This window comes from Azolla caroliniana, unplaced genomic scaffold (genome assembly GCF_043228905.1).
Source record: "Azolla caroliniana isolate FFs.n. ecotype wild unplaced genomic scaffold, voAzoCaro1.0.p SCAF_14, whole genome shotgun sequence".
Classification (NCBI taxonomy): domain Eukaryota; kingdom Viridiplantae; phylum Streptophyta; class Polypodiopsida; order Salviniales; family Salviniaceae; genus Azolla; species Azolla caroliniana.
The window spans coordinates 17520279-17592367 of NW_028230449.1; the positions used below are offsets into that span (position 1 = coordinate 17520279).

Below are 72089 nucleotides of genomic sequence, written 5' to 3' on the forward strand. Positions count from 1 at the left end.
CTACTAAAGAAAAGAATAAAGTTCGAATGGCGAGACGAGCACACAGAGGCAATGCGAAGATTAAAGAAACTGCTTCTTGAAGCTCCGGCACTAAGGAAGGCCGACTATGCCGAAGGGAAACCAATTTACGTGACCGTAGATACAAGCCCAACCGGAATTGGGTGGGTCATCAATCAAGAAGGTGAAGATAATGCGCGATATGTCGTCCGGTTCGGAGCAAAGGTTCTCAGCGAACGGCAACAAAGATATGCCCAAGTCAAGCGGGAACTTTGGGGTATTGTGTCGGCAGTGAAGACGGACAAAGATTACATGATCGGGTCAAAAGTGATAATAAAGACAGATTGTCTCCCAATTCTCGGAATGGTCTCGGGATGTGCGACCCCAGATCTTGCTATGCTAAGGTGGATCGCCTACATCAAGTCTTTAAACCCAGAGATCCGTCACATCGCAGGGAAGAAGAATGCCATGGCTGACATGCTGTCGAGGGCAAGATTTTCAAATGGAAGTAACATGGTTTCGGAAGATGAAGATGTCGCCCTCAACTTCTTCAAGATGGCTCGATTGTCGGCGGAAGACCAGGACACGCAAACCCTCCACGCCTTCAACGAGAACGAGTACGAAGGAGAATGGTTACTCATCGGTAGATTCCTAAGAACATTGACGACAGATGCTTCGTTGACAAAGGAGGAGGCCCTACGAATCCGAAAGAAAGCTTACCGATACTTCTTGAAGGGAGGATTCCTTTGGCGACATCCAAAAAGAAGGACAGGAATACCACGTCGAGTGGTGGTAAAGAAAGAAGAGCAAGAGACGCTGATGACCGAATTCCACGAGAGTGCTTGGGCAGGTCATAGAGGAACATGGGCGACGTTCGAAAAATTGAAGGAGAAGTATTGGTGGCCAAGCATGTACAAAGATGTACTCCATTTCGTGTCCACATGTGAAACTTGCCAAATATATTCAAATATACGTCATCGTGATGAGTTAAAGCCGACATACCCACTCACCATTCACTTCAAATGGATGGTGGATCTGGTCTCGATGCCAATGGGAGTGGGACAAATGAAGTACTTAGCGCTCGCAAGGGAAGACTTGACAAATCAAGTGGAAGGACGAGCCTTGACAAATAAGACGACTTCAGCCGTTTGTAAATTTTTACTTGAAGATGTTGTTTGCCGATATGGATGTGTAGGGAAGATAGTGGCCGACCGAGGGGAGTTGGACGCGCACGAAGCGACGGAGCTCTTCGAAAGACTAGGCGTGAAGCTCTCCCTCACGACTGCCTACAATCTGGAAGCAAATGGGAAGATCGAGCGAGGGCATGGACCTATCGTTAAAGCCATCGTACGGGCATGCAACGGTCGAGTCGGGAATTGGCCATGACTATTACCCTATGCCTTGTGGGCCGATAGAACGACACATAGCTCGGTGACAGGGTATATGCCGACAGAGCTTATGTATGGACAAAAGCCGATTATGCCCATCGAAAGGACGATCGCCTCATGGGTAGCGATACCGTGGGAGAACGAGATGAGCCGAGAAGAGTTATTAGCGGCGCGGATAAGGCAACTTGAAAGAAGACCTGAAGATTTAGAAAAAGCGCGAAAGATGATGAAGGCAGCCCGAGTAAAGAACAAAGTTCGGTTCGACAACACGCATCGACTTCGTCCCAAGAAGATTGAAGAAGGGGATTGGGTTTTGGTTTACGACAGCACCCTTGACAATCAACACAGTACAGCAAGGAAGTTCGCAAGAAGATGGTTCGGGCCGTATGTGGTGACAAGTGCCAACGATAATGCCACATACTACCTTGCGGAACTAGACGGATCAAGGTTGGTTGTACCCATTGCGGGAAAAAGAGTAAAGATTTTACAGAAAAGACAAGACAAGGATCCTGACCTCGATTACCTCGACAATGAACATAATAGGGCGGATGAAAATGAAGACATGGAGGAATCTAATTGATCATCGTAGCCGAAATCTCACTTCTTCTCTTCTTGGCACGTACCGGAGGACGTGCAGTTTGGTGGGGATAGATGTCGTGAAGATTTTCGGCAATAGTGTGAAAATCCTATAAAACGTACGAAATCGAGTATGAATCACGTAGTACAATAATTGTGAAGATAACATTTTAAATAGATTTAATATCTAAGTACAAAATGATGGAGGTTTCAAATGCACTTTATTACACGAGAAACGGACAACTAAATGTCAAGATATGAGGGTATAAAGTTTGTAAAAGGAAAGGAGAAATTTGTGAGATATCCCACATAGGCACGACAAATACAGCTCTCATCATATATAAGGTGGAGCAAAAGATATTATCTTTGTGTCTATGTGTGGAGCATAGAGAGTTCAAGGTAACTTGAACTAAGAGTGGAGGTGGGCTAGCTACTCGTAAAGGGTTTTGGCCAACCAAAACCGGACCGGCGATAGAGCCGATGATCCGGCGGCAATCCAACGGCAATCCGGCACCGGTAACCGACGGCATCCGGCGAGGCACCGGTAACCGACGGCATCTGGCGGCGGCACCGGTAACCGACGGCATCCGACGAACCGGCGTCCGGCGACAAGATAAATAAATATATAAATATATATACATATTTACATATACAAGGAGGGCAAGTAAGGATTCGAACCTTGCACCTCCAAGTTAGGAGTCAATTGGCTTACCATTAAGCCATGCTATTTAGTTGAAATTATATTTTTATCGTTGTACTTTTACATGTAAATTCTCATACATGAGAACTAAAATGAGTGACATGGTTATCATGCACCACATGTAATACATAAGCGCCAAATGGCAAACATGCAATTTATGCATGTCTTGTACCCTCACATGCATCATATGCATGAGAGCATCTATAAAAGAGGGAAGGGGGAGGAGAAAAAACACGGTTTTTTTATGAAAATTAAGAAGAAGAAATTCGTTATCAAATTGATCGTGTAACTTGTTTCTTAAATCTAAAGTTAAAAGTTCAATCAATCTCTCTCAATCGTGTAATCTCAACTTCTCTCTTTCCCAATCTATCTTAAGTACTTTCTCGCCAAAGCTTGTATCGACTCTAAATCCTTCTGTTCCAGAACCCCAGCGGTTCCGCCTCACGATCCGCGCGTAGTGACGGATCTTCACGACACCGGTTCATACCGGGCCTGCACCATCCGGCTCTCCGTAGCCGAGTACTCCTCATCCGGTTCATACCGCGCCTGTATCATCCGGCTCTCCGTAGCCGGGTACTCCTCATCCAGTTCATACCGGGCCTGTATCATCCGACTCTCCGTAGTCGAGTACTCCTCATCCGGTTCATACTGGGCTTGTATCATCCGGCTCTCCGTAGCCGGGTACTCCTCATTCGGTTCATACCGGGCCTACACCATCCGGCTCTCCGTAGCCGAGTTCGCTCATCTACACTGTTCTTCTCCCTTCCCATCCAGAGGGACCTGTTTCCCAACAAACTCCCCCTTCACTCCGGCATGGGGTGTCTTACCAGCCCGATCCTCTTCCGGCATGCGTCCAGCTTGTCGGGTGTCAGCACTTTGGTCAGCATATCTGACCCGTTCTCGGCCGTGTGGATCTTCGTCAGTGCGAACTCCTGGTCATCTACTCTTTCCCGGATCCAGTGATACCTCCGCTGGATATGCTTCGTCCGGGAATGGTAGGCCGCATTCTTAGCAAGGTGGATGGCACTTTGACTGTCGTAGTAGAGTCGGTATTCCTCTTGCCGGATACCGAGCTCTCCGATGAAGTCCTTCATCCATAATATTTCCTTGCCGGCTTCCACAGCCGCCATGTACTCCGCCTCTGTGGTTGACAATGCAACCATCTTCTGCAGCCTCAACTGCCACGAAACGGCTCCCCCTACATATGTCATCACATACCCGGATGTAGACCGACTGGTATCCACATCAGCCGACATGTCCGAATCGGTGAAGCCGTCCAGTTGAGGTTTTCCGGAGCCGAATCGGAGACACATATTTGAAGTGCCCTTCAAATACCGGAGTATCCATTTGACCGCGTTCCAGTGCTCCTTGCCGGGATTGCTCATAAACCGGCTCACCACTCCGACTGCGTATCCTATGTCCGGTCGGGTACAAACCATTGCGTACATCAAGCTCCCGACGGCAGAGGCATATGGAATCTTCATCATATCCACCTTCTCTGCTTTCGTCTTAGGGTTTTGCTTACCGGATAGCCTGCAATTTGCCGGAAGTGTCGATCCGACCGGTTTCGCCTCTGACATGTTGAACCGGTGAAGCACCTTTGTCACATACTTCTCCTGTGACAGCCATAATTGCTTCACTGACCGGTCCCGAATGATGTGCATCCCCAACATTTGTCTTGCCGGACCCAAGTCTTTCATTGAGAAGGTCCGGTTGAGAGCCTTCTTCAGCATCCGTATTTTGACTTGTCACGTCCGACGATCAACATGTCATCCACGTATAGGAGTATTAAGAAGTCGCCTCCTTCGAACTTCTTCACAAACACACAGTGATCGGCCTGTGTCTTGTGGTACCCTTGATCGGTCATGAAGGAGTCGAACTTCCGGTACCATTGCCGGGGATCCTGCTTCAGTCCGTACAGGCTCTTCTTCAACCGACATACCAGGTGCTCCTTCCCTTTCTCCACAAATCCTTCCGGTTGCTGCATGTAGATCTCCTCTTCGAGGTCTCCGTGAAGGAATGTCGTCTTCACGTCCAGCTGCTCTACCTCGAGGTCCATGCTTGCTGCTATACTCAACACCGTCCGGATGGAGGTCATCTTTACTACCGGGGCAAATATCTCGTCGAAGTCCACGCCCTTCTTCTGCTGGAACCCCTTCACCACGACCCTGGCTTTGTATCTCGGGGGGTTGCCGGCATCTCCCGGTTTCAACTTGTACACCCACTTATTTTGGAGTGCCCGCTTTCCTTTCGGCAACTCAACCAATTCGTACGTATGGTTCTCATGCAGGGAATCCATCTCGTCCTACATGGCACTTAACCATTTTCGGCTGTGGGTGTCCTCCTTCGCTTCTTTGAAGCTTTCCGGCTCTCCCTCATCGGTCAGCAGCACATGCTCTGCATCCGGAAATCTCCGGGGAGCCCTTCTCTCTCTAAGAGGATATCTACGTCTTCGGGCTTCGGTAACCGGCTCCTCCATTTGCTCTTCATCCGAATCCGATTCGGGGTCTTGGCCGGTTCCGGTCTCAGCTTCCTCTACTTCTTCTTCTACCGGTTCGGTATCCTCACCATAACCGGCTGGTTCCTCGAGTGCTAACCGGTCTCTTGCCGGTTGGGTTTGCTCATCGTAGAGTCTATCCTTACCGGTCGACTCAGAGTTCATTATCTTCTTCTCCGACTCCCAGTCGGCGAGCGTCTTGTCCTCCATGAAGATAATATCTTGACTCCGGAATACCTTCTTGTCGACCGGGTCCCACACTCGGTAGCCGAACTCATCATCACCGTAACCGAGGAATATGCATGGCCGGGTCTTTGGACCTAACTTACCTCTCCGGTCCTTAGCTACATGCACGTAAGCGAGACACCCGAACACCTTCAGATGCCGGTAGGACACTTCCTTACCGGTCCATACTCTCTGTGGCGTGTCTCCGTCCAAGGGTACTGAGGGTGATCTGTTTATCACGTATGTCATCGTCGACAATGCCTCAGCCCAAAACTTCTTGGGTAGTTTTGCATGTGCTAGCATACTCCGGACCCTCTCCATTATGGTCTGGTTCATCCTCTTGGCCAGTCCGTTTAGTTCCGGCATCTTCGGCACGGTAAATTCGAGCCGGATTCCCTTCGAGTGGCAGTACTCCTCGAACTGCCCTCGGTATTCTCCTCCGTTATCTGCTCGAACCGCCTTCAGCTTCCTGCCGGTTTCTCTTTCCACTCTCGCGTGGAGCTCTTTGAAGACGGATAACGCCTGATCCTTTGTCTTCAACGGTGTGGCCCACAGCTTCCGGCTGTGGTCATCTATGAACGTCACGAAGTACTGCGCTCCGGCGTGTGACTTCGTGTCTACTTGACACACATCCGTATGCACCAACTCCAGTGGTGCATTACGTCTCATCGGTGGCCTTGGTCGGAAGGAGGTCCGGTTCTGCTTACCGGCCAGACAATCCGTGCACTTCTCTAAGTGCACGTTCTTCACTGGAATGAGGTTGTCGTCTGCAAGCCTCTTCATCCCCTTCTCGCTCATATGACACAGCCTCTTGTGCCACAGCTCACATGCGGTGTCGGAAACCACGTTCACTTCTTCCGGGCATAACCGGGCATTCATCAAGTACAATGTGTTTACCTTCCGGGCCCGAGCCACAATCAGGCTTCCTTTGCTGAATTTCATGACACTGTTCCGGATGCTACCCGTGTAGCCTTCATCATCTAGCCGACCGGCTGATATCAGGTTCAGACGAACTTCCGGAACGTGTCGGACATCCTTCAGCAGCAACTTGCATCCGGTTGGTGTTGACAGCCACACGTCTCCTATGCCGACAATTCGGCATGTTCCTTCATTCCCCATCCGGACACAGCCGTGATCACCGGCTGAATAGGATGAGAAGCATTTCCAGTCCGGGGTAAGGTGGAATGACGCTCCGGAGTCTACCACCCAGGTCATCTCGTCGCCGGCAAGGTTTATCTCACTCTCCTCGGTGATGAGCATCAACTCCTCTTCACTTGCCGCGATTGCCGTCGTTCCCTTTCGGTCCGGCCCCCTTCGGTCTTTACCGTTCCGGTCTTTACCGTTCCGGTCCGGGGTTTGCTTCGAATCGGTACCATCGGTTTCCTTGTCTTTACGGAAATGCCAACAGTTCTTTTGGAAGTGACCCGGCTTGCCGCAATAGAAGCAAGTGGGCCTCCCCCTTGACTTTGACCATGTCCCAGACTTCTCCCGGTTCTGGGGACTACGGTTTCTATGTCTTCCGTGTTCCGATTCGGTAAGGAGCGCTTTGGAGTCGAAGCTCGTATCTTTATCCTTCCGACGCGCCTCCTCATCTAGCAAGCTCGACTTTACTCTTGCTAAGGATAACCGTTTTCCTTCCGGCCCGACGTTGCCCAAAGTGACAACCAACGTCTCCCAGCTATCCGGGAGGGAACCGAGCAAGAGTAGTGCTAGTACCTCATCGGCAAGAGGTACTTCCAATGACGTTGCCTGGTGTATCAGCCCCTGGAAGGCATTCATATGCTCTGCCATGCTGGAGCCATCTTGGTACCGGAGTCTTACTAGCTTCCGGAATACCGAAACCTGATTAACAGCATTTTTGTTTTGAAACATTATGCCGATCTTCTCCCAGAGCTCATGAGCCTTGCTCTCTTCATTGAAGTTGTTGTACAAGCTCATGTCGATGAAACACCGTATGTACGCCGTTGTCTTCATGTCCATCGCCTCCCATATCGCGGCGTCGATTTTGTCCGGTCTCTTGTCCCCGAACTGAACCGGCAGCCAGAGGTCTTTAACAACGAGCATGTCCCTCATCTTCGACTTCCATACTGCATAGTTGGAGCCGGTGAGCTTGAACATGCCGCCAAATGATTCGTCCATTTTCTGTGTCGAACCTCGCTCTGATACCACTTGACGGGAACTCAAGGCTCCTTATGTCCAACGCTCGGCCACAACCGAGCTTCTTTTCATACGCAGAAAACAGGAAACGAAAAACACGACTCAAAGGAGAGGAAGATACACAGGAGGTTTACGTGGAAAACCCCAAACTAGGGGAAAAACCACGGCAGCCCACAGGCTGCAAACTGTCGCTATGTAAGAATGTACAACAGTGAGTTCACTGAGGCAACGACCTCGTGCTCACAAATCTTCGCCATAGGTGGCGGTTACAACAGAGGCAACGACCTCTTTCTCTCTCTCTCTCTCTGTACACTATTACGTGCTCTCTCTTCTTCTTGCACCAACAAGGAGAAATGACAAGAACAACTACTAAAAGTTTGCCCTAAGTCATATTTATACTAATATGACTTTTCGGCTATTTACAAATGTAGCCTCGATAGGCTCTCAGAAACATATTTACGAATATGTCTCTTCATCCGGTTTATACCGGGCCTGCACCATCCGGCTCTCCATAGCCGAGTACTCCTCATCCGGTTCATATCGGGCCTGTATCATCCGGCTCTCCGTAGCCAGGTACTCCTCATCCGGTTCATACCGGGCCTGCACCATCCGGCTCTCCGTAGCCGAGTACTCCTCATCCGGTTTCGGCCTCGGCCTATCGACCTCGGCCGAGTTCGTTCATCTGCACTGTTCTTCTCCCTTCCCATCCGGAGGGACCTGTTTCCCAACAGAGTGGAGGTGGGCTAGCTACTCGTAAAGGGTTTTGGCCAACCAAAACCGGACCGGCGATGGAGCCGGTGATTCGGCGGCATTTGACGGCATCCGGCGCCAGTGAGACACCGGCATCCGACGACAATCCGGCGACAGCGAGGCGGCGGCATTTGGCGAGGCTCCGGTAACCGACGGCATCCGATGTACCGGCGTCCGGCGACAAGATAAATAAATATATATACATATTTACATACACAAGGAGGGCAAGTAAGGATTCGAACCTTGCACCTCCAAGTTAGGAGTCAATTGGCTTACCATTAAGCCATGCTATTTAGTTGAAATTATATTTCTATCATTGTACTTTTACATGTAAATTCTCATACATGAGAGCTAAAATGAGTGACATGGTTATCATGCACCACATGTAATACATAAGCACCAAATGGCAAACATGCAATTTATGCATGTCTTGTAACCTCACATGCATCATATGCATGAGAGCATCTATAAAAGAAGGAAGGGGGAGGAGAAAAAACACGGTTTTTTAATGAAAATTAAGAAGAAGAAATTCGTTATCAAATTGATCGTGTAACTTGTTTCTTAAATCTAAAGTTAAAAGTTCAATCAATCTCTCTCAATCGTTTAATCTCAACTTCTCTCTTTCCCAATCTATCTTAAGTACTTTCTCGCTAAATCTTACGCCAAAGCTTGTACCGACTTTGAATCCTTCCGGTCCAGAACCCCGGCAGTTCCGCCTCACGATCCGCGTGTAGTGACGGATCTTCACGACATAATAAAGTGGTGAACCCGACGTGAAAGAGGCGGTAGGAAGGATCAAGTCGAGATTAATACTTGGAGATGGCGTCCTCAAGCAACCAAGCAGGAGAGATTGAAAGGATGATGCTAATCGTCGAGCAAATGATGAGATCTCGGGACAACGACACGAGCGTGGAGAAGGTTGTCGATCGTGTCGTGGAGCTCGAGGACCAATTCGATGGAAGGAATGTTACGAAGTTCCTTGATGCATATAGAAGGGAGATGAATCAGAGGGACGTGTCCGAGGCACATCAAATCGTAAGCTTCAAGAGAGTTGTCACCAACAACATCCAAAGACACGTCATCGAGCTTCAAGAAGGTAAGACAACATGGTCCGAGTTCGAGAAAATGATACTAGCGGAGTTCGTGACTGAAGACTCAACGAGGATGACTCGACATGCCCTAATGAAGTGGATAGAGAAGAAGAATAAGAAGATGAGCGTCTCGAGGGTGTACGACGAATTCGACCAGATGTTTAGTCGTCTCCCCAATACGGACCAAGTGTTGCTTGAAGAGGACAAGACTTTGTACTTCTTGAAGGCCGTGGACATAAAGGATAGACGGGAGTTGGGGACTCTTCTCGAAGATGATACCCAAGCAAATGGGCTCGTAGCGGACTGGATTGCGGTGAAGCGGGCATGCAATAGGCTCGACAAGCGTCGCCAATGGGTTGATGACACCGACTTGACGGGACCGACTACCACGGAGAAAGCAAGACCGCCGAAAGTAGCTGAGCCGCCAAGACAAAGTAACGTGGAAGAAAAGAAGATTGATGACGACATCATTGAAGAGCTAGCGAAGAAGTTCGAGAAGGTCACACTAGCCAACATGAATCGTCGGGGCCCTAAGGGAAAAGAACCCTTTAGATGCGTGTGGTGCGATAGCATGGACCACATGAGAAGGGATTGTGCGAGCCTTCGAGAGGCGATTCGACAAAATATCGTATACATAGAGGACAACATGATCTGCTCAAGCGAGACTAGAAGACCCCTATGGGTGAATTTCGGAAGAGAAGGAATGAAGAAATCTATGGAGGATGCCGATGCGACTCATGTGGATGCGATGCACTATGCTGCGTCGGCCGGAATAAGAGTCGGGAAAGACAAGACTGAAGCTACTAGAGCGGGAGCAAAGTTTTGGACTTCCGTTCTCGAATATGAGAAGAAGGGAAAAGTCACATCCAACGAGGTAGAGCTTGCGGACCGAAGCGTGCAAAGCATAACCGGGTGGTCAGATCCGGTGGACGACAACACCATACTCGCAGAGGTGATGTGCGACAACCACGAGGTGTTCGTCAAAGAAAAGAGAAAGAGAATAGAAGAGCAAGGCCCATCAAAAAGACATGAAACAAGGAACGCGAAAAAGAAGGACGATGCGGAGACGAGTCGACCTTTTCAAACGGAGGAACGAGAATCAAGCCGAAAAGGGGAGCCGAGCATACGAGTTGAAGAAACGGTTCGGCCCGTGAAGGTTGGTGTCGAAGACCCCGCTCGGAGGACAAGGACTATACCTACCTATAAGCTAAGGTCGGACATAGAGCAGACGACAGACCTAAAGAAGATTCTCGAAGAACGAGTTCTTGATAGCCATGTAACTTTGTCCTTAAGGGAATTGCTTGGCATTACGAAGAAGGAGTTCCATGACACGATCGTGGACCTTGTAAAGAGAAAGAGACAACAATCGGACGAGGAAGAAGAGAAGCCGCAAAAAGCAAAAACGAATGCTATAACGATGGCAAGAGACGAAATCGATGAAGATATGGTGGACAGCCACTACACTCAACCTCATTGGGCACGAGCGACAACAGAGACGCCGGTGAAGATCGGGGAGAAGAAAGAGACCGTGGTAGCCTTGATCGACCACGGCTTGGAGATTAACCTCATGGCAACCGACTTCTACAAAAAAGGAAGGTGGCCAATTAATACAAACCACGGATGGAAGATTGTCCCAATATCAAAGTCACGATCGGGGATGTGGAGATGGATCAACACTTCTTCGTACAAGAATCGGCGTCGCATCCTGTCATCCTAGGGCAACCTTATATCACATCATCTCGGATGGAGACCAGAGTGTTCGATAATGGAGCAGCCTTCGCACGAATAAAGAGTCTTGACAACCAAAGATCGGTCCAATTCCTAACGGTGTGAGCCAATCATGAAAGGAATCGAGATAGTCTCGGAGGCGAAGCCTCGAATTTTTAGAGCGGACTATTGAAGCATGGGGCACAAATAGTCCGAGCAATCACAAGACCCCACGAGAAAGAAGAGTGCGTGGATTGCAAGGAGAAGCAACATGTGTCACACCTAGTGGCGCATGTAAACTAGTACTACCCGACAAGAAGCACAAGCACCGGATACAAGAATTCGAGAAGATGCTGAAAGAAGAGAACATAATAGAAGAAGGAGAGTTCGTGGCTCATATTATGGAAGAAGCCTCATTTAACGACACCGTCGGCGAAATCGAGGACGTCGTGGACTTGAGCTATCTTCACAACCAACGCGTGATTTCGGTTAACTCCGTCAACATGTACGCTATCATCGATGAATACCGTCGTGGCATCTCGATGAAGGAAGCTGACATCAACACGAAATATAAAACGGTGGATAAGAAGATCAAGCCAGTTGCGGTGTCGGCAAAAGAATTGATATTACAATACCAAGAGGAAAAATAACAAAATATATAATCCCAAAATAGGATGGCAAAAAATCAAATGAAGTTACAAGTTGGGAAGGCCCAAAACATGGCGTACCCACTTAGCAATCGTATGACGTAGGAGGTGGACATCATCATGACCGTACAAGTGCTCAAACCATTGTCAGATAGGATCTATAAGAACACATATTCGAGGATGATTGTACGCAAAATTGAAATGATAATACATTAATGAAGTCTGAAGATTTGAGGTCGTGTACAAACTCTTCCACAAACATCAAAATCGTTTGCATTACATAATATCCACAATCATTCCCATTGGGTTGAGTTGGGATCTGGATTTCGATATGTTGATTCCTCTATCTTTAGCCCTCTTGGGAGCACGGTCTTAATGCCATTCTTCAATAAATGTGCCTCTATCTCCACTTTCTTATGAAACGTCGTGGAACATAGGAACATTTGAAATAGGTAGTATGTTGTGCTCTCTTTTTTACTTCTAGGGAGATGTTAAAAAATGGCAAATTTCAGCACAATTTCATGATGGTATGACGTATGTATACACGGTTTCTTAAAACATACCAAAATTCTCAACTAATTATTTTCATGACAAGAAAGTCAATAGTTACATATTCCATTTGTCATGTTCTTTTATCGAATTTGGAGACAATGAGTATGACGTATGTATACACGGTTTCTTAAAACATACCAAAATTCTCAACTAATTATTTTCATGACAAGAAAGTCAATAGTTACATATTCCATTTGTCATGTTCTTTTATCGAATTTGGAGACAATGAATGGAATTCCATGTAAGCTTAATTGTATCAACCCCAATTTTGCAAATAATGAAAATGGTACCCCATTGAACAAATTTTACAATGCTGAATTGATGTCTATTTATATCGAATGTGTCTCTTAGTATTAAATGCAATCCACTCTGTTATTGATTTGTCTCAAAATGTAGACCATTGTTCTCAACTTGCTGTCATGTTAAGAACTTTATTTCAGAAACAACATGTTGTAACTTTGTTTTGGACCAATATGCATTACCAGGGAAGAGGCGACCATTGGCACTCCACATATTTGGTTTTTTATTTGCATTTTTTAATTATTTGCACCTGATTTGACAATGTCAGTAATGTATAATATGCATTACAACAAAACATTTTGTATCTATTAGCAGTTGGAATATCAACATCAAAACCCTTACTTGTTGGAGTCACATCGCCATCTAACGTTTTTGTTGGCCCGTTTGGTCTGCACCTTTTAAAGCCTCTACCTCTACCCCCTCCATGTCATTTTGGGCCTCCGTCTTTCTTGAATCGTTGGTTTTGATACTCCTCCATACAAAAAACCTTGCTACCATGAGAGAAGATAGAACACATTCATTAGAAGTTGAGAGACTATCACATTTTTTATAAATGAATCTGAATAGTGCCTCTCTTTGCTGGGTTTTCTTTCACTCCAATCTTCATCCATGTCAAGGAATTGTAAGGACTGAGCAACCATCTATGCATGCAAGATAGTCTCTTACAAATGTTGAAAACCCACACGCACATCAAAACAAGAAGGTTGACCTTGAATGCACAGAAATAACAAAGTTTGCACAAAAATGACCCGTAAATCCCTAAATGCAGAGAAATGTAAAGGTTTCCACATTTTCGACATCTTTTGCTAATCCTAAAATGCAAAGAAATTTGAAAGCCACAAGAATCACAATGCATGCACAATCAATATATGCAAGCCACCATAATCTAAATGCCTTCACAATCTCAAAAAGATTGAAAACCCTAAACCATAACCATATATCATCAATCATTGATAGCAACACTAGATCATTCATATGATACTCACAAACATTACTACGATGGACAAATATGAAAATGAAGAATGCAATGCATGCACAATCAAATACGCAAGCCACAAGATCTAAAAGCATCCATACTCTCTCAAGAAGATTGAGAACCCTAACCCTAACCATCAATAATTGATACTGATTAAACATCCATGCTTTAGACAAATAAGCAAATGAAGAAAGTACTTACCATGTGGACGTTCAAGTATAGGTATAGGTGCTTGCGTGGGTGTAGTTGGTCAAGCGAGGTGCAACAGGTTTCAAATTTTGGTAAAAAATGTAAATGTGTAAGGTTTTAGCAACAATTGCGCACACTTAGGTGCACCATGACATTGGGTTAGGATTGAAGGACTGGGTTGGGTCAAATGTCTATTTAGGTCCGAATGCCGAGTTAAGCTTGGAGAATTACAATGCATGGGTTAGGTTTACATACTCTGAGTTAGGTAATGTAATGGGAGGATTTTTGCAGGTTAGAAATTACAATGCCCGGGTCGGAAAATCTCTCTACACAGGTTAAATGTGACAGAGGTTGGTTAGAGCCAAGTTGGTTTTTAGGTGTGTGCTTTTTTGTGGATAGAGATTTGGCGGTGTAGATCTCATGTGCGCCTTGCACCATCAAATGACCAATGATTTCCTCACCAGGTAGGCCCCTTTTATTATTTGGTTGCAAATAGAAACGTCCCTCTCAATGATAGGAATCAACGACGGTTTGGTTTCGGCTTAAAACCGGTTAAGCCTTAATCGGTTTGGCAGTTTTCAAACTTGAACCCAAACCATAGTTCCTAATATTCGCGTACGTCCAATTTACTGGACGTACGCGAACGTTTGCAAACGTACGCGTATGATACGCGATATTCGTTTGGTTTTTTTTTTTTTTTTTTTGACTTTTTTTTGGTTTTTTTTTTTTTGATATTCATAATATTTTGTGAATAGAAGTGACATCTGACACACATACACACACACTCTCTCTCTCTCACACGAGAACTGACAGATTTTCTCTCTCTACAAAATCTAGATATCTAATATACATATTACATACTCCCTCACACAGACAAAACCCATAGCTCCTCTCTCTCTCTCTCTCTAGAGTCTAGATATACACTCAATCACTGTCTCCTCACACATGCAAAACAGGGCTTCTCTCTCTAGACCACACACGCTCTCTCTCTCTCTCTCTCTCTCTCTCTCTCTCTCTCTCTCTCCCCCTCACACACACACACTATGTACACCATATACACCATATGTATATATAATATATCTATGTACCGCGTATGGATTTCAATCATACTTGGAGCCTTTTCACGTATGAGTATGATACGAATATTGGCGTTTGAGTATGACACGAATGAGACGTATGGCTAGAACTATGACCCAAACCCAAACTCCTAAACCCGAAACCCTTTCTCTAACACTACTAACTCACTAACTCTTCCCCCACAGATTGAAGAAGAAGATGATGATGAGCATGTCTTCTTCTGCGCCCCGCAGTTTCCTAAGAGACCATCCCCACCGCCTCCCTCGACTCAGCAATCTCGCTAATCTTCGGGCTCCAGCTCCAGCTCCAGCTCCGCAGAGTATTCTTATGCTCGTTTCACCATCAGCTGGAACCGTTTCCAGGATCAGTAGTACCAGCATCAAATTAGACAAAGACAAAGTTGCACACAAAGATGAAGGCAAAGAAAGCCATGGATTTTTGAGGAAGAAGCTTGCTGTTTTCGTTTCCGGAGGAGGATCAAACTTTCGGACCATCCACAAAGCTTCGATGGAGAATAAGATATATGGAGATATCTCCGTGGTTGTATCAGACAAACCAGGTGGAATGTCTTTCTTTTAATTAGTTTATTTGGTCTTATTTTGATTCTGCAGCTGTATGTGACTAGCTTTCAAAAATTTGGATAGGCACATATTAATTTCAAGGATGTCATAGAGTGTTCTAGTTGCTGTTTTATTGATCTGTCTGAATCCAGTTTAGGCACTCTCTAAGATTAAATATTCTGTTTCCATTGTATTCATTTGACTATGTGAAGACTGTAAGGGTTAGGATTGATGTCAATAGGGCTAAGGAATACTCAGGATTCACCCTAGTATAGGACCTTTAGATGCAATAGTGGAGCTATGGTAGAAAAGATAGATAGATAGAGAGAGCGAGAGCAAGAGCGTTTATATGGCCCATTTAGGGTTTGCCAAATTCACACTGAACTTGGCCCAAAAGTAACAAAAAAGTGATGAGTGACTTTTGGCCTTTATAAATAGGCCTATATACATGTACACACTATAAAGGGGTCATTTAGGGCCTTTACCCCAACAAAGACTAGCTGTTGAATCAATATACTGCAATATCTTGGAATATTAGTCACTAGTGATGTTTTTTGTCTTGCAAATATGTCATTCTTTCCTTTATTTTATGCTAATTTCTAAAATTTAAATCAACATTGTGGATAGTCTCATCTTTTATATTCAATAATGTTAAGAAGCATGCTATTTTTCGTTGCATCAACTTGTTTCGATTAGTCTATGCAAATATCTCAAATTTGTATATTTGATAGTGTTAAGAATTGCGATGTATAGGCAGAGAGATCAATTTTGTGAAATTAGTGTAAAATTGCAGCTACGACTAAGAAGCCCTGTTTTGTATAGATCGTATTCACATGGAATGATTGAATGCATATTTCAAATCTAAACAAATTTTAAAAAAACTCTTCATATTGGCAATACATGTTGCAGATTGCAAGGCATGTGACTATGCAAGGAGTAATAATATTCCAGTGATTGAATATCCAAAGAGAAAAGCTTCTGAATATGAAAACTTCCCCACTGAACTTGTTGATTCTCTCAGGTACAATGCACATTTCGTGTATTTTCTTATGTTCAATATGGGTTTCTGTCTGTTTAGTTGAAGTTCCATTTTACCTTCTTCATGAATAAGAATCATGACCGGTTTTAAGGGTTCAAGATTCCTTCCACCACGGCTGAATATAGCTCTGAATATGTCTATCTTGCATTGGGGCTTATAAGTGCTTTATGATTGATAAGATCTAAATCTCCTGATCTGGTTTTCTCATGTATCATAGTCTCCTTTAGTACAAATCTTGTTTTACGTATTTTGTTCTTGTTCCACTTTAATAATTTCATATTCTTTGCACTTTACAACCCATCTCTCCTTCATGCAACAAAACTTGTAAAGCCTAGTACATTCTGGTGCTTTCTAATTATGTGTTTGATTCCTTCTGACATGCACATGATAGATTAAATGACGAGGAGCTCTCATATACTTCTTACATATTGTTATTCCTTTATATCATATGATTATTTGTAGAAGATTATTGTAGGACGTAAAAATCGTTCTGTCATCTAGTTGGTTTGATAGTTTTATCTTCTTGAAGATGTAGCAGTTGTTAGATATAATCAATGATCAGCCCCAAGTTGTAAATCTATCCCCATATGTGCTCTTAGAGTGCACATTTTGTGATAGCGCCCCAAATGAGGAGCGATTAGTGTGCAACTCGACCATATGGGTCGATAAGGTGTTAATCTAGGAAACCGTAGATGTGTAGGACACAATGTATTAGGAAAGAGAGAAATAGGTAATAGGATTGGCTAATCAAGTCAACTAGAATATTTTGTGGGCAAGTTACGATGTACTTAGTTTTGAAGTATGCGTCATTGACTTCAAGATAAGTACTATCTAGCACTAGCCTGTACCTAGGGAGTTGGTCATATTAAATGACAAGTCAGTTGACAGAAAAGGAATATCTCCAGTACTATCAACTGACCTGCACATTTAATGTTATACTTAGACCAAACATAGAAAGCAATCCACTTTCTTTTCACAGTGGTTGGCTTGACATTCAATCCCCACTAATTTTGTAGTGAGCTGGTCCATATCCTATCTAAGCTCTAAGGTGTAAGTGCATGGGAAAACTACCATTGTGAGCTACTGTAATAGAAGTTTTGTTTTCATATATCCCATCTCTGTAGTTGTAACTCTATATACCTATCTAATCAATTCTCAATATTTCTAACATGGTATCAGAGCTGAGAGGTTGATCTAGATTAGGTATATACGGGCAGTTGCTGTCTGGCAGCACAGAGAAATAGAGAAAGAGAGAGAGTATCAATGACCTTGTCCACGAATGTTGCAGCTGCTCCACTGCGCATTTGCCCACCTCCATTGTCTGATGGAAAGCTAGATGGAACCAACTACACTCTATGGAAGTTCAAAATGTCTGCCATTTTGGACTCCTACGAGTTGTTGGAGACAATCATGGGACCCACAGGAGGAGACCCTGAGCCCATGACGACCTTTGACCCTGCACACCCTACCACATCAATCCCTCCAAATGCTGATCTACTTCGAGCCTGGAAGAGAAGGAATGCTGATGCGTTGTGTACCATAGTCACTGGTGTATGTGACTCTGTACTAACATTAGTGCAACATACAACCAAGGCACATGAACCTTGGAGCATATTGGCCAGCCAGTAGGAGACCAGAAACTATACAAGGATACAAAACCTTGAAAATCAGCTTGCTGCAGAGAAGCTCGCCGATGGAGAGAAAGTAGAATCCTTTGTAAAAAGGATTAAGGATCTTCAAGATCAGCTGGCGGCTGTTGGAGTAGTCATCTCTCAAGAGGATATGGCTCGTCGGTGCATTCGAGTACTTCCTTTCAAGTATGATGGCATTGTGACAGCATTGAACACTCAGGTTCGACCCATTCCTTTAAAATTTGATGAACTAAGTGCGATGCTGCTTGAAGAGGAGCTTCGGCTGAAGACAAGAGAAGGAAGGGAAGATTCGGCATTTGTCTCTAGAACTCAGGGTAAAGGGGCATCCAATTCAAACAATGCGAATAGGATACCAAAGAAGAAGTTCAATGGATCGTGTTTCTATTGTGACAAGAAGGGTCACACAATCAAGGATTGTCGGAAGAAGATGGCGGATGAGAAGAATGGTTCTAGTAAGACCTCTTGGAGAGAGCTCAAGTCCGCCAACAACGTCGTAGATGAGCTTGAGTTATGGGTCGCAACTGAAGAAGTGTGTTCTTCAGTTGACACCCAAGTTGTTGACAACTCTTGGATTCTCGATAGTGGAGTGTCCCGACATATGACCAGTAATCGTGATTGGTATAACTCTTGGACACCTCTACAAGAGCCCATTAATGTTGTGGTTGGGAACAATGCTTGATGTCCAGCCAAAGGAACCGGAACCGTCTCCCTCAAAGCAACGACCGGCGGGACAAAGCATCTCTCTCAAGTGTTGTACGTGCCAGATCTCAAGAAGAATCTATTGTCCATTACTGCACTGACCGACAAGGGTCTTGATGTTCGATTCAAGAAATCGGATGTAGAAATAACAGATTCTACTGGCAAGGTTGTAGGAATAGGGGTAAGGCGCAACAATCTCTATGAGCTGAGCGCACTTACCATTTCTACTGACCACAGCACAAGTACTAACACAAAGCAATGGCATGAGAGATTTGGGCATCTCAATGTTGTTGTGTTGAAGGAGATGAAGAAGTCGAATATGGTAGTTGGGTTGCCAACCCTATCTGACTTAAGTCATGTTTGTGATGCTTGTATGATGGGCAAGCATCAAAGATCAGCTATTCCAAAAGAGAGTCAAAATCAGACAAAGACTCCTCTACAGCTAATACACATCGACCTCTCTAGAAAAATGGTGACTCCTGCAATGGGTGGATCTCTCTACTATATGCTGCTAGTCGACGACTTTAGTAGAAAGATGTGGGTTTACTTCCTTCGGGAGAAGGCTGAAGCTTTTAAAATCTTCAAAAGATGGCATAAGTTTGTTGAGCGAGAGTCCGGAAAGTTATTGAAGGAGTTACGCTTTGATCGAGGTGGAGAATTCTTATCAATAGAATTCTGTGAGTATTGCAAAGAGCATGGAATTAAGCGCCAACTTACAACTGCCTACACCCCACAACAAAATGGTGTTGTCAAACGTCGAAACCGAACAATTGTCGAGATGGCTAGGTGTATGTTGAAGGCACAAGCGCTGCCTGACCCATTCTGGGCTGAAGCAGTGAATACAGAAGTTTACATCCTCAATCGGAGCTACACGAAGGCACTTCAAGGGAAAACACCCCACGAAGCTTATTCAGGCAAGAAACCTTCAGTGCTGCACTTCAAAACCTTTGGGTGTACGTGCTACGCACATGTTCCAGATGTGAGCAGAAAGAAGTTGGATGCTAAAAGCAAGAAGTGTATCTTTCTCGGATATAGTGAAGAGTCAAAGGCCTATTGACTCTACGATCCAGAGGCAAGAAAGATATTGACAAGCCGCGATGTGGTGTTTGATGAAGAACAACCACAACTAGCTGAGAACAACGATTCTCAAGTTATCTCATCAACTGAATCGTACTTTACCCAATTCCGACCCATTGTCCAGAAAAGGAAGCTGAACCATCTGATGGTAATGGCTCACTAGTTCAGCCTATGCTAGTCCCACATGTAAAGAAAATACCTAAGTGGGCTCAACAACTCTTCAATGACCGTACTCCTAAAGTTGAGTTTCCTGAAACTTCAACTGATGGATTACGAAGATCAAGAAGAATACAGGAGCAAGGGAGAACCTCTGACCACATTGTCAACATGGCTCTGGTGGTGGACATCATCGGCTCAGTGAGTGAGCCGACCTCGGTGGAGGAAGCCATGGCCAACCCGAAGTGGAAAGAGGCGATGATATAAGAATATGATAGCATCATGAAAAATGACACATGGGAGTTGGTAGAGAGGCCAACAAAGAAGAAGGTGATAGGCACGAAGTGGGTGTGGAAAGTAAAGTATAAAGCTGATGGTTCTTTGGAGAAATTCAAGGCCGGGCTAGTAGCCCAAGGATACTCCCAAATTGAAGGGTTCGATGTACAAGAAAGATTTGCCCCGACAGCTCGCATGACAACAATTCGAATGGTCATAGCGTTGGCTGCTTCAAGAGGATGGCCGATTTACCAAATGGATGTCAAATCGGCATTTCTGAATGGGCATCTCAAGGAGGAGGTATATGTGATGCAACCACCAGGGTTTGAGATGCCGAATTCAGAAAACAAAGTATGCAAGCTGAAGAAGGCGTTGTATGGTCTAAATCAAGCACCAAGAGCTTGGAACAAGAGGATAGACAGCTTCTTACGATCAATCGACTTTAAGCAATGTGCTTCGGATGCAAGTATGTATGTCAAAATGAAGGACGGGAAACAAGTCATCATCATCATTTACGTGGATGACCTAGTTCTTATTGGTGACCATGAAGAGTGCATTGGCCAAACACGAGTGTTTGAAAACTGAGTTTGAAATGACAGACTTGGGTATTCTACACTACTTCCTTGGAATTGAGGTTTGGCAAACTTCAGTTGGCATCTTCATGTCACAAAGAAAGTATGCAACAGAGATCTTGAAGACCTTTGGGATGATGGACAGCAAGTCAAATTCAACTTCAATGGAGTCAAACTGCAAACTATCCCAAGAAGACCCATCACCAATGGTTGACATAAGGAAGTATAGACAGCTAGTAGGAAGTCTAATTTTCCTATGCAACACTAGGCCGGATATTTGTTTTGCAATCAGTGTGGTGAGTCGATTCAGCAACAAGCCGAAGGAGACTCATTGGAAAGCTGCTCTTCATGTATTAAAGTACATTGTGGGTACTTTAAATTACGGAATCTTCTACAAGCCAACAATTGATGAACTTAGTGGGTATTGCGACTCCGACTGGGCTGGAGATAGTGATTCCAGAAAATCAGTTTCTGGATATTGTTTTTCAATAGGTTCTGGAGCTGTTTCATGGAGTAGTAAAAAACAACCAATAGTGGCACTATCTTCAACTGAGGCAGAATACAAAGCAGCATGCATAGTGGCATGCGAGGTAGTTTGGCTAAGAAGAATCCTTACGGATGTGGCATTTCCAATAAGGACGACAACGGTATTGAGGTGTGACAATCAGAGTTGCATGGCCATTGCCAAGAACCCCATATTTCATGCATGTACTAAACACAGAGATTCAATATCACTATGTGCGGGAGCTAATAAATGATGAGACTGTGGAGCTTGAGTATTGTCCGACATCAGAAAATGCTGCGGATATCTTCACAAAGGCAATTGGAGCAGAACAGTTACAACAACACCTTCGACGACTAGGAGTTGGCCCAATTCCAAGTGAACTCAATGGGTTGATCATTGAGGGGGCGTGTTAGATATAATCAATGATCAGCCCCAAGTTGTAAATCTATCCCCATATGTGCTCTTAGAGTGCACATTTTGTGATAGCGCCCCAAATGAGGAGCGACTAGTGTGCAACTCGACCATATGGGTCGATAAGGTGTTAATCTAGGAAACCGTAGATGCGTAGGACACAATGTATTTAGGAAAGAGAGAAATAGGTAATAGGATTGGCTAATCAAGTCAACTAGAATATTTTGTAGGCAAGTTATGATGTACTTAGTCTTGAAGTATGCGTCATTGACTTCAAGATAAGTACTATCTAGCACTAGCCTGTACCTAGGGAGTTGGTCATATTAAATGACAAGTCAGTTGACAGAAAAGGAATATCTCCAGTACTATCAACTGACTTGCACATTTAATGTTATACTTAGACCAAACATAGAAAGCAATCCACTTTCTTTTCACAGTGGTTGGCTTGACATTCAATCCCCACTAATTTTGTAGTGAGCTGGTCCATATCCTATCTAAGCTCTAAGGTGTAAGTGCATGGGAAAACTACCATTGTGAGCTACTCTCATATGTAATAGAAGTTTTATTTTCATATATCCCATCTCTGTAGTTGTAACTCTATATACCTATCTAATCGATTCTCAATATGCTACAATGAAACTAGTAGAAAGGATCTCCATGCTCATTAACTGATGGGCATGATAGTGCTGTTGAAAATCAGAGATCTTGATTGTATATGGCATCTGAAGATGGAATAGAGTAAGAGGTTCTTTTCTGGAAGTAGATTAATGCTATTACGTTGTAGCCTTGTAGGCAATAGTGCGATCATAATAATGTCCTATGAATGTTGGACATTTTGATGCTCCTATAATGTTGTCAAGGAATTGTTTGTATATATGTGAAGCTTAACATTGAATGTAAGTCCAAAGGCTACACTTTCAAAGTCAAGTAGATTGGTTTCTATTCATATGTGTAATATAAAAACATAAGCACATGCAGCTTTTACATAACTACTAGATAATTTAGTGGAAGATTCCTTTTTTCTTTTCTTAAAATGCAAAATATTAGCACGGCTAAACTCAAATTTATTGATGATAGTTCATGGTTCATGTGTGTGATATCAAAACATAGCCACATATAGTTATGCATAACTACTATATATATATTTCAGCCAAATGTTCTTTTTCCTTCTGAAAACCCAAAATTGTTCCTATGTAACAGAACCTCTGAAAACGCCTACGGTATATTCATGTAGGCAACGGGAATAGTGAAATTTTAGAAGAAGAAAAAACTCCTATTTATCATATACGAAGGCAATTTATGCAATTGAGCATCAACGAAATATATAATTTTATGGCATACTTTTTCAAACTAATCAATATTTAACTTTTCATGCCAAACATCAAATATTGACAATAGTTTGGATTGATTGGCAGGAAATATGAAATTGATTATATTTTATTGGCGGGTTACTTAAAACTCTTGCCTCCAGAATTAGTTCAAGCATATCCCCGAGCAATTTTGAATATCCATCCTGCCCTTTTGCCTGCATTTGGGGGGAAAGGTTATTATGGTAGAAAAGTGCATGAAGCAGTTATCAAATCAGGTGCCAGGTAAGCATCGTTCTTCATTCAGGATTCTATACTAACAGTATGACACTCTTTGGGTTTCATATATATCGTGACATGGCATTTTCAATAGAAGTTTCAACAGCTGCTAGGACATATGAACTTGAGTTCAAAATTATTTATAGTTTCTGAAGTAGTATTTATGATCAGAAAGGCATTGAAGCAAATTTTGAAACACTTAGCATTTTCTGTGGACTCGCAACCTGCAATAAGATGAAGTGTGGGAATCTGTAACTTCAGGCAACTGTCTTAAACTACATCAACCCTATCCCTCAATGGAACAATAAACATGCTGACAAAGGTAAGATTTTGCTTAGGTTCTAAGAAATAGAACCCCTATTCCCATAGAGATGAAGGTCTGTATAGGTTTCTACATGAGGTGCATGGAAGACACTTGATGTGTGGGGTGGCTCTATCATAGTAAACTGACCCTCTTTCCTAGGTTTTAATAGCACAAGGTCTTTAATATGGTATAGGCCCATAAATGCACTGAACTGCACGTACATGGTAGAACATACACTATTATATACAAGTTATGTACAGTATTATTGTGGCATCCCCACAGTGCATCTTAAAAAACTCTCAAAAAACAATTAAAGTATATTCTACAAGTAGATTTCTTTGTTGGCGAAGGTCAAGGAAAGATGGGATGATGATATCTTAATGTACATGGGAGGCTAACATAATGCATGAGATCAATAACCATTATAAAGCACTCTCCCCGAAATGACTATTCTGTTTCTATTCTGAACGTATGAACCTGTGCACATCAAATGTGATGCCATGTCTTGCTCGCTTCAGGATTGGGTTGTCCCGATGTAAGCTTGGGCATTAGCCTGCAGCCTTTTTGAGCATTAGCATAACTGCAATAGTATTCAAAACTTGAATCTACATTGGGCTGCTCTCTAGTTTGTGCAGAGGGCTTCCAATGTGAAGGAGCTGCAAGCCATGTATGTGGTGGGCTTTAAAATGGTATAACAAAAAGTAAAAGTAAAAGCTGAAATGAAAAACTAAGCTTGTTTCTTAATTCCACTATTTGGATGTTTCATGAGTTTAGTTCTGTGGAGCAAAGCGCACATTTCTAGTGTCTTGAAAGTTAAGACGACCTTTTAGTAATTCTTGAAATCATGCCTGATGTTCTCATATGCAATGAATCCGAAGTAATTATTCTGTTTTTATTCTCAATGTGAACATGTGCGCATCATATGTGATGCAATGTTTTACTCGCTTCAGGATGGGTTGTCCTCATGTAAGCTTGGGCATCATGCCTGCAGCCTTTGTTGATTTTCCCAATATTGAGTATTAATGTAGCTGCAATAGTACTCAAACGTTGAATATATGTCGGGCTGTTCTCCAGTATATATGGAGAACTTCCAATCTGGAGGAGTTGCAAGCCATCATCAGAAAGCATCATCCTTTTCAAGCTGAGCTCCTGCCTACAATTGCTTACCAATCTGTATAAAATGCGAAACTGTATTAGAACAGAAAAGACACTATAAGCTGTAAAATCTAAGTAAAATGAGTTGATTTTCTTTATGATTATTTGAGAAACATGTTTTCAAAGGTTCGAAATATTGAAGAAGTTTCAAGTTTCATATTGAGAGCATTGAATTGCATTTCCTTGTCAATGCTTTAATTGGACATATAACCCAGTTTCTAGTTTCAAGTTTCATATTGGGAGCATTGAATTGCACTTCCTTGTCAATGCTTTAATTTGACCTATAACCCAGTTTGTAGGAGCCATTCTCTAAGAAGCAAAGTTGAATATTTTACCACTGCATTGCTTTTTAAGAAACATGGAACTTTCCTTACTCTTAGAAGGTTCTTTTAAAATACCTTCAGATTGTATTGCTCCATTGAAATTTCGAAAATTGTGAAATTGTGAATTATCTTCAAAATGAGATGTCAAAAAAATCCAACAAGAAAATTTGATATTGTTTTTCAATTTCTTGCTGGTTGGAAACAGCCAGAAACTACCTGCTGTCTATCCTGTAAGCTTTAGCCTGGCTGTCCAAGTTGATAGTTTGATTGTCTATTGATCAAATACTGTAGAAGTCAAATGTGCTTCTGGATAATACAATGCTCTGAAACTGCCTTCTTCAAATAGGCATAGATGTTGCTGAAGAAAACATCTTTGTAGGGATAAAGAAGTAACAGAGTTTGTATTCACATTTTAAAATATAATGCCTGTTTATTTCACACTTGCTTCATGGTGTATTGCATTGTATTATCTGAATCTTACTGTTGTGTATATGAAGCTTATTCAAATTGGCAGATACTCAGGCCCAACTATCCACTTTGTAGATGAGAAATATGATCATGGAATAATTTTGGCCCAAAGAGTTGTACCTGTGCTACCGTATGATACAGCTGATGATCTAGCCGCTCGGGTTTTGAAAGAGGTACATATTTTTACAGTTTTTTTCTCACGCATATGCAGGCATGGTTGCTTATACTTCATTTTTTATCAATGACGTAAATTCATCCAGGGTGAACTTATGTAGTTTGTTATCTCCCTGTCAGATGGTAATAGTCCAAGGTTAATGTTCAAAGCAATCATCTTATGCAGGACTATAGATGAGTTTTATGGATATTTGATCGTCTCTGCTAGGAGAGAGAGAGAGAGAGAGAGAGAGAGAGAGAGAGAGAGAGAGAGAGAGAGAGAGAGAGAGAGAGAGATGATACTATGTAATATTTATAAGGGTAGGGATTTAATATGTAATATTTATAAGGGTAGATAGTTTATTAACTATCTTCAAATTTCATAGGATTGTGATATGTGTCATGCAAAAGAGTTTGGTTAACTAACTTGGATCTCAAAATGATCTATATATTATCCATAGCTTAGAATACTTGGCCTACAATACGAGTAGAATACTTATGCTAAGTATTTTAAAAGTATTTTACCTTTTTTTTTAAATGGTTATAATATATTTTATAAAGATAAAATAAGTAGAATACGTTAGATATGTATAAATATGTTAAATACATAAAATTCTTTAAATATTTTTTATATTTGTATTATATCTAACAACTGTTTTCTGGCCAATTATTTATTTATTATTATTGTGATTTTCATTTTATTTTTAGGAAACTTAAAATATTTGTTGAATAGGTTTGAATATTTAGAATATGTTAAATACATGCACATTTTGAAATGGCAGTTTACAATGTAGAATACTTGCTAGATTAAATACTTAAGAATATTCTAAAACGTATTCTAACACAAAATACTTGTTTTTTAACAACTAATATTCCAAGATATTGCAATATATCAATTTTCTTTAATCATGAAACCCTTGAAAATTGACATTTGTGTATTAAGGTCTTTCTTGTATTCTCTGTTTTATGCTTCTATTCAAGCAGGAACATGACTTGTACCCTGAGGTTGTAGCAGCATTATGTGAAGATCGAATCTCGTGGCAAGATAATGGAGTTCCAATAATTAGGCGGTCATGGCACGGTTCAGAATTTGATTGATCAAGAAAAAAATCAGAATGCTATTCAAAGTTTAAGATTTTTGTTGATAAAGGAAAATATCTTAATGCTTCGTAGGGACTGTTGATGGTTATTCTTGTAATGTTTAGAAATTCGAATGGGTATCTTGGAAAGGTTTTATACAGGATTTACAAAAGTTATGAGGCACAAAGGCAAAAGAATAATTGGGCAATCAGGATGTTGGTTATGTCAGAAATTTCCCTATAGAACACACAAGAAATATAAGAAGAATCATGTTGCGTTTTTACTTTCCGTGTACAAAGGTTTTTCTTGGAAATTTTGAAAAACACTGAAGGTTATGTTGGGAAGGTTTTGATTGGAGTCTATACAAACCGTTACAAAAATAATGAGGCTTAGTGGTGCTGTTTTCCTCCAAACATTCTGTCCAGGAGGACACGCACAAAAATTATAAGGAAAAGATTATGCCTGACGTTAATAATTCGTCTTTCCACAGCCTATTAGGATTGACCTCTAAATTATATTTTGGTCTGAAATAAATTCTTCACTCTTGCTTTTCCCTTAACACCACTGGTTAAATACAAATATACTTCATTTGTGCTGAGGCTGATTTATATATTTCATCATAGGATATCGATCTAGGAACAAAATGTTGCTTAACATGTTCACTTTGTAAATGTACATGTCTTGAGCTTTTGTGTAATATGAAAGGTTTGCGTTCATTGTTATCTCCTACAAAGCTCTAGTCTCCATTCCATAAATGATGAGCATGATTGTTTCTTACTCTCCTGCCTCTAATGCCTGGCATTGATATGTGAATTGGATCTAATGGGAAATTTTACTCTTTAGGTCGTTTGAACTTCTTTTCTCTCTAATAATATATCATAGAATATCATGGAGTGCTATAAATTAGCAAAATATTTGGAATTTGAGTTAACAATGAAAATATCCCATTCCATGTTTCATATTCAATTCAAATGTTTCAAGAGCTTTTTATTGCAATGAACGATGTTTCATTAATTTGTGAAGTGTGTCCTTCCTTTAATAAAACAGCTATTGACTAGTGTTAATAGCTATTTTATGCCAAGAGATCATTTAAAGTTATGAATCATTAGGTTATTTTATTGACTTGTGCTAGACTCTTGTTACCATTTTTAGAATGAGATTATTGTCTCCTTGCAAGACAATGTGCTTTGATGAGGACACTTTCTTTACAAACAAACATTCTTGTTGTTTTACTCCAGAAGATCTCAATATTTAGAGGAATTTAGAATATAACACAAACCTTGTGTATTTGAAAGCTGAGAAAATCCCACAGAGAAGGTTTCAGAGAACATTGCACGCAAAACTTGAAGGTATAGTTGAATCATGAGTGAGGAGGGTAGTTTTGGAATGATGAAAATGTGGAGGAAGAGAGAAGAAGAAGAAGGGAAGTTTTGGAATAATGAAAATATGGAGAAGAAGAAGAAGAAGAAGGAAAGGTATAGTTGAATCATGAGTGAGGAGGGTAGTTTTGGAATGATGAAAATGTGGAGGAAGAGAGAAGAAGAAGAAGGGAAGTTTTGGAATAATGAAAATATGGAGAAGAAGAAGAAGAAGAAGAAGGGTAGTTTTGAAGTAATGAGAAATATGGAGAAGAAGAAAAAGAAGGGTAGTTTTGGAAATATGAAAAATATGGAGAAGAAGAAGAGGGGTAATTTTGAAGTAATGAGAAATATGGAGAAGAGGAAAAAGAAGGTTAGTTTTGGAATAATGAAAAATATGGAGAAGAAGAAGAGGGGTAGTTTTGAAGTAATGAGAAATATGCAGAAGAAGAAGAAGAAGAAGAAGAAGAAGAAGGGTAGTTTTGGAATAATGAAATTATGGAGAAGAAGAAGAAGAAGGGTGGTTTTGGAATAATGAAATTATGGAGAAGAAGAAGAAGGGTGGTTTTGGAATAATGAAATTATGGAGAAGAAGAAGAAGAAGAAGAAGAAGAAGAAGAAGAAGAAGAAGAAGAAGAAGGGTAGTTTTTGAATAATGAAAATTATGGAGAAGAAGAAAAATAAGAAGAAGGGGTAGTTTTGGAATAATGAAAATTATGGAGAAGAAGAAGAAGAAGAAGAAGAAGAAGAAGGGTAGTTTTGGAATAATGAAATTATGGAGAAGAAGAAGGGTGGTTTTGGAATAATGAAAATTATGGAGAAGAAGAAGAAGAAGAAGAAGAAGAAGAAGAAGGGTAGTTTTGGAATAATGAAAATTATGGAGAAGAAGAAGAAGGGTGGTTTTGGAATAATGAAAATTATGGAGAAGAAGAAGAAGAAGAAGAAGGGTAGTTTTGGAATAATGAAAATTATGGAGAAGAAGAAAAATAAGAAGGGGTAGTTTTGGAATAATGAAAATTATGGAGAAGAAGAAAAATAAGAAGAAGAAGGGTAGTTTTGGAATAATGAAAATTATGGAGAAGAAGAAAAATAAGAAGAAGAAGAGCAGAGTAAGAAGAAGAAGAGCAGCAGAGTAAGAAGAAGAAGAAGAAGAAGAAGAAGAAGAACAGAGTAAGAAGAAGAGGCAGAAGGAAGGAAGGAGGCTCTCTCGTGTTGGGAATGCTGATGAATATTTGGAGAGCCATTATCTTGGTGTTCCCTTGTGCGAAACAGAGGCCAAGATGATGATGGATGATGATGAAGAGAAAGAACCGATCTTCGAGGATTACTTCCCTTTCTCTTCTTTTCTTCTTCTTCATCTTCTCTTCCTTCTCCGGTTTAATTTCTGACTCATCTTGGTGTATCAGAGGCCAAGGAGAAGATGACAAAGCTGAAGAAGAAGAAGAAGAAGAAGAAGAAGAAGAAGAAGAGGAAGAGGAAGGTATGTAATGCATTTCTTTGTCTCCGTCACAAACTTGCATCATAATTTCTTCATCCTTTGGGAATCAACCCTCCCCCACCACACACCCACACACACACACACACACACACACACACACACACACACAAATGGAGAGAGCTCATCTCATCCTCAATTCTAACATGAACAGAAGAGCCATGCTGGTCTCATCAACACCCTACACTTCTTTCTCTTGTTTTTATTGTTGTTTTTTGCATAGCTTTTCAGCTATAGCACCCCCACTTGACAATGTTGCCCTCACTCGCCTCTTGTCTTCTTGCTCCAAGAAGAAAGAACTTGTTCGTGGGCGATGGCTCCATGATTATATCGTGTCAAACAATGTGGACATGGATGCATTCCTCGAGACCTCACTTGTTCATATGTATAGTAAATGTGGTTATTTGGAGGATGCTCGGGACGTGTTTGATAGATATGTTGTATTTGGAAATGTTGTCACATGGAATGCTATGATCGGTGCTTACGAGCAAAATGGTCTTGACCATGAAGTTTTCTCATCTTTCCATCAGATGCAAATGCAAGCTATAGCCCCAGATAGAGTTACGTTTGTTATAGTTCTTTCTAGTTGCACTAAACATGCCCTGAAGAATGGAATTTTTAATTCGATAGGGTTAGGCAGGAATATCCATGCCAGAGTTATGCAGTTTGAATGGTCCATGGATCTCGATGTCATCAATTCTCTGATCAATATGTATGCTAAATGTGGTCACTTGAATGATGCCCAAACCATGTTCTTTCACACATCTAAGAAGAATATGGTCACATGGAATGCTATGGTTTCCGGATTTGCTGAGCACGGTTATTCCGAAAAGGATGCATTGCAACTTTTGGAGCAAATGCAATGCGAGGGGTTTTTCCCTGATAACATTACTTTTATCAATACATTGAACTCATATATTCAACCGTTGGCCTTAGCAGAAGGTAAGAGAATGCATGTCCATCTGAAATATAGTGGATTTGAGATGGATATAGTTGTTGCTACGGCTCTCGTGAGCATGTATGGTCGGTGTCATGACATGATCAATGCTCAGAAAATGTTCAGGAAAATGACACATTACAATAGTATCTCATGGAATGTGATGATTGGTGTGTATATTCACAATGGTCTTGGCAAGGATGCCATCAAGGTCTTCATCGAAATGCAAAATTCAGGTCTACTTCCAAATGAAGGCACGTTTGTGAGTGTTCTTTCGGCATGTACGACAGAAGCAACTTTAGCATTAGGGAGGCACATTCATTTTTGGATCATAAGCTCTGGATATGATGATCATACTACCTTAGGAAGTGCTCTTATGCACATGTATGCAAAATGTGGTAGCATTGAAGATGCATACAATCCCTCTAATCGAGCACTTTTGAGAGACTTGGTGTCATGGAATACCATGATATCATCTTATGCTCAGCATGGATGTGGAAAGGAAGCTCTCCAACTATATAATAATATGCAATGTGGAGGAATGCTACCGAATGAGACAACGCTTATCAATGCTCTCTATGCATGTAGCCATTCTGGTCTAATACATGACGCTATGAAACTATTGGTTTCTGCAAGCTTTGATCATCATCATACTTTAGGTCTAGTTATCGAGCATTTCCATTGTGTGATAGATTTATTTGGAAGAGTGGGATTATTGAATGAGGCACAAAAGCTTTTGTATCAGATGCCTTTCCGACCCACATCTCTATCATTTATGATCCTTCTGGGTGCTTGTAGAACCCAACATGATGTGGGTCGGGGCGAGGAAATCGGATGCCATATGTTTGAATTGGATCCAGAGACTCCACCTGCATGTGTTATGCTCTCAAACATTTATTATGCAGCTGGTATGGGGGTCGAAGGTGATGAACTCCGAGCGGGAAAGGAACTGTTATGCGTGAAAAACATAGTTGTTGGTTGATATTACTTAATTGGTTATGCAAGTTATCCATGTGATCATCAAAAAAATTGTGCATGTTCATAACGTTTGAGATTGTGGAGTAAAGAATCCTGTTCACCTGTGAGGCATCATTTTTCTTCTTGATGTTGTCTTGGCATGTAATGTGCATTTGGATCTAGTCTTGGGCTGAATCACATTATATTGAGTTCCAAGCGAAGCAAATTTATATGCTTAAAAGAAAACCATAATCTATCACTATTTATACCTTGCAGCACACATACCTGAACATTAACCTTGTATCAATTGTATTGACACATTGGTTGAATTTTGTAGCTTGGATCTTCGCATTTTGGATCATAAACCCAATCATCTGTAATCAAGATTTTATTCTACTGTTCTTACAAAGCATACAAATGGCATACTAATAATAAATTGAGTTTTATGTTGTGGATCTAATAGATATGCCACCTATTACTAACTTAAACATCACATTATTCAGAGAAACATTGATAGGGTATTGAGAGAAACGTTCTATTCACCTATACATGTTGTGGATAACATGGATAGGGTGCTGAATATTTGAAAACATTGCAAGAAGTGATTAAGCTCAATGAATCATTTTGATATTTAAATAACCCCGTAGAAAGCAATTTAATTGTTTTCCGTATTTGATGCCAATTTCATCATCTTCTAATCATTTAAGGAAATCTGGACTTGAAGAGTGTTCAAGATTTTTTCTGATGTCAATGATATTTCGAGGGATGGAATCTGTGGGGTAGATTCATAAATTGGATGAATGCTACTACTATCACTTTCTCAACAAAAAAGAGCTAGATTGCTATTTCCATAACTTTTCAAGAAAAGGAAAGTGACCAGAAAGCGAGTGGTATTACTTTATTAATGAAAGCAAAAACAAGTTCATTGATTTCACAAAGTGACTCACTTCCAAAAATAAATAAACCAAAGATACTACAGGGCTAGTTTCATCATTTTCACAAACAAGATTTGACTCCAGATTCTTTCATGTCTACACTTGTATCAAAGGCTTTTAGTCTTCTTACAAAAGCAAGTGTAAGCATTGTGGGTTTTTTTCTTGACAAATTTGGAAAGTACTTGTGAAACCTTTAGCTTTGAGGAGGGACCTTCGTTCACAACAGGAACAAGAACTTGAGTTTTTCCCATAGCAATGCGATGCCCAACAATGTTCATGTATGAAATCCCTGACACTGCCGGAACGAACACATCGGCTGTTGTACATATGTAGAAATCTACAGCTTGCTCAATAAATATGCTCCCAAAAACACTTTGTTGTTCATCAGATAGCAATAGACTTTCCTGACAACAAAGTTTGTAAGCAAGCATGTCAGTGGTAAATGCTGTTGCTAGCACAATAAATAATACATGAAGAAGACCCATTATTTTATCTTGAATATTGGATCCCAAGGGGGTAATAGAAAACAAGAGATTAAATTGCAAAGCAGAACGTGCAAGTTACTGCCTTCATTTGTCCATCAAAATTTATGAGAATAAATAAAAAAACGAAAGCATCATCATATATATAGAGAAGTCGTGGCTTTAAGTCTAAGATGGGTCTAATGTTACATGTATTATCGAGATCATTCATGATTTTGATTTGAGGCTGCTTAGCTAGCACTATTCGTCCAAATAATGGCTTTAGAAAAACACTTTCCACAAAACACTTTGATTTGAGGCTGCTTAGCTAGCACTATTCGTCCAAATAATGGCTTTAGAAAAACTCTGTTTGCCCAAAATTGGCTTTACAAAATGACTTTCTACAACCTGAGGATTAGCACAATTCGCCCTAAACTTTCCACGATCTGAGGGTTCAGATTGCCTTATAAAGGCAATGTTAAAATGTATCACTGACTCGTGTTTTCCCTAAAGCAATGGGTTTAGACATTCATTTCCCACCATTGCATTGCCTTTTATTGAGACAATGCTAATGAAATAGCAAAATGCAACAAAAAATATAGTTTCATACCTAGACCGAAAGCATTCATGTTTTGATCTTTTACTTAGAGATAAGTACACTTGACACTTCATGCCTTTACAAATTCACCTTGAACCAATTTGAAAGGTTAAGAACAACCAAATTACCTTACAAAACAATGCTAATAGAGTTAAAAATAATCCCAACAAAATCATTGAATCATACCTTGGTTTGCACGTTTGGAAAATGATTTGTAAGTGGATCGAGGGAACCATCTAACCTCGACTCGGTAAGGTAAATCGGTGTGCTAGATGGAAATCCTAGTCTTTTAAAAAATGCTCCCACATCACTAGCATCAAAACACTTCTTATCTTCTGTCTCAATACACCACTTCCTTTTCAACATATTACTCCTCAAATTCACAGCAACAATATGACTACTACTTGCCATTTGTTTCAATCTCCGTATTATCTGATCTCCAAGCTCTTCTATTTGTGAATGAAATCGCAAAGCTTCATATGTGACCAAGCATCGTATCGCATCATCTTGGTCTACAGTTGGTTCTTTTGAATTTAGATTCAGGGGAAAGACAGTTATGAACTGAATTATTGAGGTTCTCTTATAGATAGGCAACACATTAATATCATAATACTCAGAAAAAGCCTTGTATGGAACTTTAACAACTGTAGGAGTAGCAGATTGCAGATCTTCGGGTAAATATTCTACCACTTCAACCAGATCTTCCAAAGTGGTAATGAAATTGTTCACATTGTAGATTCGAGAAAAGGCACTTTAAACCAAAACAAACTTAGCTTTAGCATGATGTTTACACAAAGAAAAACTTTGTTTTCTTAACATGTTAGGATCGACAATAATACATTACTGATTATGTATTTAATGGCATAAAGATGGTTGGAGATAATCACCCTCTCATTAATAGTCCTCTAAATTAGCCCATTCCTGTTGATGATCCTCACACAATTAATAATTTGCTGTTGACTAAAAAGCAAAAGCTTGAAAAGGTACCTTCTAGATCCCTTAATCTTTGGCAGCACTAATGTCGCTCCTAAATAGTGAGCTGCAATGACAGCCTCTGCAACCTGCCAATAATTTAATCAGCGAAAAATAAGTTCAACCTTACAGAAAGAGCATAAGGTTCAATTTCAATGACAAATAGGTCATGACATAGAGTTAGGTTAATTCATATATGTTCAAGCCAACATCTATTAAGATATGATAACTTTAAAAGTTCAGTAAAATTAATAGAAGACAAATCTTATCGTGCCTCCTGGTTTTGAGAAATATTCAACACCAGATCCTATTTTTAAAGAATGATGGTCACAACTCACAGTAATATCACATTTGAGCACATGGAAATACATTTCTTAGTGGGAAACACTTTGATAGACTCTCATTTACTTGTTAGTATATCATCAGTAACTTTTCCAGCATGATGCCAGAGTTCAGACCCAACTCATATTTCTTAGCTATCTTAACACATTCAAGCTTCATTTATGTGATTAGTGTTAGATCTATCATTAATACCTAATTCATATCCCTTACCCACCTTCACACAACTTTACACATCAAGTATTGAAGAAAATACAACAAAAACTCCTATAAAGATCAATGGCCATGTCTCAAGATGATATCAAACTTAGTCGCATGGAAAATACATCTTGTCTCTTACACCAATATCTGAAAACTTTCAAAACGAAAGTTGAAAATAATTTACCTGAAAAGGATGGTAATGTATACTATTAGCGAGCTTAACAAGCAAGTACTTTTGTTCTGAATCTCCTTCTTTACCTTCAAATGGCAACAAATTACAAACCAAAGAATTGGAATCAATTTTATCGAGAGTGAAAAAACTCTTGGAATCTTAAATTACGAGACAAAGACAAAAGCATGAAACTTTTATTAACTTTTAAGGTGCTTTCTCCAACATGGTTGAAGTATTGGTCCATTTGTTCCCCATAACTTTTGGATCTTCTCGTCTTTTTGTATTAACTGACTTTGTTCTGGTTGTTCCTCATTGATTGCCTGTTCAGGTAGTGATGGGGTTTTCTTTATAACAAGAGAACAACAAAACCATGATGTGAGCTGCTATGATTCTTTGTAGGAAGGTCCTTGTAAGAATCAAGGTAAGATGAAAAGAACAGATATATTCAAAGAGATGATTGCATGAAAATAAGGCTACCTTTATGATGATTTAAGGGTGTTTGATAGTGGAAAATATATATAATACAAAGACACAGAATATCTCTGAGAGAGAGATGTATCAATGTCTCTTAAAGGTCAACATGGCCTATTAGACCAAGCAAAGTACATATAAATGATAAAAAAGCGAGTTCAATCTGAACCCTATCGTACAAAAGAGAGATAAAATCAATGAAAGAAAGATGTACTAACGTTATGTTGCAAGAGAGGAAGAGAGAAGCATGCAAGGAAATCAATACTAATTCTTTAAAGCATCCAAAGATTTACACTAGAAATTCAATTCATCAGAAAAGAAAATGAAGGAGAGAATTGAGCCAGCATCCTACCCCTAAATAGACTTCACGTTGTCGGACAGTATGAGAAAGATCTCTTATGGAAATCCATTTCATAAAAAGAAAATGGCAGAAAACAATTGAACCAAAAACTTTGCTCAAGACTATTGCGTAAAATTTCCTATAACCTGAAATGAAGATAATCAATAAACTCAATGTAAAAAACTGTTCTTCTTTCTCTCTACTCTTTCATGCTATATCTTCTTCATGTATATAAACTGAGTGATCGTGAGGTAGTTTGGCCTCCTTGCAAAGGAGTATTTCAAATTTGTAAACAATAGTCTTAATGGAAAAAATCGTGCTTTTCTCTCTCTACTCTTACATTGCTCTACTGATATTAAGAGGTGGTCATAAACAGAAATTTTTACACAGAAATCCACAGTACTCTCTCTCATTTAATTTATTGCCCTCAGGCTTTCCCTAGTTGTGAGGTCTTCGGCTATTAACACAATGCTTGAATACAAATCCCAACTTTCACACCTCTTTGTATACCAAACCCATGACCCCCAGTCTCCAAACAGTTGCCACAGTCATCACCTTCTCTCTCTCTCTTCTATTGTATATCTTAAAATAGAATGGTTGCCAGATCTAGAATAGGAGGAACACATTGAATATGTATTAATACGAGTGACAGCGTTGTTGTATTGGAATTGAGTGATTGTGAGAGGCATTTTGGATCCCCATACAAAAGAATATTCCAAGTTGCAAATCATATAATTGGTAGTACAAATCTCATTGCTTCTCTCTATAGTCATTTAAGACATATCTCAGGATAAATATATTAAAAATACCCCTCATATTATGTGTGATATGGTTACTGATTTTGAAAAAAAAAAAAAACTGGGTTAGGCCCTTGGTAAAATCGATAATGCAATTAATCTCATTTCCTTAATGTAGCATTAGATATATTGAATATATGGGTGGTCTGACCCTAATCCACCCTAGTAGCCATATAATTATATCAAGAAAATAAGAAGAATGAGCAAAGACGAATTAGAACACCTCAAGATGAGCATAATTCTCTGAGCCGATCAAGTGGATAAGCATCAGAAACATCCCAAGAGTGAGGACAGCAGCCAAAGCTTGTTTGGGATCCATCTTTATGTCTTCGAAAACACCCATTCTTGCCACTATGTACACACATAAATACATGTATATAAAGAAAAATGTCAGTTTTAATAAAAGAAAAGGTTGACCAAAAAGCTTTCATTTTTTCCCTGTGCTATCTTAAAGTGAAAAGGAAAACAAATTGGTCTAACCAAAAAAAACAAAATTACCTTATATAATATAAAGAGAGAGAGAACAAACCATTTGAATGAAATATAAACCTAACCTTAATTCGGACAAAACTCAGTCTCTGACAACGTTACTATATCCTTTTCTCAGATCAACTCATGCGATCTTATGGATATCTTTACTTCTCTACATTAAACTAAGGTAATATGAAAAATATGAAGAAAGCGACATTGAAAGTAGAGGAAAGCATACCGAAAGGAACTAATTTCATTTGATCTTTAATCCATCTTCGAATCCTTGTCAATCCCAATCTTCATCTCCATACACGAATTCCCCTTCTTCTGTACAGCCGTCAATGAATTAACCCTGAACAACATTCTGCAGACATGTCGATCTCTGCGTTAGACTGATGAACTGAGGCGTGGCTGAAATTCGAAGAATTAGAGGAAGACGATGAAGATGAAGATGAAGAAGATGAAGATGATGAAGATGAAGATGATGAAGAGGGAGAGGACGGATTCGTGACATCTGCACAGAACTCCGGATTCTTCGACTCTATATGGTCTCTCGTAGTTAATCGGAGGGACGTGGTTGAGAATTCCTTTTTCTGTTTCTTTTTCTCCTGAGATCATGGCTTTGGGAGCAGAGATGCCAATCGCCATCGTGCTTCGCAACGTGTGCAGGACAAAAAAAAGAGAGGAAGAAACAGAGGAAGCAGGGGAATGCTTCTTCTTCTTCTTCTTCTTCTTCTTCTTCTTCTTCTTCTGTTTCTTCCAAAATTACATAAAGAGACACTCTGTTTTCTTCTAATTATGGACTTGGCCACCCCTCAAGCCATGATGATGATGATAGATTATAATAGATGATAGATGATAGATGAAGCTAATGTTAAATGATTGAAGATAGATGATGATAGATGATAGATGATAGATGAAGCTAATGATAAATGATTGATTATAGATGATGATTGATGATAAATGATGATAGATGATAGATGACAAATGACAGATGATAGATGACATATGACATATGAGAGATGAGAGATGATAGATGATAGATGAGAGATGAGAGATGAGAGATAACCGATGACAGATGAGAGATGATGATGATTGATGATGATAGACTATTTATGATGATTGATGATCATGATGATAGATGATTGATGATCATAGATATGATGATGATTGATGATCATGATGATCATGATGATTGATGATCATAGATATGATCATGATGATATATGATGATCATTGATCATCATAGATGATGATCATGATGATCGCGATGATACATGATAGATGAGGTTGGTTACCATGTGTATAGATGGTCCTTGTTTTGTTGTTCATGCCCTAACACCCATACAAATGCATGGGGATTGTCACGCCAACCCCTAGACGAATGGACACATGCACCGCTCTCTAGTTCCTAGTTGCGTGTCCCCACCCCCTCTGTGTGTGTGTGAGTGTGTGTGCAGAAAATGGTTTGCCCCTAGTGCTGAAGAAAGAAAGCAATCTCCTAGATGAGGGTATATTTCACTTGTCTTTGATATAAACATCACGTGTGGACTGGGTGGAAGCCCAAGCTTGCTTGGTGTTGAAAAACCGAGCTGTCAACGATATATTTCTTTTCCGATGGTGGGTTACTAATTAATGGGGCTGACAACTTTTGTTTTGGTTGTGGGACCTAAGCTTTCAACAATATCTTACCGCATTGTCGTGTTAGGTGAATGATCGCTCTACCCTATATAGAAGCTAGGTCTTCGAGGATAGCTTGTCTTATGGCAACGGGGTATTGGATAGATGAAAAGTTGCTTTTTGTTGGTGTAAAATATAAGATTTTAAGTATACTTTACACATCCAATGAGGTACAGAAATTGTTTTGTTTTGTGCAAACTTTTGGGGCTTTTGGGTATATCTTACTTGTTTGATGGTCAAGTATTGAACGAATGGACAACTGTTTGTCTAATGCAAACCTAGGTTTTCAAGAATATCTTACACATCAAGTGAGGTGGGTTAACTACTTGTCTAGTTTACATTGATGTTTGGCACGAGATCACTAATCATAGAAAACATTGGTTTTCCGTTGATCATTGTTTGTCTTATTCACGTTGTTGTGGCACGATTGAGTGCTTGAATAATGGCGGACAGACAATTGTTTGTTGGCCAATCAGACCGAGCTTTTTTCTAAAGAAAAGTATTGAAGAACTTTTTTCTACTAATATATATATAAGGTTTTTTGACATCTCTCGAAACCCATGAGAGCTTTTACGTCCACTTTACCTCCTTATACCAAACATATAAACCACATCAATATACATTTCCTACCACAATTGCATGCATCACGACTTAGTTGAATATGCATACTTTTTGTTTTTGCAAATATATCTTGGCACACACAGTTCAGAGGTGATTGAATACAATGAGCAAGTAATAGATGACCCCACATCGGTATGTTTTAAAATGTGGAAAGTTTCTTCTCCATGACCCACCCATGATACATCCATGATCCATCCAAAATAGAGCTCATGTTATTCGAAGTCATCTAAATTATAGTACCATTATTACATTTGAACAAATCACAACATAAATAATGGTAAATATATGGTCAATCACTTTAGTTATGACAGTAAGCATTACAATGTTACTTTTTCTTTTCTCTTGGGTAAACCCTAAAACCTTAGCTTGTTAATTAATCACTAATTGTTGGTTAACCCACAAGTAAAAATATGCCCATTCAATAATTGCATTGTTCCTAACTAATGATTGATGATGTTTTTTATGAAAAAAAAAATGGCAAAAACTTTGAAATGCCCAATACCATCGAGTTTTCATTATTTCCCAATGTGGGCTTAAACAACCATGGAAAACAAGGGAACTTGACTGTTGAGAATCAAACTCAACTTCCCTAGTGTGGGAACACACCTTAGTATACTCAAGTCTGTAAACACCCCACATCCTAGTATAGTAACTAGTGTGTCATAGAACTTTAAGGTTCTATGACACATACTTAGTAAGTAGTTAAGAGTCCACCTCCTTTCGAGTAGTGGTTGTAGTGAGAGAATGTAGAGAGAAGGTGACTATATAAGCACCATCTCCTCCTCTTTGTAGCCTAGTTGTTGGTTATTGTATTCTCTTGTTAATACAATTTTCTGTGTATTCTCTCTCTCTCTCTCTCTCTCTCTCTCTCTCTCTCTCTCCCTCGACTACACAACACACACGCCTTCTGCTACACAGAATCAATCCCGATTCTTTACATGGTATTAGAGCGATTGGTAGCTTGATCCAAGCCTATCCTCACGTGTAGCAGTTGTGTATACGCCGATGTTCACGAAGAACCGGTCGATCACTGTAGCAGCAATGTGCACAGTTCATATCAAGAGAAGAAGAAGAAGAAAACAAACTTGCTCCATACAAATCGATCAACATGAATACTCAGATGGGAAGCGCTCTTGCCACTGAGAAACTCGACAAAAATAACTTTGCATCTTGGGAGTGCAAGATGCACCAATACCTTGTCGATCAAGGCTATTGGAGTTACATCGAAGGAGCACAAGAAAATCAACCCAACCTGGCACATGCTGACCACCCAGCTTGGGAACAAGCGGCGAGTCGTGCGTTGTACTGCCTTGCATCATGTGTTCATGATCAAATGCCCGGCTACATCTGAGAGGCCAAAACGCCGAAGGAGGCGTGGGGGTACCTCAAAAAGATATTCGTAGCGAACACAACTGCACAAAAACTTCAACTCTAACAAGAGTTGAATGACATACAACAAAGGGATAGGTTAATTAGTAGTTATACCTTGAAGATCAAGGAGTTGTGCGACTGCCTCGGGTTGATCAATGTCAACATTGACAACGATGAAATGGTGCAGATATGCCTCGGTGGCCTAGCACCTCAGTTCGGCGCAATAAGGTCGGTCGTCCTCGCGAGGGAGAATCCTCCCTCCTTCTTTGATCTCTAGTCGATGCTACTGGTTGAAGAAAATCATGATTGAACGAGGAGCAATGTGCAAGGACACATGCTCTATTCAAACTTGGATGGAGGAAGGGGACAAAGTTGTGGAAGAAGAGGCCGATTCGGCCAAGTCTGACACAACCAGGAACAACACCGAGAACACAACTTCTACTACCAGCAAGACGTTTCAAACGCACGAGGCGGAGTGTCTAGTAGAAGGGGGAGCAATCATGTCGTACCAAGCTGACAAAACAGTTACTCCGTTCAATGTGGATACTGTAGCAAATTCGGCCATCAGGAGACAGGGTGTCGGAAGAAGAAGAGCGAGTCGTCTTTCACAAGCTGACAACTCACTAACTATGCCTCAAACTCCGACTATGAAGATCGTGGCAAAATGCTCATGATGCGGCATAGACCAAATTTGGTGATTGCATCATGCCCGACAAGCACCTTCAACTCAGAAAATGTATGGTTTGTCGACTTGGGTGCATCCAATCACATGCAGATTGGTTTCGAGAGCTACGAAAGCCCGAACGACCTAGCTACATGGAAACATGGGATGACACAATTCACCCCATCCAACATGTCGGTAATGCCCCATTTAGTGAGCAGGGAAATCAAACCTACATTAAGAACGTCTTGCATGTTCCAACTATAACAAAACATCTGGTCTCGGTCGGCCAGATCGTGGAACAGGGCACGCAAGTTTGAGTTAACGACGGTGGTTGATTCATCGAAAAGGAAGGACGAATTATCGCTCACGCTTGAAGAGAAGGCCGAATGTTCATCCTCGATTCTCACGAGATGAAATTGGCAATGTTTGCCAAGGGCCATAAAACCGACATCGACATAGAGCTATGGCATAAAAGAACTAGCCACATTAATCTCCAAAAGCTGAAAGGAATGCAATCAAAAGGAGTCTTCATCAAACTTCCGACCTTTACCAAGAAGGAGATTATAGGTGTATGCGAAACATGCCAATTCGGCAAACAACATTGTTAACCGTTCCCAAAAGAGAGGAACATGAGCAAAAGGATCCTGGATGTAATACATTCAAATGTATGGGAACCAACCCAAACGACCATATTCGGTGGTTGTTGATACTATGTGGCGTTCATCGACAACTTCTCCAGGCACACCTGGATATTCCCAATGTTGCAGAAGTATAAAGTGTTCTCGCACTTCCAAAAATTCAAAACAAAGTTGAAAAGGCAACCGGTCGGCATGTTTGATGCCTTCGATTAGACAGCGGTAAGGAATATTTCTTCGATGCCTTCACAACATACCTTCGACGAGAAGGAATTCGGTAGGAGTTCACCTACCTACACACACTGTTGAGGGGCAAGCTCAACCGGAGCCGGTAAGCGAGACGGATCGGGCGAAACGGATCGGGCGAAACGGATCGGTATGACGGTGAGCAACCGAACCGGCAAGCAGTGGAGGCCGGGTGCAATCCGTAACCGGCAGTCCAATCGGAAGCCTAGAATAGGATAGAATACTAGGTATCTATAGTCTCGTAGTAAGTGTCAGATGCTCGTGTGAGCATTGAAGTACATGGTACTTCTGTCAGTCCCAAGAGGACTTGTATAAATAGTGCTACTTAGCACAGTGTGTATCGATAGAGTCTTGATATAATTTTGAAATTGTGTTCTGCTCTCTCTGTCTCTCTCTCTCTCGCTCTCTCTCTTTCTCTGTGTGTGTGTGTTGTTCTCTGTTTTACGCTTCCGCAAACACTTTCGTTTTCACACACCTTAGTAGAACAGAGTAGCTGAACGAAAGAACTGGCATATAATCGAGGTGGCAAGGGCAATGATGAATGAGAAACATCTTCTGAAATCATACTAGGTTGAAGCGGCAAACACAACCATCTATCTAATGAATCATTGCACAATATCCAGAGTGCATGATATTACCCCCCATGAGAAGTTCTATGGAAAGATTTCTGACTTATCCCACATTAGGATATTCGGCTCTGTCGCATTCATACGTATTCCTGACGAGAAGCGGCAAATGCCCGATCCAAAATCGGAGAAGTGTATCCTCGTGGGGTACTCGCTCGAACAAAAGGGGTATAAGTGCTTCAAGCCTTCTACCAAGAAGGTACAAGTGAGTGGGGATGTCGTATTCGACAAATTGGCATCTTGGTACACAGTCATCCCAGCTTCATTAGATGAAGTTCAATCTCAACCAGATTGAGTGGACCACAGGAGCCACCGAACAACCATAACATGTCACGGCCAAGTCCGAAATTGGATAAAGGGAAGGCCAAAATGCCTGAGTACGAAGACCTAGATGGAAACAAATCCACTCACCAAGACACTTAGTGAGTATGGTGGATTGGATGTGCCTATCATGAGGACACCAAGAGCTAAGAAAGCATCCTCGAAGACAGGTGAACAACCACACCGGTTCACCCGAGAGAAGAACGTAGTCAGTCGATTAAGCTACAACAACTACATGGTATATCATTATACATTGATGATGAAGGTGGCGATAGTCTGAGAGTCGAAAACTTTTTCCGAAGCCGCGAAGGACCCACGATGGGTCGAAGCGATGAATGAGGAGATGCAAGCACTCTCCAAAAATGAGACATGGGATCTCATGCCCGATTCACTCCATCAAAAGGCAATAGGATGCCGATGGATATTCAAAGTGAGGCACAATGCCGACGGCACCGTCAATCGGTATAAGGCCCTGACTTGTGGCAAAAAGATATGTGCAGACACACGAGGTCGATTACGAAGAGGCATTTTCCCTGGTGGCAAAGATGACTACCATTCGAACTGTGCTCGCGCTTGTAGCAACAAAAGGGTGTCACTTCCATCAGATGGACGTCAAGAACACCTTCTCCAAGGTGAATTAGATGAGGAGGTATACATGGTACAACCACCTGGATTCAAGTCTGTCAAAGATTACTTGCGGAAGCGTTAGAAAGAACAATACACAAAGAGAGAGAGAGAGAGAGAGAGAGAGAGAGAGAGAGAGAGAGAGAGCAAGACACACTATATTTCGAAAATTATATGAATACTCTGTGTTCTCTGTTTATGTCTACAACGCACTTATCAGCGCTATTTATACAAGTCCACATGGGATTGTTAGAAGTACGGTGTACTTCAATGCTCACACGAGCATCTGACACTAACTACGAGACTATAACTGCCTAGTAGTCTAACCTATACTAGGCTTTTGGTTACGGATTGGATCCGGCATACCGGCTCGGTTGCTCACCGGTCCTTACTGCTTACCGGCTCGGTTGCTCACCGGCATACCGATTCATCTCGCTTACCGGCTCAGGCTTATTTAGCCGATCCGGCTCCGGTTGAGCTTGCCGCTCAACACTCCCCCTCAAGCTCAACCTGAGGTAGGGTCGTAGTGTCAACCTTTATGGCAGCCGGTTCTTCCAACCGACTTCTCCTGGCATCGCTTAGCCTTGCTCGCGCTCCTTGTCCGGTCCGGTCCCGTTTGCCGCGACCCCTTTGGTTCTGGCGCCTCGACCTCCGGCATGTTTGCTCAATAGACCCATCTCAGCTCCTTCGCTGCTATGACTCCGATGCTTGCCGATCTGTTGGTTCCACTGTGATGGCATCGACTTCCGTTGCGTCCATGTCTCCTTGGCCTCTCGTTGATCTGACTCATCCGGGTCCGTCTGTTGATCCGAATCGGCTGTCTCCGACTTGTTCCAGCTCTTGTCCGAATCGGTATCCTCCGATTTGATTTTCGGCTTCAGGCCTCTCACCACATCGGACCACATCCGGGTCTTGGCTTTCTCCTTGCTTCCCTTGGCTTCTTCAGCCGGTTCACCGAAGTCGAATTCTTCATTCGACTCCGCATCATGGCCATTACAATTGTGATGACCTCCACATAGCATGCACTTCTCTTCCTGAGTGTACACTTCTTCTTCACAGCCGCTCACTCTGACCTGTTCGGATGTGCCGACTTCCTTCGTCCACTCGGCTTCATTTTTCTTCTTGTCTCCACCTCTACCGGTTCTTCTCTTACCTACGGGTTCAACAATTTTTTTGCCTTTGCCCGTTTCGGTAGTGTTTTTGCCCTTGCGTCTCCCCCTCAAGTGCGGCACATCGAGATGCTGAACACCAAGCATTTCGGGAAAGTGCTGCAACTTGTCCGACCCGAGCGGCTTGGTGAAGATGTCGGCAACTTGCCGATCCGTGTGAACATACCGTAGTTCAACTTCACCGCTCAGGACCCGCTCACGCACGAAGTGATAATGCACTTCTATGTGCTTTGTGCGAGCATGGAACACAGGGTTCTTGGCGAGCTGCATGTTGTTGATGTTATCGCAGTAGATTAGGATCAGGGCCGGTACCTCGATCCACAAGTCTTGCAGTAGTCGCCGAAGCCAAATGGCTTCGCAGGTGGCAACGGTCGCGCCCCGGTATTCAGCCTCAGTGTTGGATAGAGCCATTGTTGGCTGCTTTTTGCTGCTCCACGCAATAGCCGCGCTCCCAAGAGAAAACATAAAGCCGGAAGTTGAGCGACGATCCGTTGTATCGCCAGCCCAGTCGACATCCGTGTAGCCGAGAAGCTCTTCGGTTATACCTTGCCGGTATAAGAGCCCCCGGTCCTTAGTGCCGCTTACATACCTCAGTATTCGTTGCGCGCACTGAAGGTGCTTCACGGTCGGCTTTTGCATGAATTGGCTTACCACTCCGACCGGATAGCTAATGTCGGGTCGAGTGATGGTCAAGTATATCAGGCTTCCGACTATTTTTCGGAACCGTTTCTCATCCCAGGCTGGTCCGGAGTTGGGACAGATCTTCTGATTCTGGTCCAGGGGTGTGGAGACAGGTCGGCATTCCCTCATGCCGAACTTGTATAGTATATTCAACACATAATGGCATTGAGAAAGCAATATACCGTCGGGGGTGCAGATCACCTCGATCCCCAAAAAATAATGAAGGTCCCCCAAGTCCTTTAGATCGAATGTGTCCAACAACTGGAACTTGACGCGGTTGATTTCCGGAAGACCTGGGCCGATGATGACTAAATCATCAACATAGATTAAGATACATACCAAACCGTTTGAGCCTTGACGGATGAACAGGGAAGAGTCCGACTTAGAGGCAACAAACCCCATCTCTCGCAATCGGTGCGTGATCTTAGCATTCCAAGCATGGGGGGCTTGCTTCAAGCTGTACAACGACTTCCTCAGCCGGCATACCGCCGACTTGTTCACCTCCGACTGAAATCCAGGGGGCTGAGTCATAAAGACTTCTTCTTCAAGATCTCCTTGAAGGAAGGCATTCTTCACATCCATTTGATGAAGATGCCACCCCCTTGCCGCAGCAACCGCCAGTACCACACGAATCGTTGTCATCTTCGCTACAGGAGCGAAGGTCTCGTCGTAGTCGATTCCGTGGGTCTGCGCATATCCCTTCGCCACTAACCGGGCCTTGTACCGGTTAACTGTACCGTCGGTATTGTACTTTATCTTGTACACCCACTTGCATCTGATCGGTTTACAGTGACGGGGAGGGTCAACCAGGTCCCAAGTTCCATTGGCATCCAGTGCCCGCATTTCTTCCTCCATAGCGGCACGCCAATTTGCGTCCTTTGCCGCTTCTGCGTAGCTCTCCGGCTCACGCACTTCCGCGACCTTGGTCATGTACGCATAATGATGCGCCATGTACTCGTTATACCCATACCGTTTAACGGGATCCTTCTGGCAGGTGGACCGGCGTAACTCACCGTTACCCGGTATGAGACCCTTCTTGGCTGGTTCGGTCTTCGTTCCCGAAGATTTGCCTATGTCCTTGCCGACGTCAGATACGCACCGATCTGACTCATCATTACCAGTCTCGAATTCCGACATCTTCTGCTTCCCTTTTTCCTTGCGTGTGAACCATCTCCTCGGTTCCTTGCGCGGGGAGAGCACGGTAGAGTCTCCACTACTCGTCGTCTCATCATCCGACTGGTTGGACTAATCCAGTCTCTCATTCGGTCCGCTGAACCAGAATGATTCCGGACTCTTATCTTGAGTCCAGGCTTCATCTTTCTCTACCTGGGCCGGTTCAGGCTCACTAGCCCCATCCTTCGACATCGGGTTGGGATCGGAAGTCGGAGTCGGTAAGGAATACCACGATGCCGATTCATCAAACTCGACATCTCGGCTGACTCGGACTTGCTTCGTCCGGGGGTTATAACACTTATACCCCTTTTGCTCTTGAGCATAGCCGACCAGGATGCATTTTTCTGGTTTTGCATCCAGCTTTCTCCTCTTCTCATCCGGCACATGTACATAGGCTATGCTGCCGAATATCCGGAGGTGTCTGAAATTCGGCTTGCGCCCAAAATATAGCTCGTGAGCTGACACCTTGTCCCCGATCCGGTTCTGGATGTAAACGACCGTTTGGACCGCCTCCGCCCAGTAGAACTTGGGCATGCTCTTTTCCTCTAGCATTGCCCTAGCCGCGTCAATCAACGACTGATTCTTCCTTTCGGCCACACCGTTCTATTGCAGTGTGTATCTGCAGCTGAATTCTCTCCGAATTCCTTTTTGTTGCAGATAGTTGTTGAATTGGCCAGAAAAGTACTCTTTTCCGCCATTCGACTGTAGGCATTTGATCTTCCTCTCCGATTCCCGTTCCACCATCTTCTGGAGGCTCCGGAAACACTCGAAGACTTCGCTCTTCCGCTCAATGAGGTAGATCCACGTATGTCGAGTGTAGTCGTCGATTAAGGAGACAAAAGATCGACTCCCGCCAATGCTAACATTTTGTGCTGGTCCCCACACATCCGAATGGATAAGATCGAGCTTGTTACGGCTTCGATTTCTTTCAATGGGGAATGGAAGCCGATGTTGCTTCCCGAGTTGGCAGGCTTCACAAATCTGGGCTCTCCGGTTGCTAAACTTCGGCAAACCGAAAACGACTTGTTCCATTTGCAGGTCTTGAAGCCTCTGGTAGTTGACGTGGCCGATCCGCTTGTGCCACAGGTCAATATCTGACTTGACCTTCTGTTCTTTGGCGAACAGTGCAGTGCCGATGTCATTGGTGTTGAGGATAAACATCCTCCCATCTTTGCGCCCTTGCGCAATAACTTCGCCCTCATCCTCAATGAAGCACCTGAGGTGCGTAAACCGCACCTGCATCCCCTGGTCGACGATCTGTCCGACCGACACCAGGTTCTTCGTGATCGTCGGAACATGTAATACATTCATCAGCTTCCCCCTCTGTCCGATGTGACTCAAAGGGACCTCTCCGACGTGCACGATCGGGTGGGGAGTGTCGTCTCCGGTTTCGACAACTCCCGGTTGATCCGGCTTCTCCAAAAAGGAGAACCACTCCCCGTGGCTTGTCATGTGGTTCAATGCGCCGGAGTCAACGTACCACATTTCCTTCGATTTGGAAGTGGTCTTCTTCATTGAGTTTGCCTTGTGCTTCATCACCGAGGCTAGCCCCTTACCGTTCTTGGATCCTCCCGATCCGTTTGCGTAGTGCGAGCTTTGCCGACCTACCTTACCGGTCTTGCCGGATCCGGATTTGTCCGAATCGGCACGCTTTCTCCAGCACTCGCTTTCCCTGTGGCCCTTTTTGCCACAATACCAGCATTCCGTAGCAGATTTGTCTTGCCGGCCTCCGGCACCACCTTGATTCCCCCTGCTTGTGGAAGTCCCGGAACTGCTGTCGGCATGCTCACTGTGCCTTCGTTCCTGCTCTTGCCGGCCGCCTCCATTGCGTGCCGACCTGCCTCGTCCACCACGCCTACGGGACCGATCCGCTCCCGTGTACAACATCCGGCTGTCTGGGGATGCATTGGTAGATGCACCGGCATGGTTCTCCTCTACAAGGAGCATCGACTGTAAGTCGAAAAATGAGGGCGTATTCTCCCTTGTACAAACTGCAGTCCGGAAAGCTCCGAACTTGGATGCCATGCCTCCAAGATAAACCTACACCATCTCGTCTTCCTCTATGGTGATGTTAATAGAGGCAAGTGAGTCACAGATCCCTTTCATCCGGTCTGTGTAATCTGCCACCGACATGTTCTTCTGTCGAACATTGCTCAACTCCTGTCTGAGTTGTAGCTTCCGGGAAGTGGTGCTTGCGGCAAAAACCTTTTTCAAGTTTCCCCAAGCATCCTTCGATGTCTTGGCGTCACGGATATGGCTGAGTAGCTGGTCACCAACACTGGACGCGAAGCAGTACATCACCCTGCTTGCCGCATGTTCCCACACTGGGAAGTCCTTGTGTGTCATCTCCGGTGCCGAGTCGTTCACTCCGTCGACATAACTCCAGTAGCCATGCCCAAGCAGGTACTAGTGCATCTTGTATGACCAAGATGCGTAGTTGGTTCTGTCGAGCTTCTCTACCGGGAGCGACGTAGCCATACCTCTGTCCATTTCTCCTTTTTGTGTCTGTTTTCCGATCTGTTAGGGTTTCTTTCACAAGCGTAGATGTCTACAGCAGAGGTTCTCAACCCACTCGCTCTGATACCATGTCAAAGATTGCTTGCGGAAGCGTTAGAAAGAACAATACACAAAGAGAGACAGAGAGAGAGAGCAAGACACACTATATTTCGAAAATTATATGAATACTCTGTGTTCTCTGTTTATGTCTACAACGCACTTATCAACGCTATTTATACAAGTCCACACGGGACTGTTAGAAGTACGGTGTACTTCAATGCTCACACGAGCATCTGACACTAACTACGAGACTATAACTGCCTAGTAGTCTAACCTATACTAGGCTTCTGGTTATGGATTGGATCCGGCATACCGGCTCCCCAGCTCACCGGTCCTTACTGCTTACCGGCTCGGTTGCTCACCGGCATACCGATTCATCTCGCTTACCGGCTCAGGCTTATTCAACCGATCCGGCTCCGGTTGAGCTTGCCGCTCAACAAAGTCTAATACGCATCCAACTATTGTCTGCCGACTCAAAAAGCCTATCTATGGTCTCAACCTAGCACCTTGAGCATGGCATTCGAAGATAAACCAATATCTTCATCAAATCGGCTTTAAAATGTCAAAATCTGACAATTCTCTGTTCATCTGGAACAACTCCAAAGGACAACTATTCATCATAGTATATGTGGACGACTTGGTCATTGGAGGAGAGCACCTCAGAGATATCGAACATTCTAAGAAGCTACTCTCCAGGCGATTCAAAATGAAAGACATGAAGGAGCTACATTACTTTCTAGGTATAGAAGTAATTCGGAATCCTGGCTGCATCATGATCTCCCAGCGACACTATATTCTCAATCTTCTTTACGAGTTTGAAATGACAAAGTGTAAGCCCGTCGCTACCCCTCTCAATCGAAACCTAAAGCTAGATGCGAGTCTAGCACAGAAGAGTGTGAGCCGACTTTCTATCATCAACTAGTCAGAAGTCTCATATTTCTCACCATTCCTCAACCTGACCTCAACTACCCGATCGGCCTCATTAGCCAGTTTATGAAGACACCATGGAACATTCACCTGGACTATGCTAAGCAAGTGTTACGCTATGTAAGTGGGATGATGGACTTCGGCATCCTCTACAAATCGGCCACACCGATTCGACTCAAAGGGTACACCAATGCCGATTGGGCCGGTTACAAAGCCAACCGACGATCAATATTGGGATTCGTCTTCTCCCTTGGCAAGGTAGCCATATCATGGAGCAATAAGAAGCAGTTGATAGTCGCACTGTCAAGCATGGAAGTAGAATACAGGGGCGCATCCATGGTAGCATGCGAAGCTGTTTGGCTTAAACGAATCTTGAAGGATCTGGGCGTTCCCATCAAGGAACCGATTCTCCTCTACTGTGAGAACATGAGTAGCATCCACCTAGCCCGCAACCCATTATTCCATGCTCGGACCAAGCACATTGAGGTGCACTATCATTTCATCCGAGAATGTGTCTTGGCCGGAGATGTCGACCTATAACACATCAACACAAACCTACAGACGGCCGACATCTTCACAAAGGCCCTTGAGACCGACAAGTTGCGGCAGTTCACGATGAACCTAGGTCTCTCAACCGCGGACCATCTGAGCTTGAGGGGGAGTAAGGTACAATCTGACATGACATCGATCAGAGCAGATCGATCACGAGAGTAAGCCAGCCATCCACAGCCGAAGCCGACCCGAAGACCAATCCGAACCAACTATTCAGCGACCGGAAGTTGCGTTTGAAGGGTCCTATTGGAAATCAAACTCAACTTCCCTAGTGTGGGAACACACCTTAGTATACTCAAGTCTGTAAACACCCCACCTCCTAGTATAGTAACTAGTGTGTCATAGAACTTTAAGGTTTTATGACACATACTTAGTAAGTAGTTAAGTCTCAACCTCCTTTCGAGTGGTGGTTGTAGTGAGAGAACGTAAAGAGAAGGTGACTATATAAGCACCTTCTCCTCCTCTTTGTAACCTAGTTGTTGGTTATTGTTTTCTCTTATTAATACAATTTTCTGTTTTTCTGTATAACGTGTGTTCTATCTCTCTCTCTCTCTCTCTCTCTCTCTCTCGCTCTCTCTCTCTCTCTCTCTCTCTCTCTCAACTACACAACACATACACACCTTCCACTGCACAGAATCAATCTTGATTCTTTACATTGATCATAATACAATTGCTTGAGCAGTGGTTAGCAAAGGGCATTTATAGAAATAAAAAATCTTAGGGGTGTTTGGGAGTTTTGTTATTATTCAACTTAAAGGAGATGTTTTCTTTTTTAGTAATTATGAAAAAGAAACATCAAACGCAAGTACCTTTCAACGTCATCCTCACAACCAAATAAATAAGAAAAAAGCAACTACCTCTAAGCTTTCGTTATTTCCACAAATGGCCTTCGTCAACAACAAATGCTCTCAAGAAAACTTACATTCTTCATAGTTATAAAACACCACTTATTTTTACTTAATTAATTTAAGAATGGGACAATTAGGTGAGTGCATGGTTGGACATGCAATGGAAGGGTATAGAAGGTCATGGATGTGTCAAGGAAGTCTTCTGTGTGGATCAACCAACCTAGGTCAAAAGACCACCTTCATGGGAAAAAATGTCCTACCATCTACAAAGGTTTGTGTCCTAGTATCAAAGGAGGAAATTATGGTGGAAGACTAGGGGTCTTAATAAAGTGTGCTAGAGGAGATATTTAAGGCCAAGTTCATACCTATTTCTTGGGTTTAATATAAGAGTTATGTGGATGCTTGTATAATGATCTAATTATGAATGGTTTAAGTTATCAATTGATGGATGGCCCATGTTCTCTTGCCTTGATGATCTATATATCATGCCCTAGTGTAACATGTCAAGGATGGTCTACATATAAGGAGTCATTAATGTTCTACGTATGTCCATTGTATGCATGGACATAAATTTGAATAATTGCAATAGTGACATGTTTTCAAGCTTCACAAACATGCTCAGATACTAATTGCATGTCCATGTGTCATGATATTCACCAATAAAGCATTTGGACATGTTTCTCAAGCATGTATATTAATAGTGTTTGGATGAACTTGATGAGGAAAACCAACCTAAGGATGCTAGTATTAACATGTACAATATCAAGTTGGGGAAACTGATCATGTTCTAATGGACACTCTCTTTTTATAGGCCATAATAATGAATTCATAGTAAAATACTCGAACATCTTGACTTAACACATTATTCAACAATTAAATTGACATAAATGATCAAAGGTCAATACGAGGCAATAACTGGTATTGGTCTTATGTTGTGCTTGAGCTGTCTAAAGATGTGAAAATAACTCTAACTGGATTTGGTGTAGTCAGTGAAGGTGATGCTCAACACTAGGGTTTTGTGCGACCTCTGCCTTCTATCGAACTTATTGACGGTCCCGAATATGAGGTAGTTGTTATTCTCGATTCTAAGATTGTGCACAATAAGCTCTATTATCTAGTTGATTGGGTGGGCTATCCTCCGAGTGATCGGACTTGGGAACCCGTCAATAATGTTTCTAATGCTCGAGCTCTTGTCGACGACTTCCATCACTGCTATTCGAACAAACCGGGCCCTACATTGTTAACTCCGACTTCCACTCATTGATCTCGAAGGGGAGATAATGTCATGAATACATGAACATCATGGTTTCACCTGGGCTTGAACCCAAGACCTTGTAATACATAATCAAGAACCGAACCATTAAGATAGCCTATGGTCATACAAAATGATAAAAGTTACTTTTTGTAATATACTGATTATTGTAAATACTTTGGAACATTCTAGAATATCCTAGAACATCTTAGAATATTCTAGGTGTAGAACATTATAGAAATCTCTAGGCTATTCTATAAGAACCTATAAATATAGACATACAATTATTCTCAAACCAATTTGAATCAACAAGTCCAGTCTTTAGCCCTCATTACATATCTTGTATCCATTCTTTTTCTTTTTCTATCTCTACACCCATGGAGATCGATATGACCCAACTACGAGGACCGTTGTCGGAAGAAGAGAAGCAACGATGTCGAGCAAACCGTCTGTGCTTATATTGTGGAGGTTCAAGACATATAGTCATTCATTGCTCCCGTAGGCCAAGACATCAGGTAAATCAAATTCACTATGACAAGAAAAATGAGTCCAACATTTTAGAGGTAGTTAGTGATTCTATAATTATGAATAATCCACCCTTGTCCAATAAGTTTGAGGTCCTAAGCCAATTAGAAGAGGAGTCAAACGAATAAGTCCTTCCAAAATAGGAGCCATTTGGTTGGACAACCCTAGATTTGTACAACCTAGTGTGGGTTCCATTCTTCCAGGCATGTTAGTAGAGTCTTCTCAGCCCAAGTACAAGTTAGGACACCGAGTTGTCAACTTGAGGTCCAAGCCCTCTTAGATACCAGAGCCAATTCTTGTTTCATGGATAGAGATTTTGCCCAAAAACACCAATCACTGACACATCAATCTAGTATTCTTGTTTCGTCCCATTTTGTCTCTGTGATCTTTATCTTTGTCTTCATGCTCTTGTGTCATTCCCAGCTTCTTAAATTCCACGCTCTTAGCCACATCATCCGTGCTCCGTCTGAGTTTGCAGTTGGTGTGTCTGTGATAGTGTGCCTGATGTTGTGTTTCGTAAGAAAACAACGATTTAGAGAAATGTGGAAATAGGTAGAGGTCTTCACCTCTTTTGGGGAGAGAATAAAGTGGAGATATGCTCCATCAAGGTGGCTTTTTCCGCCCTTCATTATGGAAGGATCCTGATTTTAGATGTGGAAATACAATTTCTAAGGTAGATGCTTGAGGGCTTTTGTTATTCAACATGTTGGTTGATGCGGGTATGGTACTTGTGTTTTTGTGTATGAGTTCTTTGTAGCCTTTGGGCATCTTTCCATTAATACCAAGATGAATCTTAATTGGAAAAAAATGAGATAAATGATCCCATTACTTTGGTAATGTCTATTCCAACCAAGCTCATTAATCAAAAGAGTTATTATTAATAGATATACTGGCAAACACCTGTAATAAATTTGATTAGCTTAAGAATTCATCTTTATCCTTTTAATTAATATGAGCAAAGGATTTTGTGGCCTCAATAACCATTCGGATGAATGTTTTCTATGGTGCCCTAATAATATTATCCTTCCAATTAGTGCAAAAAAACCCCATACACTCTAAGATTCTTCTACAGAGTTGTTTGTTCTTTCTTTTGAGAAAAAAATGTTACATTGTGAAGTTATTTAAATATATTACATCAATGAGGGAACACGATTTGTTATGTATGTATGTATGCATGTATGTATGTACTGATTATGCCTATATTTTTTTTTCTTGAAAATATCATTTCATTAGCTATAAACAGTTGTTACAAGAATGTTGACCTACCATCAAGCTTCCCTTGATATGTTGCACTCTTCCATGGGTCCCCATCCCTAAAGGATCTAGATAGTATCAATAGTCCACCACTCAATAACCTAGTTATGTAATTGGTGGTAAGAACAACCATATTGGTGGTGCTAGGCACCACATGGGTCTTGCATTTTGTAGTGTGAGAAAAGGGCCCTTGATATTATGCCTATGTTTGAAAAGGTTGGCAAAATTTTGGTCACAATGGTTTGTTAATCTTGTCAAAAGGGTGATCTGTTTACATCAATGTTTGAGTTTACATGAATTTGCATAATTTCAAGCACTTTTCATAAAAAATCTCTTCTCCGCTTATTTTCAAGTCCAACATGTGCCGATTGATAGAGTCGAGATGTAGCATTATGCATGTGGAGAATGCTAGAGCAAATTGGAGCTTATGTAGAGAATCCTAAAGCAACATATTCTCATGTTGTAGATGTTAGAGAGTGGTCTTTATTCGATTGAGAATCGAGCATCCGCAGTAGCAACACACAAACAATGTTTGATGAGTCATGAGGTGAGAAAACCCTAGGAGAGACAAGAGAACAAGATGAAGCAATGAGATAGATTATTTAGACAATGAAATGGCATCCAAGACTTGTGTTGATCAACTTGAGATCAACTTGCGAGAACCCCCCCTTTTTATACATTACATAGGTGTAAGCATGAATTATGTTTTCGTACAAAAAAGAAACACAAAGATTCCCAAAATAGACTAATCAACCCAACCACACAATCCACTTACTCTCACAACCACATGATCAACTTGTTAGCGGTGCCATTTCAATTCAAGTTGTAGCTTGTCAAAATGAGAGTTATATGAGAGAGTTGTGTTTGAAGCCCTTGATCTCTCTCTCTCTCTCTCATCAATTACCACATCTTGCTTGGAATTTTGGATGTAAGCTACAAAAGAATCATAAGAGTAAAATTCTCTCATTCGGTTGGGTTGTTGACTTAAGAAAATGGTTCTGAAGATGGGGTGTGGATTATCTTTTAGAGCTTTCAGGCGATGCTATGCATCATGTAATGATTAAGGAAAGGTTGGTGGAATCATTAAGGATGAAGTGGGAAGATGCTAAGAGGACAAAACTAGGATACTACATTGCAAATGTCAACCCTAAATGTTGGTCTCAATATAAGGCAAGAATGCCTATCGATTGTATCCAACCTTATCTCATTACCAATACAAGTAGTAATGCTCGTACAACCCTCACACTACTTTGCACTTGATCTCACAAGTTAGATATCGAAGTTGCATCATGGTATCAAAATGTAACGAATTTGAAGGCATGGTAGAGGATGAATGTCACTTGCTCTTCACATGCTCGGCATATAGTGCAATTCATTAAGAGGGAATGATAACTTAAGTGCCCTACTTACGACACCAGCTAGAAGGTTGAGATCATATGTGTATGCCTTATTCACACATAGAGACTTTGTGCTTTAGTGTATGAATACCCCTTTTTAGGAAGGAAACACATATCAAGAACACATGTATACTCTGGTCCCATAGGTCAAAACTAACCTCTTTAAAGGTGGTGCATGGATATGTATAACCTTTAGCACATGGGGGTTCATTCTACATACAAGAATGATACGTGGACATTTGACTATTAATGGTTGGCCTTACAATTTGACAAGTGTGGGTATAGGATGCACAAAGTCTGTCTTTCATGGGCAAACGAACCCCATCGACCAAGAGTTTAATGATGATCTAGTTTAATCTTATTTCTACATTACAAGGATAGTTTGAAAGCATTCAGGGGACCTCAGACACGAGTGAAGAAGCTAGAGGCCATTTCCTCCTGAAATGAAGAGGTTCTCTGATGCTACAGATGGTGGATGGTAATGCTACCATGGTGGTTGCTCCCCCCGAGGGTACCAAACATCGCAAATAGGTGGGCACTACTACATGAGAAGATTGGAGAATGTCTACGCTAAATTCGGATCATATGAGGCTCACATTGAGGGTATGCGGTTGAGTAATATTGTGCTCATCGGATACATGTTGTTATAATCCAGATCGTCCAAGGGAAGGTTGCTCATCCTCCTCTATTCGTCCTTCTTGATGAGGTGATTATTAGCTTATTTTTTGTTGATTCCTTTGTACATGTTGGTCTCTTTGTAGCCATACAAGTTGGCTTGTAAGATATGAGTTGTTGTATATTATCCTATTTGCATTGACTTAACTAATGAAAGTAGTAAATTTTTTGGAAAAAAAGAAAAACAAAACCAACCTCTTTATGGATGATAAAAAAAAATTGAAATCAATCTCTCTCTCTCTTTATTGTAATTAGCTTGCCCTATTGGTAAGTTGTTACACTACAAGCCACTATGTCTTGGGTTTCAAACCCAATTTTATTCTCCTCTTTATTATATACTCCATACCTATCTCTTCACTAGATGCCACTGTGGAATGTAGGGGTTGAACCCATGACCACCTGGTCTCCATTGGGACATCTCTCTCTCTCTCTCTCTCTCTCTCTCAGAGTTCGACTCCCAACTTTATTTTATTGATTAAATGGAGGAATCAAGTTGGGAACATCCTAACAATAGACAGAAAACTAATACTAATACTACAAGATGTAGTATAAGATATTTGAGAACATTAGTAAACAAAGAACACAATTTAGAGAGATAATGCAAGTCCAATCCCAAAGCAATTGTATTCTCAATGACAACTCATTTTAAGAGTTTGTGCCCTATTCCAGAAAACTCTTGGTGAAAGATTCTAATGGTTGAGGTGTGGGTTGCTCAATTGGTTAGATACTAGTGGTTATAGTGCCACTCTGAGATTACTTTTCATAACTCATGGTAGATACTTAGATCTTGTGTCATTTATCAATAATGAAGTCCTCATACTAAGATCAAGTTTACAAATATCAATTGTCCATTCTAGATGGATGGAAGCATATAGATGAGATCATGCCATCTAGATCAAAGCTCCAATAAATATAGGTAGGTAGATGATGCTCAAATCAAAGTCTTGGGCAATTCTTTGCCATAATGTGAAAACACCCCCTTGACATAGAAGTTCACAAGTAAATAACTCTCTTTTGGTGCCAAATTTGTGGTAGTTAGGTCATAACATAGTGTCATGTTCCAAGTTGTTAATAGTCATACTTTTTTATTTTATAAATTGAGCATAAGCTTATAGATTCATAGATGACATCAAGATCAAAGCTTGAAAATTTACCATGACGTTAAAAAACTCTTCACTCTTTTTAGTGTAAGTTAAGGAACAATCCATGTTAATGTCAACCTTAAAATCCTTAAATTGTTTATAGTTGAATTTAAGCTTAAGAACCCAAGTACTAATGTCTCAATCTAAATGCTAAATCAAACCTTGAGGAACTCATTGTCATAATTTATAAAAGATCCCAAGTAATATAAATAGCTTTTGGCGTACCCTTAATTATGTTGTAAAATAGAGTCATAATGTAAAGGACAACTTCAAAGTTGTTAACAGTTGTTTTCAGAGTATGAACCTTGTGGTTAATCATTAACAAATGATGCCCAAATGAAATCTATAACAAGAAGAGAAACATTATTTGAATAGAACTCTCCACGCAACCTAAATTTAATTCACTTCAAAATATCAAGCTAGGCTAGATGCCCATGTCTTTTTGGTGTTTGTTTCAATACATAATCAAGCTATAATCTAAAGGTCAAGCACCAAAGTTGTTAATAGTCGCTTTGAAACGCAAATACGGAATAACCACAACTCTTTACGAACAACCATGAATAAAATTTCCTAAGTAATATAACTCTTTTATTTTTGTGTATATGTAAAGTTCAAATTAAGTTGTTAACAGTCTTTTTTGTATTTCTAGTTGGGTATGCTCCTTATAACTATTTAACTCTTGAATGTGTTTTGTGGGATGGAAATATCATTCATCATAATAACATTGGTGAATTTTGGCTACGTCACAATTAGTCATGATTTTCACAATATTGAGGAATTTAGAAACAAAATTTCCTCTATAAATTGAAGCAAAAATGGGTCTTCTATATGAATAAATTTCTAGGTTTGCCAAAATAAATTTTAGTCATGGTTTCTTGGGTCTTTATGCTTTTTAGCCTTTCAGGAATTTTGAGCTTTTTGAGAGAGAGTTTAATTCTTGTTGGAGCAATAATGTAAAGAGAAACTTGTTTTTGTTTCATAAAGAAGAAGCAAAAGATGACGATGAAGGGCATTTATGAGATTTGTCCAATTCATCTTCGTCTTCATAATGCTAAATTTGCAAAGTTAGTTTTAATGTTTAAATCTTTCAAGAGGAGTGGAGTTAGACTCCATACACAATTGATTGGGGCCATACTATTCTAGTATGGTTTTTGGGGGGTTGGGGTGAAAATGATAAATTTGCTAATCGATTTATTAGTATAAATAAACTATATGAGCTTGTATACAATAACTTGAGATACTTATAAAATATGCTTATCTTAGTATCTTAACACGTTAAATGATTTTGGTTTAATAATTTGAGATAATCATTAACCATGGTTAGCTTGAGAATATAAACATGTTAAATGGCTTGCATCAAATTAGATTAATAATATCATGATGTATAAAGGGACTTTCCTATGCCAGTGTTGGTGATACAAAGGGAGAGTGAGTGACTGAATGAGAGTCTTTAGATATATTAGATGAAGAGGAATTGCACTTGTGTAACTTGGTTGGCCACCATTTGTCATTTGTATTGGTCTCTTAATCACATACATTGTTTGGTATTATTATCTTCATGGGGTCATACTTTTTGGTGCTCTATTTGTATGGTAGTCTATTTCCATAATTCATTGTCATTTGTGTGTGTGTGTGTGTGTGTGTGTGTGTGTGTGTGTGTGTGTGTGTGAGAGAGAGAGAGAGAGAGCATTGAAGGTAGTAACTTTGATTATAGATGATGGCGGAACGTGAATGTAGTAGTCATTCTAAATCACCCTTCTAGCAAAGGTCTTCATTGGGAGAGTATTGATAGATTGGGGGTTTGCCTATGGGAGTAGCTCTAAAGAAACGCGGATTAACAATATGTAATTGCTTCATTTGTATTGTTCAAGTGGAAGATAATACTCATTGCCTCATGTAATGTTCTATTGCTTGTCAAATTTGGAGTTACATTTTCTTGGATTTGGCAAGTTTTGTCACATAGTTATTTGACACCAAGATAGTGGATGTTTGCCAAATTTTAATTGGTCAACCCCAACTTAGAGATGGGGTTCATTTTGTTATTTCTAAGATATTGGGGATTGTGTCATATTTGGAACACACAAGGTATGTATTTGATGGTAGGGATTGGGTTAGAGCATATGTAGGAAAGTTGAAGGGAGTATAGATATGGTAGTTATGTCTATTACAACAAGTTGAGGTTCTTTTGTGGATGTAGTGTTCGTTTTGTCTGATGATGATTGAACATGTCCCACTACCAACGTGGCGAGGGCACCCCTCAAGTATGCTACCATTGTATGATTTTCAAACATTTATTAATATAATTGTGTGTTTTCATTGAGAGAGAGAGAGAGAGAGGATTACAGTAGTTCATAGTCATAATTCATATATTTTATTTGAGAGAGGAGTTATTGTTGTTGGGATATTCTTCTTGCCTGTTGTTTCTTCCATGTGACCTACTACTCATGTAGTGGTGACATAATAAGGTTGGTTGTTTATCTCATACAATTGATATAAAAAAGGTAATTACAATATATATATATATATATATATAGTGAGAGAGAGAGAGAGAGAGAGAGAGAGAGAGAGATTATTATTCATGAAGAGCTAAAATTTGGCCTATGTGACTTAATACTACTTTGTAGCAAAAACTCTTGATGTAAAATGATGCATGCACATATGTTCTTGCTCTTCTTGGTGGAGATTTGAGTATGGCACTTATATTATCATGTTTATCTAACATGCCATCATACCTTTCATGAAGTAGGCGAGAAGTTGACATTCATCTTGCAGTATGTTTTCATTACATGCCTCGCATGTCTTCATTCTTGGGTAATGATGACATGATGCTACCTCAACCCATCACTTGTGTGATTGAGTTTAAATGATAAGTGTTAGGGCCTCTTAGAGCCAAGGCTCGTGGGACAAGTAAAATGTGGTTGGATACATTTAACATTTGCCATTTATTGGTGCCAACATTAACAACACAGTATTCCCAATTTGATATTTTAGCATCATGCCACTTCATCCTTAGTACCTCTAGTAATCAATCCTCGATGATCACATGCTTCATAGCATCACCTAAGAGCTCCAATAGATCTTCTACTCCCCTTTATTTTTTTAGCCGTTTCATAATGTCAAGCACCCAACTAGATGATAGGAATTTCCCAATATTAGTTTTTTGTACCTTCCATCCTACGTTCCAAGCCTTTTTTTGGCAATATGTGATTGGGCATATTCTTGACTACTAGGGACCAATTTCATCATATAAGACAAACCATGATTACAAATATAGGTGGAATCTTGCTATCTATATTGAAATAGAAATAAAAGCTCTAGGTTTCCCAAAAGCTCCATGATAATAATCTTGATGCATGAAGTATAGGTTCATTAAATGCCCTATAGCTCACGCATCGCAACATTTAGAAATACTTATAAGATATGGTCCAAATGATGAGCTAAAGATATTGTTCCAAATTTTATGATATTGGGAGTTGCAAAACATTTGCAATATGGAACATTTTTTCATGTTGAATGGTAGGCGTGGGGTGAAAGCTAATATTAAGAAGTTGAGAGACATTCTCATGTGGAATTTCTAGATGTTAGAACATGTGGGGATTACTTCTTCAAATGCATATTTAGTTTTTTAATTGGGTTTACAAGATGTCCCTCTACCTACATAGTTAGAGATGACGAAGAAGCTGTAACAATGGGTTTTATGTACAATTAATATAATTGTGGGCTTTTGAGAGAGAGAGAGGGGGCAAATTTATGTAGGTCAGTTGGTAAGGTTGTCCAAGGGAGACTAGAAACCCAAATTTATGTAGGTTAATTGGTAAGATTGCTTGACGTCCAACCCTTATACATTTCACATGAGGTGTGAAAGTTGGGTTTCTAACTCAAGATCTAGGGCTAATAGTTTAACAACTAGGGGGAACTAGTTAAAATTGCATAAAAAGAAAAAAGAACTTAATTTCAACTTGAATATGTTGAGCACTTCATCCTACCAATTGACAATGTAAGAGAGGTCACAAAATCCAAACCATGAAGAGAGACAATTGTGCAAGGTGGCATGTCATCATTCTAAATTGGTGGTGTGTAGTGTGTGGGATTGTGTTCACGATACTAAGATCTAGAGCTCTAATTGTTGTAGTAAGTTAATCATGGCAATGTTTTCTTTCATAATGAAAAGCATTATCTACAAAAGATAGATGAACCCAAGTTGAAATATTTTGTTACTCTTGATCATTTGTATGTTTGGCATGATATTGAAGCAAGAAATTATATTTTGGTGTAGGGTTTGTATGTGGTAGGCATGTTGGATTGTCAATTGTGTTTCGATTGTACAAATGTACTCATTCTTTCTTTTCTTCACTCTCAATAATGCTCTACCATATAGAGATACATGCACCATGCAATTACATAAAAATCCAAGTATTTCTACAAAGTGTGATTACGCTACCATCACCTATTCATGCTCAATTTTTTGATTTCTTGAAATATACAAAATAACATAATAGGCGATCAGATATAGAAGAGCCCTATTATACCCCCAATTAGTTGTATTTTTATATTACCATGGATCTTGGCATCATTGTTTAACGTAGTTTTTATTTTCATAGCTATGCCTCTTCTTTTTTGTTAATCATGGATTTACACAAATGTTCACAGAAGTTAGAAAGTAGAGTTGTATAGCACTACTACAGACTTGAGTGAACTCATGAAGAGAGATATTTGCCAAACATTATGAAATAAACATGTCTTAGATGCTAAGGACAAATGCAACACTAATATGTGATTGAAAAATACTTGATTGCAGACTACAAAATCTTATGGACTAAAGATGCACACATAATTCAACCCTCAAATGTAGGTAGCAAGTGAAAGCACCTTTCTTCGAAACATATACTAGCTCTTGCTTTGTTTGATGAATTCCTTGGAAGATGAACTATTACTTCAATACTAATAAGATGGTTTTGAAGAAATGTTTGGTAAATAAAGCTTGGGGTTTTTTAAATGATTTCATTGGGATCGGTTGGTAAAGAGTAACAATTAGACACTTAAAAACTATATTTGATACAAATACTATGGTATTAAGATGATATCCACATTGGTCAAACTATGGGAAAGGTATATATAGGAATTGATAACACTTCTTATCATCGACATTGAGAACCATATCAATCACCTAGAAAACACTTTCACTCCTCCCTTGTAAGTTTCTAGCACATTGACTTGAGCATTGGTCTTCAAGAGATCACCACTGAGTACAACAAAGTCTGCAAATTTCCCTGCTGTGATGGATCCAACATCATCATCCATGAAACTTGCATATGCAGCAGAGAGTGTATAACTGAGAAAACAAGTAAGAGAAGAATAAAACTTTGTAGGAAACAAAGTCTGATGATCTAGTTTTAGGAAATCTACAACATGTGTAGATATACACAAAAAAAGGGGGGGGGGTAGGAAGAGATGAACATAGGAAAACAAAGATTGCATACCCATTTAATGCAGATACAATATCAATACATTCAGACGGTATCCATGGAGTCTTCCAACCAGATGGTTTTCTATTTATTGCTGCGCGCATTCCTCCCAAGGGACTAAGAGGTGCTACCTGATCAAAATATATTATTGAACACAAAATGCATAACAATTATATGTGAAGATATAAAAGAAGCTTTTAATATCATTACATCCAAAGGTATAAAAGCTGATTAACCAAAACAAAAAGAGACATAATACAAACTTACAGGCCAATCTGATCCAAATGCAAGTGTCACTCCAGCTGCCAACAATGACTTGAACAAGTATGATTCCGTCATGGCTCTTTCCTCTCCGAGTCTTCTTGAAGCGTAGGAAGCATCATCTAATAAATGCTCTGGCTACAGATTGCAGCAAACAACCTTGCTAATAACTTTCATTTATATGATAGAAATAATATCTTAAAATCTTCCAAAATAAAAGAGAATATGGTTCCTGATATTCTGAGAACATTACGCTCATCAGGATCTTTTACTAGTGATGAAACTTCAATTGTTTTAGACAGCCAAACAGTGGAAAATACTTCTAATTGCATACAAAACATATTGATTATTCAATGCAACATTATATACATGAAATGCTCAACAATATGATTTATATCCTACAAAATAATTGGTGGACTATGCTGCAAAATCATAACATTTTCCTTCTCGTTTTTTGCAACTTAGTAAAGGAATGCATATGCATTTGAGGCAGATGAAATGGAAATCATATACAGTTATAGTTTGTGGAACAATTTACTTGCATTGAAGCGATTATACCCATTGATTGAAAGTGTCGCACAGCATTTTGAGATAGGTGTTGAGCATGCTCAATCTGTAACACAATAATGCATAAGCTCAAACTGCACATGTACACTAGCTGCACCCTGAATTGTTTGTTGATCCAACAAAATAAATCAAGGAACAGTGTTTAAATTATATGTTTGTTCAGAATCAAATGAAAGACTATACTTGTTTATAATCCCTAGCATAGTCATACCCTTAATCTTCTCTTTTTTTGACCATTTGTAGCATTCAATTCTTGGTAAATAGCCAATACTCTGTCATTAGCTGCATCTCCAATTGCATGAATAGCTATCTGCTTTAATTTACAATTTCAGTCATCTCAACCAACATGGAGACATGGAATCATCTGAGAATGGAAAATCCCCTAACCTGTAATTTTCTGTTGTCTGCCTCAACAACTTCTTTCAAAATAGATGATTGACTGAATACTGCTAGCCCAGTATTGGTGGGATCATCATTGTATGGCTGTGAGTAAAGCCAACATTGAAATTTGGCAGTTATAGAACATTATAGAAACAAACAAACAAACAAGGAAATATTAATGTCTTATAAGATGCTAAAACAGCTTAAATTCTATCCCAAAATGTTGTCTCATCTTAGGGAACAAAATAATAATAATCTCGAGAGGGGCTATATATTAAATGGAACAAATTACCTTCACCTTGAATCATCTTACATTTATTATCTTTATGCCCATCATTTCTTCCAAAAGCTCAGGAGACTTTTACGTTGTCATATTTTTCCTAGGATATTCTCATAAATTATTTGTGTAGCCAGGCTTCCATACACATGGTGTGATGAGAAAGTGTTGCTGTTGATGGTCATTCTCATTTGAGCACCCACTCTCTTCTTAATTATTACAGCCAAAATAGGTAACATATAAACACTCTCCAGTAAAATACCCTTTTTGTGTTCACAATAAATAATGTACATCATAAATTTAGATTTCAAGGATATCAGATACAGATGAAAAAATGAATGAGAACATAGAAAAATATTAAAAATTTGCTAATACACCAGTCTGTTAGATAAAGTAGAAAGTGAAAATAATAATATCAAGGTATGTAATTCCCCACAAATAATTTCACTAAGATGTTTGGAAAGTATGAAGCAAAAAAGAAAGAAAGAAAGATATATTAACATCGTTGAAAAGACCAAAATGGCCTATAAGACAACCAGAGATTACATCATTGTCTTGTCTTTGAGAACAAACAAAAAAAAATGTAACTAAGTAAATAAAATAAACGTGATTAAAGAACCTCGTTATTGATACATGTAAGATTCTAAGGTTAGATTGAAATTTGTCTTTAAAAAATCTCTAGCATAGGTAGATCCAAAAATGGAGAGATTTCTAATGTGAGAGAAGCAACTGTGATGGCAGGAGATAATGGCCTTTATCTATCAATGACAAGGGTGGTATGGACATGGTCCACAAGGCCAGGGCCTTAGTGCACGACAAATAGCTATTGCCTGATCTATTGTAACCACTTCACAATGCCCTGCTCAAGAACCCACATATGTAGCCCTTGATTGAATTGTCACATGAGTAGGAGTGATGGGGCAAAAGAAAGTTGTGATTGTTCTTTGTTGATGAACTTGTGTGGTTGTATTGTTGTCCTTCAACAACTTTTCCCCATATTTCTTGAGTTTTTGCAAGAACAACCCCAAACACCATTGGTCCTTATATTCTATTACCTTGCGTAGTGGGCCAAAAAAACCTTGGTTAAAAGACAATGGTATCTCCTTCTTACTTCATAAAAATCACTTCAATGACAGACACTGTTCTTCAGATTGTACTCCTTGATGACATATTGGCAAAAATGAAGAGGTCCACAGCTGCCCTATCACATTGCGCAGTACATAGGATAGATGTATGTCCATGTAAGAGGGCCTGATGCATCCATCCTCCGATTTGTGGTAATAAGTGTGGCTTATAGTTGGCCATGTTCCTACCAAGAGCTGTTGTGAGGCTGATCCATGTTTTTCAGTTATCGAAGTTGATATTATCAGTTCGGATCACTTTATCTTTTTCCAATTTGCTTGTGTAGATGGGGAAATCCAAGCTATATTGGAAAGGGGATAGAGCATTTTTGCTTATGCCATGCAACTCAAATCATTGTTACGTTTAAGCATACCAACAATGATTATCTCTGTCTTTAACAGGATGTTTTGATATAGATAATTGGGTGTGCTTTTCTCTAGATAGAGGCCATTATCTCTCACCATCGAAGATGCTTCCATCACTTTGGAGACCCCGCCATTCTGGATCGACCTATGCTAGAGATCTTTCGAAGAAAAAAGTTATAATATATCTAACTTGAGAATCTCCCATGTGCCAAAAACCAGATTCCCTCGTCTCTTTTTATCTTATTTACTTTTATATTTACTGAGTAATATTTATTTTATTTTGATTTCTTGTTCTGAAAGACAGAGAAACACTTAGATGTAATCGCTTGTTTGGTCTTATAGGCCATTTTGGCCTCTTAAAAGACATTTAATATATCTTTCTTTCTTTTTTTCTAGTCAAATGCTATCACTAACTATATAGATCTTTTTAACACACTAGTGCTTTTTCTCAATGGGATATGATCTATATACATGTCTATTTGTAGCTCAGACTAGTACTTCTCCTTGATGGGATATATATCCCTAGCTAAAGCTACGATACACAACACTTATATGCTCCCCACCATTCACATGTTTTCGGTGAATGATACACAATATTTTTAGAAACATAAATATTTTTACGTTTGACATTTGGACACTAAAATAGAGCAACACAAACATTAATCCTCGTTTCCCACTAGTTTGTCTTTTGGCATGACCAAATAGACTCCCTAGTTTATGTCCCGTATCCGATCTTCAAAATGTTATTTGGTCGTTTTTTAGCAAAATGAAAAGTTTTCAATCTAGGGCAAACCTACTTCACGCTTGGCCAACCTAAGGCCGTGAATTGACGGTGTTGCCCAATTCACACGACCCAGGCACAGACATTGGGAAAACAAAATTCTTTTGCTACGAGGACATATATCATAGACTGTACGCACATATCTTGGTCTACCTTACATATAGTGATATCCTTTTCAAATTTGGCTAGTCCATCTTACATGTCCATTGTGAATGTAATACTCGACTTTTGCCCAACATGTTTTACAATGTTTTTGGTTAGAATTTGAGGTTACAATCACATGGTCTTAAACCATAGTCAAAGACAGGAACAAGCATTTGGCTTATCTCGTTCATCTACATATAGGGTTCTTAATGTCCATATTATACATATAAAGAGAGACCGAATACATCATAATTTGTAGTCAATATGTGACAAATAACCCATGTAACATTATACTCTAATGTTGTTTTCAAGCGAGTATTTCTTGCCAAATATATGCATGTATCCTTGCATTATATTATCGTGCAATTTGGGTCCCAATAGGGAAATTCAAGAGCCAAAACCACTTTTGTGGGCACAATGATTGCATTTCATTTGTGAAATTGCGTGTGCGAAGAATGTCTCTAAGTAGAAAACATGGTTGGGCCTCAGGGAGCCGCCATGAATGTTACGGGCATGACCATTTAATATCCCGTGGTGAGAATTTACCGTAGTATTCTATACACGTGGATAAGTGTGAGGGTTAAACGAGAGTGTATTCAACCCTGGACAGAAGGTATTTTTACGTGTACCTCACAATTCTAAGCCATTGTCTACGGGTAAGTGCGCTAAGTTAGCCCCACGGTTTTGTGGACCTTTTACAGTCCTCAAACGCATTGGGTCATCAGCCTATCGTCTTGCTCTTCCCGATGGTGTTGGAATTCATCCAGTCTTCCATGTGAGTCATCTAAAAGAACTTCTAGGTTCTGGCGACAATACAGTTACAACTGAAACTCTGGTTACTTCTAAAGAGTTATCTTCTAAACCACATGTACCAGAAAGAATTCTCGATGTTAAAACAAAAAAATTACGTACTAAAGAAATCCGAGAATTTAAAATAAAATGGATGGATAAATCAATAAAAGATGCCACATGGGAACGCGAAAATACTCTCAGAACTAATTTCCCTAACTTTCCATTGCAAGAGTACAATGTTTTAAAGAGGGGGAGTATGTTAAGGGCATGACCATTTAATATCTCGTGGTGAGAATTTACCGTAGTATTCTATACACGTGGATAAGTGTGAGGGTTAAACGAGAGTGTAAAGAAAGGGAGGATTACTTTTAATCCTCGGGATTGAGACAACCCATTAGGTCAAGTGTGAACTTGCCTGGGGGCCTTGGGTATCGCTATAAATAAGAGGCCTAGCTACCCTCATTTGATGATTCTTTTGACTACATCGAGACTCTGCTCTTGTGGTGGGTCAACTCTTGTAGCGAGCGCGCCAGCACCAGGTACGACTCGACGCCACGGCGGTGGTATGGGACGCCGATCGAGGCTCGAGTCCGTCTCGATCCCTTCGCTCGGGGGTGGTCGGGTGGATCGGCACCCTTCTTTCTCTTTCTCCTTTCTATCTATCATTTGTTTATCCTTATCTTAAGCTTACTTTAGTACTTAGATCTCTAATAATGAACATTTGAAAGAGAGATAAGGTAAAGAAATTTTATGTCACCCCCATGGTTTTTAAAACACCTTAGTGTTACCACAATATCCTGATTCTCGAAACTTATCTCATGTCTACAGGGGGTATTGACATGACATAATATTTCAAATATTGTTTGCCAAGCAAAGTTTCAAACACTATCTTTTTCTATCAGAATTATTGTTTAAATTTCAACAATTTATAGGTAAACATGTCACAATGGCTCACATCAATGAATTGGTCATGAGATCCTCCTAACTAGAGATGATATAGGCTAGCATCTCTATTGTTGTTCCTGTAATGAAATATTCATATATACTTAGCTATGTCATATAGTTCACCTTGCTTACGTTTTCTACATTTTAAACATCTAATTGAACTCTTGGGTTTGACTTGCCTCTTATGTGGATAGTATCCACTTAGTAGGAAGATCGCATGGTGAACTATCGAAGGCCTTGAAGCCTTATAAGAGAGATAAGAATTGAAGAACTGAAGAACCAAAGAAGCTTTTAGCATTGGCTTTCTTGGATGTGAGTCTCATTTCGTGTATGAACACACTACGGCCTAGGGTTTCTGCCTATATAAGGATGCTAGCTACCTTCTTATCAAAAGAAGCTTGACTTACGTTGAGACTATGACAGTGGCTATGACTCTTGTTCACTAAGCACATGCGATCTTCACAGGACCCAAGGTACGACTCGCATCAACCCTCGATGGTATGGGACATCGAGGATGTTCGGGTCCGTCTCACGCCATGGCTAGGGGGTGGTCGGGTGGTTTGGCCCCCCTCTTTCCTTTTTTTGTTCTATAATTCCTTATGTTGTGCTTAATTAATTAGTTAGACTCTAACAATATGCCACCTTTTCCTCTCCCAAGAATAATTTTGGTTCTGATCTTGTTACCCATACTCGAGTGGTGTTAAACACCAACTTTAATTTTATCTACGTTTACTAACAAACCTGTGTCCATGCAAAATGATAGTTTTTAGATGTCTTTGTAGTCCTTCCAGAGAGTCATAGATCAGCACAATATCATTACCTCGTAGTGATACTTGTATGGCTATATCTGCTTAACATGCCCTCGGACTGATGAATCTCTATCTAATGAGATACCTCATCTAAATAGAGACAAAAGAGAATGGGTGATAGTGGGCATCCTTGTTTACTTCAATTATGCTTGCTGCAGCCTCCAACAGTCCATTGGGAGATCACAATATACGGATTCATATGGTGCATACATTCCCATTGCATATCTATTGGGACACTAAGGGCTTCTAGCTGCTGCCTGAGCCTGCCTGAGCCAAGCACAGCAGTGTTGAAGGCTTTTTTGGAAATCCAAAAAGCAGCAATAAATCCTCTTTTCATGGGCTCTTCCGTCTTCAATAATGCTTGGAGGGTCAATATGTAATCCAAAGTTGTGAACCCCTTTTGAAAGCCTGTCTGTCCAGCTGAAAGTCAGTCATTTCCTCTCTGCCCACACACTCAATTCTAACTTTAGGGTTGAACCATATACTTTAGCCAAGTAATGGCCAATCATTATTTGGTATCATATTTTCCCGATCTTGAAGATTGGCACATTGGTATGTTCTGTACAACTATTACAGAAATCTTCACATATAGCTCTATTAAAGATATGTGCTAGCAATGGGCGCAAGTCAACGGCATAGCTAAAATGCTCACATACAAATCCATCATGATCTTGGGCCTTCTCAAATTGTACCAATCAACGTTGTTTCTTACATTTTCTAGAGTAAAAAAGATGGATGCAAGTGGCCCTGAGCCATGTGGGTTGGGGAGTGGGAGCTGCCCAAGGATATCATAAAGTACATTTGCATATTCATGCCACACCTTCAATTGCCTATAGGGAAGTGAAACAAACAAGTATGATTGATGAATGTAACTACATAATTATATGGGCAGAATAGTTATTATTTTCTCCCAGAAGTTTTTGCATGGGGATAATCACATTTTTGTGATAACATTTATTCCGAAGCAAAAGGTCTGGAACTAACTCAAGTGGAGCACACTTTGCATATAGAATGTGAATAAGATTATTTATGGTGGTCTGAATTAATTAATTTGTTGGAGATTTTATGACTTCTATGAATGTTTGGCCTTTATGTCTCTAGGAAGCATTTAACACCAGCTGATCTATGATTCTAATCTATGCATTAGTTCCAAGTCTCTTACTTAATAAACTATTTCCAAGGTTTTAGCAGAGGAGAGTGCCAATTTTTTCACATGTAAATACCATAGCAGCATTTTCTCGCTTAGGCCAATTATGGAACTTTTCTTAAAAAACTAATCAGGATAGAGACTCCTCACAAACTTTTATTCATGTGCCTACTCAATGGATCAGATACTGTTCCTGTTATTTCCTGTGTGAAAATTCATTTATTAAGCTTCTAATTTATTTGATGAAACATTATGGAGGAAATAACTTGTATGCTTTGTTGTCTGGGTTCTAGCTATAGGGAAGTTTCCAAGAGCACCTCATTAAAAAGAGCCGTCGAAGAGCCCAAAGATCCATCTGCAAATGTCTTTACACCACCAATTCGCAGATTCTCACTTAATTTTTGGCCTTCTTTTGATAAATCCTGAGACACAACCAGATCAAGTTAAAAATGAACTTGGCAAATTTCACATTAAAACATGTAATCCCTTGAGTCAAACTAAATTATGTATTCTCTAAAACTTATGCCATAGGATATTTGTTCAGTTTTTTCAGGCTTAGAGCTTCATTTTTCCACTTTTCAAAACTGGATTGTTATAAAACGCTTTTCTTTTCTTCAGTTGCAAGGTTTCCATGTTTTCTCAGCAGACACCCTCCCATACAGTCTACACAGTGCATTCTTAGTTGCAAGGTTTCCTAATTAGGTCTGGCCATCAAGATCCCAAAGCTTAAAGAATCAGGGATGCC

General features: G+C 40.6%; 4 protein-coding genes and 1 long non-coding RNA gene across 5 annotated transcripts in view; 3 read left to right on the forward strand and 2 right to left on the reverse strand.

Annotated features, from left to right (window-relative positions):
- The first annotated feature begins 15039 nt into the window (after positions 1-15039).
- LOC147855665 (Formyl transferase) lies at positions 15040-27441 on the forward strand. Its single transcript, XM_087330100.1, has 5 exons — positions 15040-15388; positions 16299-16410; positions 23192-23368; positions 25659-25785; positions 26750-27441. The coding sequence occupies exons 1-5, from the start codon at positions 15040-15042 to the stop codon at positions 26861-26863; spliced, it is 879 nt and encodes a 292-aa protein (XP_087186226.1). The 3' UTR covers positions 26864-27441.
- Positions 24166-24563, forward strand: LOC147855666 (uncharacterized). Its single transcript, XR_015530863.1, has 2 exons — positions 24166-24201; positions 24302-24563. It is a non-coding gene; the product is annotated as an uncharacterized LOC147855666 (long non-coding RNA).
- Positions 27442-29361: 1920 nt separating the features above from the next.
- Positions 29362-31988, forward strand: LOC147855667 (pentatricopeptide repeat-containing protein At5g39350-like). The gene is made up of 3 exons (XM_087329970.1): positions 29362-29656; positions 29714-29753; positions 29804-31988. The coding sequence occupies exon 3, from the start codon at positions 29812-29814 to the stop codon at positions 31615-31617; it is 1806 nt and encodes a 601-aa protein (XP_087186096.1). The 5' UTR covers positions 29362-29656; positions 29714-29753; positions 29804-29811; the 3' UTR covers positions 31618-31988.
- Positions 31989-32465: 477 nt separating this feature from the next.
- On the reverse strand, positions 32466-37945 carry LOC147855668 (protein MANNAN SYNTHESIS-RELATED 1-like). The gene is made up of 7 exons (XM_087329971.1): positions 37588-37945; positions 37102-37229; positions 35473-35614; positions 35283-35356; positions 34574-34647; positions 33773-34337; positions 32466-32931 (listed from the first exon to the last, which is right to left on the reverse strand). Exons 1-7 carry the CDS (start codon positions 37604-37606, stop codon positions 32635-32637), a joined length of 1299 nt encoding a protein of 432 aa, XP_087186097.1. The 5' UTR covers positions 37607-37945; the 3' UTR covers positions 32466-32634.
- Positions 37946-63076: 25131 nt separating this feature from the next.
- LAF3 (Amidohydrolase family) overlaps positions 63077-72089 on the reverse strand; it is a 22658-nt gene continuing 13645 nt past the window's right edge. The window contains exons 9-15 of the mRNA XM_087330136.1: positions 71662-71766; positions 64969-65064; positions 64793-64891; positions 64553-64627; positions 64021-64152; positions 63769-63884; positions 63077-63620 (exon numbers count right to left, since the gene is read on the reverse strand). Of these exons, the coding sequence (XP_087186262.1) occupies positions 63452-63620; positions 63769-63884; positions 64021-64152; positions 64553-64627; positions 64793-64891; positions 64969-65064; positions 71662-71766 (792 nt within the window). The 3' untranslated portion in view covers positions 63077-63451. The remainder of the gene's footprint in view (positions 63621-63768; positions 63885-64020; positions 64153-64552; positions 64628-64792; positions 64892-64968; positions 65065-71661; positions 71767-72089) is intronic.

Bases quoted from the DNA above. Each gene is read 5' to 3' on its own strand.
- LOC147855665 (XM_087330100.1), top strand. From the start codon at position 15,040: ATGTCTTCTTCTGCGCCCCGCAGTTTCCTAAGAGACCATCCCCACCGC. The intron at 23,369-25,658 runs GTAAGCATCGTT...TCAAATTGGCAG, and splicing joins GTTATCAAATCAGGTGCCAG to ATACTCAGGCCCAACTATCC. The intron at 25,786-26,749 runs GTACATATTTTT...CTATTCAAGCAG, and splicing joins CCGCTCGGGTTTTGAAAGAG to GAACATGACTTGTACCCTGA.
- LOC147855668 (XM_087329971.1), bottom strand. The intron at 35,615-37,101 runs GTGTTCTAATTC...CTTGTTATAAAG, and splicing joins AGAATTATGCTCATCTTGAG to AAAACCCCATCACTACCTGA. The intron at 32,932-33,772 runs GTATGATTCAAT...CTTTGTTGTCAG, and splicing joins TTCCAAACGTGCAAACCAAG to GAAAGTCTATTGCTATCTGA.
- LOC147855667 (XM_087329970.1), top strand. From the start codon at position 29,812: ATGGAGAGAGCTCATCTCATCCTCAATTCTAACATGAACAGAAGAGCC.